The 72,089-nt window shown below is 36.2% G+C and overlaps 7 protein-coding genes across 7 annotated transcripts; 4 read left to right on the top strand and 3 right to left on the bottom strand.

Moving 5' to 3' along the window:
* Window positions 1-15,817: 15,817 nt before the first annotated feature.
* LOC144354056 (alpha-2,8-sialyltransferase 8E-like) lies at window positions 15,818-22,581 on the bottom strand. Its single transcript, XM_078010169.2, has 8 exons — window positions 22,415-22,581; window positions 21,564-21,643; window positions 20,417-20,519; window positions 19,354-19,495; window positions 19,141-19,253; window positions 17,295-17,384; window positions 16,293-16,528; window positions 15,818-16,062 (listed from the first exon to the last, which is right to left on the bottom strand). The coding sequence occupies exons 1-8, from the start codon at window positions 22,579-22,581 to the stop codon at window positions 15,833-15,835; spliced, it is 1,161 nt and encodes a 386-aa protein (XP_077866295.2). The 3' UTR covers window positions 15,818-15,832.
* Window positions 22,582-25,908: 3,327 nt separating this feature from the next.
* On the bottom strand, window positions 25,909-33,801 carry LOC100371214 (protein white-like). The gene is made up of 15 exons (XM_006817827.3): window positions 33,698-33,801; window positions 33,029-33,200; window positions 32,437-32,485; window positions 32,128-32,323; window positions 31,813-31,965; window positions 31,538-31,704; window positions 30,840-31,014; window positions 30,354-30,475; window positions 29,811-30,045; window positions 29,388-29,480; window positions 28,996-29,053; window positions 28,799-28,876; window positions 27,677-27,782; window positions 26,800-26,974; window positions 25,909-26,257 (listed from the first exon to the last, which is right to left on the bottom strand). The coding sequence occupies exons 1-15, from the start codon at window positions 33,740-33,742 to the stop codon at window positions 26,120-26,122; spliced, it is 1,962 nt and encodes a 653-aa protein (XP_006817890.2). The 5' UTR covers window positions 33,743-33,801; the 3' UTR covers window positions 25,909-26,119.
* Window positions 33,802-38,058: 4,257 nt separating this feature from the next.
* On the top strand, window positions 38,059-41,338 carry LOC102801559 (alpha-2,8-sialyltransferase 8E-like). Its single transcript, XM_078010168.1, has 6 exons — window positions 38,059-38,114; window positions 38,214-38,355; window positions 38,775-38,887; window positions 39,547-39,636; window positions 39,838-40,076; window positions 41,100-41,338. The coding sequence occupies exons 1-6, from the start codon at window positions 38,059-38,061 to the stop codon at window positions 41,336-41,338; spliced, it is 879 nt and encodes a 292-aa protein (XP_077866294.1).
* A 4,567-nt stretch (window positions 41,339-45,905) lies between these two features.
* LOC146740937 (uncharacterized) lies at window positions 45,906-46,887 on the top strand. The gene is made up of 2 exons (XM_085501907.1): window positions 45,906-46,270; window positions 46,407-46,887. The coding sequence occupies exons 1-2, from the start codon at window positions 45,906-45,908 to the stop codon at window positions 46,885-46,887; spliced, it is 846 nt and encodes a 281-aa protein (XP_085358033.1).
* Window positions 46,888-47,076: 189 nt separating this feature from the next.
* LOC102804930 (uncharacterized) lies at window positions 47,077-49,176 on the top strand. Its single transcript, XM_006816593.1, has 2 exons — window positions 47,077-47,288; window positions 47,409-49,176. The coding sequence occupies exons 1-2, from the start codon at window positions 47,077-47,079 to the stop codon at window positions 49,174-49,176; spliced, it is 1,980 nt and encodes a 659-aa protein (XP_006816656.1).
* A 28-nt stretch (window positions 49,177-49,204) lies between these two features.
* Window positions 49,205-50,014, top strand: LOC102805048 (uncharacterized). Its single transcript, XM_006816594.1, has one exon. It carries the CDS (start codon window positions 49,205-49,207, stop codon window positions 50,012-50,014), a length of 810 nt encoding a protein of 269 aa, XP_006816657.1.
* Window positions 50,015-51,888: 1,874 nt separating this feature from the next.
* Window positions 51,889-64,087, bottom strand: LOC100371063 (peroxisomal carnitine O-octanoyltransferase-like). Its single transcript, XM_085501744.1, has 16 exons — window positions 64,022-64,087; window positions 63,018-63,159; window positions 59,360-59,484; window positions 58,496-58,677; window positions 58,280-58,407; window positions 57,576-57,687; window positions 57,392-57,485; window positions 57,173-57,286; window positions 56,801-56,902; window positions 55,852-55,935; window positions 55,168-55,275; window positions 54,909-55,036; window positions 53,957-54,080; window positions 53,409-53,581; window positions 52,684-52,803; window positions 51,889-52,456 (listed from the first exon to the last, which is right to left on the bottom strand). Exons 1-16 carry the CDS (start codon window positions 64,064-64,066, stop codon window positions 52,303-52,305), a joined length of 1,935 nt encoding a protein of 644 aa, XP_085357870.1. The 5' UTR covers window positions 64,067-64,087; the 3' UTR covers window positions 51,889-52,302.
* Window positions 64,088-72,089: the final 8,002 nt, after the last annotated feature.

Below are 72,089 nucleotides of genomic sequence, written 5' to 3'. Positions count from 1 at the left end.
TAGCTGTGTTCAGCTACAACTGATGCAAATACACTGCTGTGATGATGTTATTTCTACATTTACAGCATCAAACATTTTACGAACATACAAACAGCATAACAAACTTTGCAGCATTAACATGTGAATCGGGATAAGTTAGTGAATCACCCAATACAATGCATTGTTTTGAAGACAACTTCCTAATACAAGCTATGTAACACATCGAGTAATCGATAATTGTGGAAACGTCCATCTCTGATTGTCTAACTTTGAGTGTAAGTGGCATAACACGTTTTTGAGTGAATATAATCTAGTGATGTTTGTTTCAGTCAACGAAGGCGACTACGAACACCATGATACACATCTGCGCGAGTAATCAGCTTGGCTCCGAAGGCAGTGTACAGTTTTGATTCACGTCTATTCGGACGCCTTCACATAGCCCGGTGACTTCAAATACACGACTTCACAACAACAATGTATTTGTGACAAATAATGACAACTGCGGGTGTAAAACGATGATAGCTACATTGTAGTTCATGCTGAGTTTTGATATATAAAATAATTAATTACAATCCGCTGGTTTTAGCGATACCATCTGCTTGTCTTTCTGACTCGATAATTCACCATAAGTCAGCACATTTTTCACATAACAATTGTAAATTGAAATATAATTTTCACATTGTTGTACTCATATTATTATATTCGCATATTATATTCGTAATAAGTTTATTGAAATATTCAGATGGTCATTCGTTTGTTTGAAATGTATGCAATTGCAAATATACACATACACAGTAAAAAGTTAATTAGAATAGAAAAGTAACAACTGTTAAAGTCATAACAGATGAAGAATGACCGGCCGAAGAAAAATGTTTTCTAAAAAAATATACAAAGTAAACCCCATGTAATCACATAGCCTGCAGTTATGATCCGGACACCAACACGTAAAGACTCACCATGACGTTGTTACAATCGGCATGACGTCATGCGGGGAATATACTCTTTACGGAAGGATTGTGGTGGTGACATGGTGGGCGAAATTGACGAGAGCACCGCTCTGTGTGTGTGTGTTGTATACAACGTGTAATCGTAACATTGTTGATGATATCCGGCTAAAAGTACTATACGTCACCGCACGCAGCTAGTGTTCCTACGCGTATCAACCATGGTAACAAGATCAATGAGTCCTTTACCAGACATTCAAATCGATACACCAGAGGCGGCGGCACGAAAGTTTGCATGAGGGGGCGAGATCTGAAATCTAGACCCTCTGAAATGCTGCTCCTGTACTTTGCTGACACAAAGGGTTTCATTTGAATGGGGGGAGGAGCGCCCCAGCATTTTTTTCGGGTGGGCGACAGCCTCCTCTGTGCAGGATTCTGAATTACCAGTGGAATTAAATCTGAGTACCAGTACTTTAAACGAGCGAAACAGGGGGACAGATTCGAATAGATTTGGACTACAAATGACACTCTCTGTTCCTGGGAAAATGGAAAATTACAAATCCATTTGTGAACTTGACTTCAAACTGAGTTCAGAGTTCGTTTTTACACTTCTGTTATTCAACTTGTCATTTGATTCAATCTTGTTGTTTCATGTCTGTGTCTACTTCAACACATCTCATTCAATGCCGTTGTTTGTTTGTATGTTATTACACAACACATTACATGTTTGTTTCTGGGTTTTTTTTAATTTGCCTTAGAATTTGACTGGGGGAATCGTAACCGTTTGCAGTGAGAGCCAGTGTGACTGGCCTACCTAAGGGTTGATTTCTCAGTTAAATGTTAGAGTTTTTGTTTAATTTCACCCGCGAATCAAAAACACTTTTGTGTTTGATGTCAGTTTTATATATGGAATTGAGAGAGAAATTACAATCTCCCAAAATAGAATAGTTTATCTCAGTAAAGAACTCCTCAAATATGAATGTATTAAGAATTCTTTTTAATTTATCATGCTTTTTGTTGATGTACCACAGAAGCTGACGTAAGTCGTAATAGTGGTTTTCTGGTTGATAGTTTTTTTTGGTGCTAACGAAATTTGTCGGTCAAACAATTTATTAGTTATTTCTCATTTGTTGGGTGGCATATTTCTTTCAAAAACTGTTTATTATAACACATATAAACATAATACTTGTATTCTACAGCAGTGGAAATCATATATTCAGGGCTGGAAACGAGAATCAAATATACCACCGGAGAATGCCCCTTGATTACCCCTTCGCTTCATATGATGCTTGACAAATAAATATCAAAGGACTTTTGCCGTGTGAATGTATAGTCCTTTATTACAATGAAATCCACTCGTTGTTGTTCCATCGGCAGCGCGAAACGGACAATATATCATTTCATTCACTGTTTAAAAGTTGTCCCAGACTGTCAAGCATATAACCGACAGGACAATATGTTTGTGCATTCTGCAAATGAACTATTCACTATAACCAAACCGTGAAATAATGAACATTTTCGGTAATAAATGTGCAGTGGGTTGGAGTGAGTCAATTTATTGTCGTGAAATTTATAATGATGTTATTTTTATGGGTTATCTGGATTAAATATATTGATATTCGAAATCTGGATTGCTGCCGCAATTGGTGTTACTAGATCATCTACAGATCTATTATTTCAGTTTTTCAATTCTGACGCATGCATCCCGTATGGATCCTGCGCAATGATTGTATATAAAAAATAAGAAATCAAGTCTGTTTTCTAGGCATGAAAACAAGTGTCGTTGAAACTATCAGTATCAGTGTTTTTTGGTAAAACGATATACGACCGACGGCAAATGTGTTAATAATTCATAGAGGGATCGGATAATTTTAAGAAAAAACATTTTGGCGATATGCGGCAAAAGGAAGATGTGTGCCAAAGACGTGATCAAATAACCAAAATAACAGGCATATGTACAAACATATCAGCATAAAACACGGGATTCTCTCTCCCCTTACTACCTACTTATCCAGACGCGCCCCGTTACGATATAACTGTTGTCACCTGAAGGTAAATGATAACATACAGATGTATGTCTCGTCTCAATTGCGACATCTGCGTCATCAAAACATCACTTCAATGTCGCATGTTAAATATTTAATATGAATATATAGGGCACACTATACAGGTGAATATGTACATATATCTCAATTTTTTTTTATACATAAGCATCATTTTATTAACATTGTTAGTGTTTAGTATGTTTTCTAACTATGCATTTATCTTCTTTTATATTTTAGTTATATTTGTATGTAAATAAACAATGTATTTCACACGGGTCGCATCTGATCCAGGATAACAATGTCGTGACGGCTGTTGTGCACATATCAATGGATTTTGTTGTGAAATTTATTTCCAATAAATTTGCATATTAACTCATATATTATCTAATCATATTAATTATCTTCACATAAACATCCATATAAGTATAAACTTGCAGTCAATCAACGAATTGGTGACGTCACGGTGGTCATTCAAGGTTATATCACGTGACTATTTATAAATACTAAATACGGGCATTTCCCAGTTAAAGTTGTGAGTAAAATGTAATCATTGAATGTTGCTTGGCAAAACAATCTAATTCATTATTGTTGCATGTATTCATAACTTACTCGATGCGTTGAACGCGTATCGGAAGCGCAAAATGAGTCTGTGGGGTGCACACACATCAACATGTATCACACAACTCCAAAAACATCTTAATTTTATGAAAGAAATGTAATCGTGCTCATATGATTTGCAACACAGACAGCGAACGTATACTACTCACTTTTATTTTATTTAATGTTAACATTATGCTTGGGATGTGCAACACTTACGATATGTACGAGTTTGGCTTTCTACATAATTACTGTGTAGTTAAAGGTGAAATCACATAATTATATAGTATATTTAATCAATACATAGTCGAATATATCACTATGATATTGTTTGTAGTGGAGCACCAAATTAGTAACTTAAATGAATCTGGAAACGGTAAAACGAATGTCAGCAAGTTAAATGGCATTGACCTATATAATATTTGTAAAATCATGGTAGTCCTTGACATGAGAATGACAACCATTTTGTCTAAAATTGTTAAATGACACAAACCATGTTTAGTGAAGGTATTAATTGTATGTGCCGAACATTCACACAGATTTCAATTTACAAACTCAAGGTCTTAAACCTAGCCACCCAAATAAGACTTTTTTCCTATTTATTTATTTTATACAAGCTGACTTTTACTTTATGTCCCCCAAATGTTTGCTGAATTAGTGGATGAAAATGTGAACTTCTAACTCTCTCCATATATCGAATAGACATAGATAGACCAGTGCAATAGACAAATGGGAAAACATTAGAGAAAACAAATTTAAAAAGCACAACGATGAATGACACAGTCACACATTAACAAAAAGGTAAATTAAGTATTGGTCTTTAAATATAGTCATTTTGTCGAGTTATTTGTGCATTTTAGAGTTGGATGCTACAAAACTGCAGGTACTAAAATAGGTGATAGCGGAGGCTTTAACATTTCCCAGGATGCGTTGCAACTATTTTCTTTGTTTTCCGAGATGAAACATCTATATCTACTATGAATATATCCCAGCTGATACATATACAGATATTTGTGTGGTTGCACAAGTCAAATATTTCGAGAGGTGTTCCCTGGCTGCTGGTTTTTGGTGGCTGAGAGTAAAGTAAACAATGTCTACAGTATTTATCAGTATTGTTAATTGTCATTTTGAGACTATACTATCAATGTTTACATTTGTCATTTTGAGACTATACTATCAATGTTTACATTTGTCATTTTGAGACTATACTATCAATGTTTACATTTGTCATTTTGAGACTATACTATCAATGTTTACATTTGTCATTTTCAGACTATACTATCAATGTTTACATTTGTCATTTTCAGACTATACTATCAATGTTTACATTTGTCATTTGCAGACTATACTATCAATGTTTACATTTGTCATTTTCAGACTATACTATCAATGTTTACATTTGTCATTTTCAGACTATTCTATCAATGTTTACATTTGTCATTTTCAGACTATACTATCAATGTTTACATTTGTCATTTTCAGAGATTAACATTTGTATATTAAATTGCACTCTTCATGACCACGCCCCAATCCCGCAAACCAGCGATTATAGCGTTTCTAGATGCCAATGTTATTAAATCTCAGCTCGCACATTCCTTTAAACGTACCAATAGAATACCAATAGAACTAAACTTGTAGGTTTGTAGATGTAGATGGAAGCACATCCGTTGGGTCGATATTGAGGCTTGAAGTCGTTGCAGTAACTTCGTTGACGTTTTGTTACAGTTTATAAATTCTTGGATAAAAAGGTAAGTGTCGCCGACATATTCACCTTCAGACTAGCATCAAATTGTCAAGGTTATAAGTGGCAGAAGCATGAATACGTCACGGCAAACTATCCCATTTATTATATTGTTTGACTGATATTTATTTTAAAATTTGGCTCGCATGTATGTGACTAGACTATTGTTCAAAGGTAGTCGTTATTACCTAAGCATATCGCAATGCATTATACAGTACATATACTGTCTTTGTTTACATACTTTGTGTACATACTGTCTTTGCGTATGTAATTCGCAGTATCATCGTAACCTAATAATTATACAACTATTGATGTACGTGCAACTGCATTCGCAAACATTGCATCCGCTACACCACACAAAGAGTATAGTGTTTACAACTGTAAATACAGTTTTCTATGAATATATAATATACCGTATGTGACCATTGATCCGACCTTTCACCTCACATCTAAGAATCTGGCTGTTGTTGCCATGCCAACTTAAAAGAGGTCAATAACAACATGGTGATAACTGTGTCACGTTGACCTTTATAATGATACTCTTGTTTTATTTTATAATTCAACTCAACATGCCGATCACAATCTACAGTACTGTGTCGACATTTTACCATGCAACAGTGACGGGTCTGCTTGTATTGCAAAAATACGAGCAACTTCTCGAGCGTGCACAGTTTCATTTGAGGCAACCACACGAGTTGAGAATGTCGCATTGTTTATAGCTGTACTTTATCTAAGGCTAAATCTGTTTACGGAAGGTATGGCTTTAATATTAATGCTAATATCTTCTTCAGGTCTACTGGTAAAATACTTCGACATCTTGACCAGATGATTTAAACGATCTTGACGTTATAGCAACTTGCTTCACGGCCATATTCCTATCAGTTGTTAGGGTAATGTTAATCAAATAATTCATTTTGCATCACGAGACATGGCCATGTAGATCATGTAATCGCTATAGATGTAGCTTATGAATATGATGATATTTATATACAGGCAGCTTTTAACATCAGACATCTTTAGTGGGACAACTGGCTTTCGCTGACACCGATCTAAGCCATTGGACGATACCTTTGGGAAGAGCTTCTAACCGATTGTTTCATAGTGGTATGTGTTATTCATTGGCTTGTACAGCAGATGCAACCATCTCGTCTGATCTGAGTTTAGTAATATCAGTACACGACGTTACAATACGTGAAACGACGCGAGTCGTGCGTATCGTCGCTGTAATTTTGGAAAACGTTTCTTGTTATGACGTAAGATTTCCCAATTCTAGTACTAGTCCCCAAACTGTGCGGGTAATTTGTTTTAAATCGTACATATCGATTCCTATGAAATCCTGCGAACTATTCCACGATTTAATTTAGATAAGAGTAGTGTCGGTCTCACTATTGGGAATCACAATAATTGTATTGTCAATAAGGTTATTTAGAGGTGATATTTAATCCACAACAATAATAAATGGTGATTATTATTCTATGCTTTAGGAGAGTATTAAAGAGGTCATCCATTCGTATGATCTAACGGAGTCATTCCCCGATGATGAATGAACTATATATCGCTGTCAATTCATCGTCTCTGTTGCTCAGAGACACAGAGATGTATTTCTGCAATGTCTTTCGTCTGAATTAACACTATTGTGCATTTCACAAGAAACAAAATACATTTGAATACATAAGATTAGATAGAATACTTTTGAAAACAAGGTTAAGAATATGTGAATTTCATGATATGAGATGTTGTAATCAAATTTGAATAAAATTATATTTTATTTATATCACTACACAAGTTAATCCGTATAATCTCAATGACAATCGTGTTGGCACCTGTACACCAATTAGGTGTATTTATACGGATCACATGGAAATCCGTGACCAATCACATTACACCGAGAATAGGAAATATGTCATATTACATCCTTTTTTCTCCTTGAGTGATCTTGGCTGTATCCAATGGTCCATGAACACGCTCCGTTTAGTTAAAATCATTTTGTTTCATGGACGCGTTCAGCCAACTAGTGGAAGGCGTGACATATAGCGCCCACCAAATATTACCCATGCATAAACGACATTGCATCTCACGTGACACCATTCACCCCTCTGAGTGTCTCAATGTTAAACAATCACATTACCATACGTGTGGTGTTAATTATTATATAAATGGTCGGCCGTTAAAAACCCCGGGGATCAAGCAACAATTATCAAGATAAAATTGCAGAAAACCATTGGTAAATTTTATAAAATCCATTAGTCGCCCTATCACAAGTTATTTCCGCAATTCGCAGCTTGCCGACTGGGCAAGAAAGCGAACATCCCCGGGCACAGCCAACATAAATTCCAGAACATGGAATCTGACACGTTTTAGAGTAGGTGAAAAAAGAGATGTCCTAGTACGTCAGGGAGATACAGCCAAATAAAATCACACAAATTAAATGTATTTGTAAAAGTAATCAAAATGTATGGAGTTGTGTTTTCAGGTTGCGGCTAAGTCCGTCGGCGAACGCGCATAAACCGCGCCGGAGAGGGCGAAAGGCTCAAGCGAGTACTTTGTGATATATGTAACATTAATTAAATTGAAAACTTATACATGGCTACGATAGGTTATCCATTGGCCCCTTACGTGAATGACACACTGAATATTGTTGCGAAAATGATATTCGGCAGAATTATTATGCGAAAACTTATCGGTATAAGTTGCTCTGCGCAACATTGTCTTGTATATGCGAATGACATATTATTATTAATCCGTGGCATAGGGTGGTAATTCGTTTATTCTATTGTATAATGCGTTAACGAACTTGAAATTAGGGCAAAATGTCAAATTACAAATGCTGAAATCGATGCACATGTTTTCAAAAACACCAATATTTACAAAACAAACATTTACACTTTCGAAATAAATGTTCATGAGATACATTTGGTGGCCATTCGTTTATTTGATTTTATCACAAAAATAGACTGAAAATTACGGTAAATTATGATATATTGAACGCAAAGTGCTCAATCCAAAAATGAAAATTGGGAATTCGCTTCCAAAGACGCCGATAGATACAGTGTAAGCATGGGAAAAGGAAACTGCGTGTTATGCTAACTAGCGTGTTATGCTAACTAGCGTGTTATGCTAACTAGTCAGAAGTGTAGAAAATACTATCATTGGTTCATATAGATTCTATTAGTTAAAAGTTGAAGCTTTCCAGAGAAACCACGCCCCCAATGAGTGTAAAAACGTGCCCCATGAAGTCGCATTCTGTGACGCGTAACTATGGGAAATAGAAAGCGATGTACCATACATTTGTCAATTAAAGTGGGGAGGGGGGTCATCCCTTGTGCATACGTCAGACGGCTATAGGGAGTAGATGTTGCTTACACGATTTTAGCGTGTGTTAGTTATCGTCGCTTTGGACTCAATTCAAGTGGCGGCTCCTTCATTTTATTTGTCACCGGGGAAATAATTTTGCAAATTACATCGCTGTTTTGCTAACAATGTTGCTATATATGGTTTATTGTTAAAAAAGCTAAAACAAAATATTATAACATTGTATCCATAGTCCAAAACTAAGAGGCGCCCTAATTTCACACACCCTGGTACATTTTATTGTCATTCAGGGACAGCCAATAGATCAAATGCAAATACACCCAAAAAAACTGTACTTTGCGATAGTTGTTTAGATTTTTATGAATAACTGTTACCATACAACAAATATAATTACGGTTTTCAGGGTTGTTCCATAGCAGCTCACACAGAGCCCCTAAGTGGTGCCCGTCTTAATGGCGTAGACCCGCCCCGAGAATAGATAATTTGGTAATTACAGAATGAAAAAAACGATGTTATGTTTTACACTTCTGACTAATCAGAAACTCCTTTTCCGACGATTACATTGTATCCATCGGCGTGTTTGTAATCTGGAGAAACATTCAAATTTTTGCGAAATTTAAAATTTAAAAATTGAAAGCAAATTTCCAAATTTCTTTTTCGGGTTGAACATTTTGCGTTCTATTGGAATATATCTTAATTCACCGTCATTAGATTGTTTTTTCCAGTCAACTCTTATTAGTCTATTGTTGTGATGAAAAAAAAACGAATGGCCACCAGATGAATCGGGGGGGGGGGCATTTCATAAAATTAAATTGTGTTGTCTTGTGAAATTAGAATTCTGTAATTTCTGTAATCTGATGAACTAATATTTCGCAGTGCTCTTAAATCCAGATTCATTACGTAAATAAACTCCCCAAGGTCGCGAGAAATCTGTAATGACTTTTTCGAATGAAGAATTCTTTGTCTGTTGTCTCATTCAGTTTGCACATTTTGGTACGAAGGATGTATAAGTAAGATGCTTACATCCTTTTTAAAGCTGAGAAAACATTGATAACTCTAACATGTACATTTTATTATATTATTACGTCATATTCCACTGAAAAATTATAAAACTCTTATACTGTGGAAAATATCAAGCAAACCATGAAGACAATAACTTCACAAGCGAGGATGTAAATTTCGTATACGTGTCTAATGTTACGTAAATATTCCAATAAAAAGGTAATCCTTTGAAAGCTATTAGGATGTCATTCAACGCCGATTTACAAGTTATGCTATAATACTTCAAGCGCATATAATTGGATTTTTTAAATTACATTCAGTAAATTACGTTTTCTTATTTGTTGCTTGTTTTATGAAGTGAGAATACAGGGGCTTTGCCTTCTCAGGGCTAAAACAGTTTACAAGAAATAGTTTAAATTATTTCTCGGTTTGTGCGAGAAACTTTTAAAATTATCTTCGGAGATTCACGTTTTACTTTCTTTTTAAAGTAAGAACGATTTCGCTGCCTTCATGATGCTCTTATTCTGATCATAGTCTCATAATGTATTATTAACAAAACATATTGGCGTTACAAGATGACTAACAAGCAGAGTCAGTGACCTCGATTACAAAATACGTATTGTCTTGGGAATACCTGTAAGTTACTACACAGATCCCAGATCTAATTTACTACGCAGATTAAGCTCTCATTGGATGTCGATTTCCTGTAATTCTAGACTGATATCTGAATCAATTGCGACAGCCTCGTGGGTAGGGGATTAATAATCAAATACAGCCAGCCAGGCAGGTATATATCAGTAAACATCTTATGACACAGCACAAACCTGACATGAAATATTATCGCAAATATTGCATGAAATCCTTCTATTGCTTTGCTGCAAAAAGTTGGTGTATCAAGGGTAAATATTGGAGAGAGTTGAACTATCAAGGGTCAATATTGTAGAGAGTTGAACTATCAAGGCTCAATATTGTAGAGAGTTGAACTATCAAGGGTCAATATTGTAGAGAGTTGAACTATCAAGGGTAAATATTGTAGAGAGTTGAACTATCAAGGGTCAATATTGTAGAGAGTTGAACTATCAAGGGTCAATACTGTAGAGAGTTGAACTATCAAGGGTCAATATTGTAGAGAGTTGAACTATCAAGGGTCAATACTGTAGAGAGTTGAACTATCAAGGGTCAATATTGTAGAGAGTTGAACTATCAAGGGTCAATATTGTAAAGAGTTGAACTATCAAGGGTCAATATTGTAGAGAGTTGAACTATCAAGGGTCAATATTGTAGAGAGTTGAACTATCAAGGGTCAATACTGTAGAGAGTTGAACTATCAAAGGTCAATATTGTAGAGAGTTGAACTATCAAGGGTCAATATTGTAGAGAGTGGAACTATCAAGGGTCAATACTGTAGAGAGTTGAACTATCAAGGGTCAATATTGTAGAGAGTTGAACTATCAAGGGTCAATATTGTAGAGAGTTGAACTATCAAGGGTCAATATTGTAGAGAATTGAACTACCAAGGGTCAATATTGTAGAGAGTTGAACTATCAAGGGTCAATATTGTAGAAAGTTGAACTATCAAGGGTCAATATTGTAGAGAGTTGAACTATCAAGGTTTAATGTTGTTGGAGAAAGTTAAACTATCAAGGGTCAATATTGATGTGGAAAGTTGAACTATCAAGGGACAATGTTGTTGGAGAGAGTTGAAGTATCAAGGGTCAATATTGTAGAGAGTTGAACTATCAAGGGTCAATATTGTAGAGAGTTGAACTATCAAGGGTCAATATTGTAGAAAGTTGAACTATCAAGGGTCAATATTGTAGAGAGTTGAACTATCAAGGTTTAATGTTGTTGGAGAAAGTTAAACTATCAAGGGTCAATATTGATGTGGAAAGTTGAACTATCAAGGGACAATGTTGTTGGAGAGAGTTGAAGTATCAAGGGTCAATATTGTAGAGAGTTGAACTATCAAGGGTCAATATTGTAGAGAGTTGAACTATCAAGGTTCAATATTGTAGAGAGTTGAACTATCAAGGGTCAATATTGTAGAGAGTTGAACTATCAAGGGTTAATATTGTAGAGAGTTGAACTATCAAGGGTCAATTTTGGAGAGAGTTGAACTATCAAAGTTTAATATTGTTGGAGAGATTTAAACTATCAAGGGTCAATATTGGAGAGAGTTGAACTATCAAGGGTCAATATTGTAGAGAGTTGAACTATCAAGGGTTAATATTGTAGAGAGTTGAACTATCAAGGTTTAATGTTGTTGGAGAGAGTTAAACTATCAAGGGTCAATATTGTAGAGAGTTGAACTATCAAGGTTTAATAATGTTGGAGAGATTTAAACTATCAAGGGTCAATATTGATGTAGAAAGTTGAACTATCAAGGGTCAATATTGTAGAGAGTTGAACTATCAAGGGTCAATATTGTAGAGAGTTGAACTATCAAGGGTCAATATTGTAGAGAGTTGAACTATCAAGGGTCAATATTGTAGAAAGTTGAACTATCAAGGGTCAATATTGTAGAGAGTTGAACTATCAAGGGTCAATATTGTAGAGAGTTGAACTATCAAGGGTCAATATTGTAGAGAGTTGAACTATCAAGGGTGTCGCATACGACTTGTTTACCACTTCCGTGTGACTGAGAATGTTCTAGAACCGTACTGTGTCTGGGTGGAATTTTTAGAAGCTGGTTGAATAGGTAATAGGACACTGTAGAAGGCAATAGAAGGTAATGGAACATGCTAGAAATTTGTAGTAAATTCCAGACTCATTATGTATGCTGATGTAATGGTCTATTTGTAGACAGTGTGGGTATATATAGGGGAGTTGTTCAGCACTGAGATCAGATCGGAGATCTCGTTGAATTGTATTGGAGTTTAAGTATCTAGTTATTGGAGTAGTGGAGTTTTACCGCGTTATTGTACTTGATGTTTGCAGAGTATAATAATACCAGTACCAGTTGAAACCTCATCTGTTGGCTCCGTATTCGTATTTTATCATCGCCGCCAGGGAAGTCTTTCTGTTACTGTTGCCATTTCTGTATTTGAACCATCACACCTGTACTATACCAATTACGGTAATATTACGTTGCGTGTGACAAAGGGTCAATATTGTTGTAGAGAGTTGAACTATCAAGGGTCAATATTGTAGAAAGTTGAACTATCAAGGTTCAATATTGTAGAGAGTTGAACTATCAAGGGTCAATATTGTAGAAAGTTGAACTATCAAGGGTCAATATTGTAGAGAGTTGAACTATCAAGGGTGTCGCATACGACTTGTTTACCACTTCCGTGTGACTGAGAATGTTCTAGAACCGTACTGTGTCTGGGTGGAATTTTTAGAAGCTGGTTGAATAGGTAATAGGACACTGTAGAAGGCAATAGAAGGTAATGGAACATTCTAGAAATTTGTAGTAAATTCCAGACTCATTATGTATGCTGATGTAATGGTCTATTTGTAGACAGTGTGGGTATATATAGGGGAGTTGTTCAGCACTGAGATCAGATCGGAGATCTCGTTGAATTGTATTGGAGTTTAAGTATCTAGTTATTGGAGTAGTGGAGTTTTACCGCGTTATTGTACTTGATGTTTGCAGAGTATAATAATACCAGTACCAGTTGAAACCTCATCTGTTGGCTCCGTATTCGTATTTTATCATCGCCGCCAGGGAAGTCTTTCTGTTACTGTTGCCATTTCTGTATTTGAACCATCACACCTGTACTATACCAATTACGGTAATATTACGTTGCTTGTGACAAAGGGTCAATATTGTTGTAGAGAGTTGAACTATCAAGGGTCAATATTGTAGAGAGTTGAACTATCAAGGGTCAATATTGTTGTAGAGAATTGAACTATCAAGGGTCAATATTGTAGAGAGTTGAACTATCAAGGGTCAATATTGTAGAGAGTTGAACTATCAAGGGTCAATATTGTAGAGAGTTGAACTATCAAGGGTCAATATTGTAGAGAGTTGAACTATCAAGGGTCAATATTGTAGAGTTGAACTATCAAGGGTCAATATTGCAGAGAGTTGAACTATCAAGGGTCAATATTGTAGAGAGTTGAACTATCAAGGGTCAATATTGTAGACAGTTGAACTATCAAGGGTCAATATTGATGTAGAGAGTTAAAGCATGAAGGATAAATATTGTGATCAGAAAATTTCGAAGTCGGTATAGTTGTAGAGCGCTGAAATGCTAAATTTTGCTGAACCAGCTAGACTTGAAATGCACACAAGATAATATCGTAATCGATCTAGGCAAAAAAGGCTATATTATTATTGAGTATATTAAAACACACATGTGGTAATATCGCTACCAAACGTAGCACACACAAGGGTAATGTCATTACTAAGCGTAGCACTCAAAAGTGTAATATAATTACCGAGCGTTGCAACTAGACGTGTAATACAGTTACCTAGTGCAGCACACTCAAATTTAATAAAGTTACCGAGCATAGCTCGTAAACCTGTAAAATAGTTACCGAGCGTAGAAAATAAACGTGTAATATAGTTACCGAGCGTAGCACATAAACGTGTAATATAGCTCCCGAGCGTAGCACATAAACGCGTAATATAATTACCGAGCGTAGCAAATAAACGTGTAATATAGTTACCGAACATAGCACATAAACGTGTAATATAGTTACCGAGCGTAGCACATAAACGTGTAATATAGCTCCCGAGCGTAGCACATAAACGCGTAATATAATTACCGAGCGTAGCAAATAAACGTGTAATATAGTTACCGAACATAGCACATAAACGTGTAATATAGTTACCGAGCGTAGCACATAAACGCGTAATATAGTTACCGAGCGTAGCACATAAACGTGTAATATAGTTACCGAGCGTAGCACATAAACGTGTAATATAATTACCGAGCGTAGCACATAAACGTGTAATATAGTTACCGAGCGTAGCACATAAACGTGTAATATAGTTACCGAGCGTAGCACATAAACGTGTAATATAGTTACCGAGCGTAGCACATAAACGTGTAATATAGTTACCGAGCGTAGCACATAAACGTGTAATATAGCTCCCGAGCGTAGCACATAAACGCGTAATATAATTACCGAGCGTAGCAAATAAACGTGTAATATAGTTACCGAACATAGCACATAAACGTGTAATATAGTTACCGAGCGTAGCACATAAACGTGTAATATAATTACCGAGCGTAGCACATAAACGTGTAATATAATTACCGAGCGTAGCAAATAAACGTGTAATATAGTTACCGAACATAGCACATAAACGCGTAATATAGTTACCGAACGTAGCAAATAAACGTGTAATATAGTTACCGAACATAGCACATAAACGTGTAATATAATTACCGAGCGTAGAAAATAAATGTGTAATATAGTTACCTAGCGTAGCAAATAAACGTGTAATATAGTTACCGAACATAGCACATAAACGTGTAATATAGTTACCGAGCGTAGCACATAAACGTGTAATATAATTACCGAGCGTAGCAAATAAACGTGTAATATAGTTACCGAACATAGCACATAAACGTGTAATATAATTACCGAGCGTAGCAAATAAACGTGTAATATAGTTACCGAACATAGCACATAAACGTGTAATATAGCTACCGAGCGTAGCACATAAACGCGTAATATAGTTACCGAACGTAGCAAATAAACGTGTAATATAGCTACCAAGCGTAGCACATAAACGTGTAAAATAGTTACCAAGCGTAGAAAATAAACATGTAATATAGTTACCGAACGTAGCACATACACATGTAATATAGTTACCGAACGTAGCACATACACATGTAATATAGTTACCGAACGTAGCAAAAAACATGTAAAATAGTTAAAGAGCGCATCACATACACATGTAATATAGTTACTAAGCGTACCGAACTCTCAAACAAGCAATATAGAGAACAACACATATAATATGACCTGTCACATGCAGCCAATGTAAATTTAATGACGTGCCTTCATAGTTTTCGTTAGTTAGTTAGTTAGTTAGTTAGTTAGTTAGTTAGTTAGTTAGTTAGTTAGTTAGTTGCCCCTCAAAATACAGGAAATAGCGTTTCGGAAGGTCTGGATGCCCTAGGCCCCCTCGTAAGTTGGTAAGTAGATCTCACCCCTCCATGCAAAATTCCATGCCGCCGCCTCTGTAGATAAATGCAAATTGTGAAGCACATAAAAAAAGTAAAAGGTAAAAACTAAAATTCATCAACACTGTTTTATTTACATTTCCCAATATGCATTCGTAAAATACCGCGACGGTGATGTTCGTAAAGAAGCTGAAATTCCAACGGTATCTCGTGTATTCTTTTTGTTCGACTTGTAAATCCTACGTCGTCGTAATAGTGGAATTTTATCGTCTCCCCGTCTGGTGTCTCTAGAAACGGCCAGAAACCAAACACGTGAGTTTCTTCACATAAATTTAAGGCAGCACTCACCAAATAAAATCCTGGAAGGAAAAAAGGTCGAGTTACAAATTACTAGTGTCAGAAAAAAAATAGCATCGGAAACCCGCTGCATGATAAAGAGTGGTGGTCGTCTGCCGCGTCCTGTTCGATATAGGTCCCGTAGCGACGTCCACAACGTGTTATTTCTCAACATTCGAACACGCGCTTAACGACAAATTGCGTGCAATGCAACTCTGGTACAAATTAGCACGCCTTCTACAGTTTGTGTTACCTGTTGTCAGAATACCATGGACCCCTTGGGCTGCCCAGTATTTCGACACTTGAGTAAAATGATGGGGATGTCCAAACACTATTTCAGAATTCTCAGATTTGAAAGTTCTTCTAGCGTTGTAACAATCATCAAGGTACGGTCGATTTGCGTATGCAGGAACCCACAGCAAACCATTATATTCTATCATGTCGTTGTGAAATTGAAATTGATGCTCAAGACTTTTCAGAGCCATATATCTGGTGAAAAAATCATACAATAACATTATGATAGGACAATGGTTATACAGCCTGGTTATGGCATGGAATGTGCCAGGACTAAAACGTTTAGCACTTGTAAATACAAAATTAACATAACAGTGATGTACAATGTACGACAGTTGCATGTCACAAACACATCAACATGTCAGTGTGATTGAGTGCACTGAAATGAAAGCTGCAATAACAGAGTTGTATGTCCCAACAATTGGGTTGACATCGGTCATTAAGTGTTGGTTAATGACGCGGTTATCATTGGGTAACCACCACGGAGATTGGTTATATAAGGGATTGGGATTGATAAGTTGTCAGAGAGTTTGGTTAGTCACCACATAGGTTGGTTATTCATAAAAGAAATTGGATAGCCAACATAGAGGTTGGATACTCATTACGAATGTTGATTAGTTATCGTGAAGCTTGGTTACTAGTATTCATAAATACTGTTATTCATTGGAGATTCATTCAGATATAGTTATCACAGATTATCACTGGGTCACTGTATCATGCATACACGACTCGGGTTGATATCCGCAAATTTGTCTGGTGGGGTAATTAAAATATTTGCTACGACCGTTTATGGATAATATACAATTGGTAATGTTTTTGTGAATTCAGACAAATAATAATGTTCACGTGTACCAACAAGGTTGAGGGCGCTCAACTTCTCTACAGTTTTAATTGAATTCTATGAAAGACCCCTTGATGGATCTGTTGCTAACAACAACAAAATTGAATGTAAATTATTTACCTGTCATGTAACACTGATTTATTTATGGTTGTCAAGTTGGTTTTCTCACCAGCATCCCGCGAATATCGTTGTATTGGAGCCGCATTGCACCTAGTCTTGTAAACATGTGGTGGAAATTCATATACAACGCATTATTAACATGCATACACACATAATATAAGGTTATTACGAGGATACCTCAAAGTATGCACGAAGACAGTACAACGGGAGTATCGACCGAAGCGCACCTGAGGTCGATACGCGCCGTACTTTGATGTATCATCGTAATAACCTTATTATTTTACATCTTTTCCTTCGAAGGATACATTATGGGAATGCCGAAATATAAAATGTTTAGAGCAGAATCAGCGAACATCTTTGTGTGGAGCCCGGTCCACCCTGGTGGCAGCCATGTTTGTTTTTATTATTGGAGGACGCTTAAACGCGTAATCATTCCAACAATCACATTCACGATCGGTCGCTGGTAGCATAGTGGTTGTCGCATCAGACTCTTGATCGGTAGACCCAAGTTCAAATCCTACCTCAGGCTGAACATCAAAAACGTCGACCTTACCCTGGGTGAGTGTGCCACAGACTCAATGGGAAGGCCAATACCACTGGCCGAGATTCATTCACTAAATAGCCCCGTCACACCCTAACGTTTTGGTCAGCGTTGTCTGAACGTTTCAATCATCCAATTTCCTAGCGTTCTGGAACGAGGTAGACTCATCCAGCGTTCGATTAACGAGTGCCATAACGTATGACCAGCGTGTTCCTAACGCACAAGGAGCAGTGTAATGAGCGACCAAGTAAGATACCCTTGTAAATCATTTACGTGTGCTAGCGTGTCACTAGCGCGCGATGAACGACTTTTAAACGTTAAGTGAGCGTGTTGAGCGTGTATCTAACGTGTGAATAACAAACGACTATTTGACGTTAGTTGCACGCTTTATGTGCGCTAGGGGTACGTTCAGCGGTCGTTGACAGGTCGCTAGTGAGTTGTTCACTGCAAAGCGAGCGATTGGTAACAACTAAGTAATGCTAGAGCAACGACTGACTAACGATTGTCGAACGTTAGCAAAACGATCGAAGAACGTTATTTAACGTTTAACAGCGTTGAAAAATAAACGTTGAAGAACGCTGGTCTTAAATGAGAACTTTTGTACATGTTCAACAAATTTTTTTGGGATCAGCGTTCTCCGCCGATTCCCGACGATCAGCAACGATTACCGACGTTCACTAGCGTTCTCACGGCGCTCTTCTGGCGCTGTCCCAGCGACTTTGGGCGACTACCAACGTTTCCTCAAACGCCAGAAAACGCTAGCCAGAACGTTATGGTGTGACTGCCCCTTAACGAATGCGACTTTGGGGGAACCTTGGTTAAGGTCCGCAGGTGCTTGTGTTCGACCGAGCCTGGTTGACGCCACGATAGCGCATTAAATTGACATTTGATAGGAAGATGCCGCACATCCCTGTCATGTAGTCCCAAGCATGAATATGACTTCTGTGGCAAAGATGCACTATGTGTCAGCACTAGCACATACAAAAAAAAGTCAGGAGAGACAACAGTGACATTCAATGTCCAGAACTGTCGCCTGACACAAAAAATAACTTGAAAAAAAAATCACATCCACACTAATCATTATTGACTGATCATTATCAAGTATACTTTTACTCTGTAAATTGGGAACGCTCAAATATTGTTATTTCAGGTTATAGTGAAATAAATCCGTCTTATGCTGTTCCATTCACCTGAGAAATATGAATACTCTGGACCCCACCGGCTATATCATCGGGGAGACCGGGAATATACTATGGATAGTGGAGAGTTATTGGATAGGTAAACCGTCCCCGGCTAATATCTCACCTAAAAACGTATTCAGCCTTGTCGATTTCTGCGCCACATCCGCTGTCTTTTAGGATTCCACTATTTCCTATGACACTACATCGTGGTATCCGTTTTTGTGAATATGGAGACTTCTAAAACGAGAAACAAATTTTCCTTTCAAATATTACGCATCGAGTAATGCTCGGCACGAACATAAACAGACAAACAAAAAAACACTGGGACAGACATTACCTTTGGAAGTAAAGCGTGTATTTTCTCCGTGATGGCGGCTCGCCCTGGCCATGCTGTGAAGCGGAGGTCACTGCCTGGAGAGATATTATCTTGAGTTACTATTAAATGTACCCACGTCGTCAATCCCCTATCCAGTTCCATTCTACGGAAGAAGTACATAGTCTATAAGCCAAATCAGCTTTACGGTGACTGCTGCATTCCCGGCAGCAGAGATATCTTGTTGTCAACATGTAGATTACAACTAATTCCCTATCTTGTTACAAAGGTGGACTTGTCACTAAAATGTGTTAGCGTTTCAAGCAACCACACTGAAGCGCCCACAAATATATCAATTACAGTATAATAATATTTTCGTAGATGGTTAGATATTGCATTGATAATTTGTATTATGTTCTAAACCCTGGTAACCGCCGTTACCAGAGTGAAATTCTACTGCACTTCTGCAACACTTCCACGACTCTCCCATTGTTGTCCACCATGATTCCACTGCGAATCACATTCACCATGTTTCCACTGCGAATCACATTCACCATGATTCCACTGCGAATCACATTCACACATTCACCATGTTTTCACAATGATACTTCTACCTCACTGCCACTACATTTTCACTTCCCATTCTCGACGGGTCAACTGTGTTGCCACAACACTACGTAATTTCCCCCACTGCACTTACACCATGCATCACCATGCTTCCACTACACAATCACCACCATTCCATCACCACTTCCCTCATTTCCCTTCCACCACTTCTCTCACTTCGTTCCATCGAAATCACACAATATAAATAAACAATTGTTTTATTAATATATATTCAATTCGAGAAAGTATACAATTTAATTGTACGCTTTCGGGTCGAGTGTTATAACAACGATGTTACATGTGATTGTGATAATGTATACAGCTTGGGATCACATATGATTGATTTTTTAAGTTACAATATCAAAATATCTTATATCTTACAAATACTGTCTATTGGTGCAGCCAACTGGTTATATAATTAGTAATGCAATACTTTGAAGTAGACAAGTAAAGAAAATAATAAAGGCTGGAAACCTCATACCTCATAACATCGAGAACCGTGCTGTTCTGTGTCCACGGTACTGAGACATTGTTGTAATATTCTTGTAACTTCTTAAGTGAAACTGTGTCTTCTGGTACAGTAGCTATTTACACCAAATATGAATAATATACGATCAGTAAATTACATGGTAAGCCACGTTATATTGCGTAATATTCTTGCAACCTCGCCGTGTACGCCGTGTTAAACTGTTACGCACACTCTCTCAACACGTTCGACTTTTACCACTCACTCAATTAGTCCAGTGTAAATAAAAAAAAATACACACTTCATTGAATACGGGTAATTATTACACGAACGCCAAATACGCTAGTTCACAATATAATACAGTTTATTATGAACACACCAATTACAAGATATTACTATAAGCATGTAAATTACGTTACATTGCTACAAACACGTCTCACGCAGATACATACAAACACTTTACATTGTTACAGACGCTTCGTATACGATAGATTGACACCTTGTGAACGTTGCCTTGTTACAGACGCGTCCAATACGATACATTGTTAAATACACACCATGTACGCTACATTATTAGATTCACAGACATTAGTATACATAGTTATACACACCTAATTGTTACAAATACGTTGTATACGTTACATTATTACAGGCGCAATCAACACAATTCATTGCTAGATACTCACCTAATACGTAACATTGTTACAAATACTTCACATACGTTACATTATTACAGGTGCACCCAACACATTGCATTGCTAGATACACACCAAATACGTTACAGTGTTACAAATACTTCGTATACGTTACATTATTACAGGTGTATCCAACACATTGCATCGCTAGTTACACACCAAATACGTTACAGTGTTACAAATACTTCGTATACGTTACATTATTACAGGTGCACCCAACACATTGCATTGCTAGATACACACCAATACGTTACATTGTTACAAATGCTTCGTATACGTTACATTATTACAGGCGCATCCAACATATTGCATCGCTAGATACACACCAAATACGTTACAGTGTTACAAATACTTCGTATACGTTACATTATTACAGGCGCACCCAACGCATTGCATTGCTAGATAGTACACAAAGTGTTACTTTTTTACAAACGCGTTCAAGAAGCTATACTAAAACAGACATTTACCATTAGTTATATTCATCGGAGATGTTGATACAGCCTGTCTGCTCCATTTTATCTTCTCTTTACTGTCACTACTCTCTTTGCTAGTAATATATCATAAATGTTATATGAGTAAGTGTTAAGAAGGATGTGAATGGGATTAAATATGAGCACGTTACTTATACATCATGGATAATGTTTCCCAAATTAGACCCAGAATAGGAATAGCAAATATTGGTACTAAGACGGTACCTTTCGACAATTTGTTTTAATTTTGTGTTATACCGGGAAAAGCACCTACGAAAGTTTCGAAATAACGGAACGTCACTTTTTTCACATCATGGCCGTCAAAATGTCATAACAAGGGAATACTATTTATAAACCTATTTACGAGCACGCCAGCATGGTATAATGTACGCAGTCACTGTGTATCTCAAATGGTAAAAAACACCTTCTTCATGTCGTAGTATATCCTATTTCAGTACAGGTTATCGCCTCAATATTGCATGAATGCATAGTACGCAGCTGTATAGCTCGCTGTTCTAAGTCGCCTACTCTCCTGAAAAATTGGGTGGGTATGTTTGTTCAAGGGATATACATCTTGAATTTGTGTTGCACTGATTCAAAGGGCGGTGGTCGCCGCGCAATGCACTGTTCGATATTGGACTCATAGCGACCTACACAACACGTGTAAATTACATTGTTTGTTAACATGAAATTCGTACACGCGACGACCACCGCCTTTTGATTTTGGACCCTCCGTCAATATATAACAATTTTATCACTTAACCCCTCCCCTGACTACCTGTGTGGATTCAGTGTCTAGTATTACCCTAGCCGCTCTTGACCTCTTAAACGAATAAACAACGACTTACACATTAACGTCCCGAACACCATATTGAAATCCAACGTCCCTGTCTCGCTGGAGTTCATTCGATTTCTCAACATTATGTTTGTGGTATGCGTACAGCATCGACAGACCATAAACTACGATAACGGAAACAGATAGCTGTAGTAGCCGCTTTATTCGCCACTGTGCCATTACGTATTCAAAGCCAGTTCAAGTTCACGTAATTAAACACAGTCACCAAACAGGTCATTCAAACTTAATGGTGCCTAAACACGACAGTCAGTTATTGGTCAGATTCACATCCAAACAGGTGTTTCTTAAATTATTGTTTGATACTATTTTGTTTACTCACGAAGAGAGATTATTGATTCAAATATAATCGTTGCACTTCACTACTCATCGCTTCTGCATATATCCTGAATTCTGATCCCGGTCTTACATTCAGTTAGTCCTTATAGATGTCATTTACGCCATTTTGTTTTCCTGTTCAGTATTACTTGAGTTAATTATTCACCGGCGTTATTCATTAACAGGGTTTATTCATTAACAGGGTGGTCAAGGCTGTAGATTGCGGTAGCGACATGGCCTCGCAACAGCGCCAACAACGTTGATATCTCTTAATCTTGACTTGAATTGATAGTGCACTTCAGTGTAGTAAACAAGTTGAAGGTAAAGTCTTATCGTAACACTAACATTAAAAAAGGCTAAGATTAAGGAGGAGAAATCCAAGAGCCCCTCATCCCTATGATAACCGGCACTTCCAGTACCATTTAAGTATCAGTCCTTTTAAGGATGTAATGTAGACGAAAACCTTAATTTTTGAATATTGTTGTTCCATACTCGACAGTGTAAACCGAATAAATAAATAAATAAATAAATAAATAAATAAATTGACAATAGATATTCCCTTACAACAGTGGCATTACGGAACTATAACAGGGGATACACACTGTATGTAAAAGCCACAAATGCCTGATAATCGTGGCAAGCCTTGAGGGATAAAATTGTACGATTTCGTCGTAATTTGGCAAAGCGTCGTGCAGTTAGAAAATATATCCTTTGTCTGTATTGGGGCATGTAAAACGTTGTCTTTGTTGAACAAAATTGAATATTTGCGAACAAAGGTTCACTATTGGAAATACATTTAATATGGCCTAATGATGACAACCTCTCGAAGATATATAAAGTTTCTATCAAATATGCAATTGAAAGGCTGACTTAAAATGTAATATTTGGTTCTTACCAAATTGTTAACTGATATTCCCATAGCCAATTACTATGTAAGCGGACTTTTCTAATATAATTGGGGCTCAACCCGGTACCAGCACACATCAAATTTATTATGTTATTTTTGTTGTATTTCGTCTCTCATAACTAACACAGTATACACGGCATGACAATCTTCTGTTTTTTTGCTACTGAAATTGAATTACATATTAGTCATAACATTGTCGATTTAAAGAGGAGATGTAATGATGTATGACAATGCGATACTGTATATTTCAGATGCTTCAAATTGATGTCAACGATATGTCTTTGATTTTGAATGTATTTCTTCTTTATTTTGTGATTTACTGTGCTGTAGGCTTCTTAATTTCCATAACAATGATACAAATGATAGTTTGTTATTAGTATGTAGAATGGGGTCGTGTCTGTAACATCGTAATCGTTGAACTTTTAACCCTTGCAGCGCCAAAGTAAACTTTTACAGAATTTATACCTTTTTTTTTTCCTTTTTTTCAAATAACTTCAAGTTGATCACGATCAGCAAGTACCGTAATAGTATGTCTATCTTGTCAAACATAAACAACAGAATTTTAGAAAAATAAAAAAAAAAACATAAATTGGTTCAAAAAGTAGCTCTAAAATGTAAGTGGAAAAAATTCTGGGGTTCAAAAGGTTAATACCATAAAGTAAAAGTGTGATAAAATATACCATGTGATAAAGATTTCAATACAGCATGTATAGATCATAATTTTGTTTGAAGAAGTAAAGACAATCGGCATATTAGCTAATATTTATTCTCTGGATCGCTGTAAGCACGACATATTTTACATAAACGCACTTTGCTCACATCTAACAGATTATTTATCTGTGTTATATCCAGGGTTTCAGGATTTCTTGTTTATTTGGATTATAATAAATCATGAAAGCGAAAAATAATACAATATTAATAGTTGTGCGGACACAAGTTGAATATGAATTCTTCATATGAATCGACGTTATTTAGTTGTACTCTGTTGTATTATACCTTCTCAAAAATATGCAATATGAGAGTATAACCCGATCTGTTCCAAATAGGAGAAATATGATAACCGGCCTGGATATTGGCATAAACCGTTTAGCAACTTACCCTACTTTATTTTGATCTGTAAAACCAAAATTACTGGAGTCTCAGATAGCTTGTCGACCTAATCGTATCTTGTTATAGGGCTAGTACGTTAATTAAATATCAAATACACAAGTATTTAATACATATACACGTAACATTGGGAGAAATAAAATTAGTAACAACGCCTTAAAGATAAAATGCATTTTATATAATACATAGATTTGTTTATGGCTGCAAGTCGATATGGTTACATGAACCGCTTCCATTCCCAGTGGGCATTGCTTGCATATTAATTACATGAAATATGAACACCTCTGTGAGAGATGAAATAACATAAAAAGTAAGATTATTCATTTCACTCTGACGATAAATTCAACCACAACGAGCAAATGTTCACACTAACTCGAAATTCACACGGTAAACGTCCCTCGATAGTCGTAGACATGGAGTGTTATGTTTTATACTCGTGTTAATAAAATGATTAATATTCTCTTTCTGTACTAACTTATCTTCTACTAACAATGTTTTTTTTGTCTGTCGTCGTCGTAGTTGGGTGATGTAATCGCATATTAACCATCCAACAACATTTCATCCCCAAATACTAGAAAAAAGCCATGAGAGGGAATATATATTGTTGAAACCTTCAAGGCCAGTATTTTGTGTGAGTTAGCAATAGTGACACGCACAACAAAAGACAATGTAGAGACACTGGCACCGGTGTGAGATACTAAGCGCTTATTTAATGGTAAATGAAAGCTGAGTTCAATATCCTAGTTATAAGCCTTATATTTGTTATATTTCACTTCATTGTTCAACTTACTGATTAATTGAAACGAAACATAATAATTATCAAAAAAACCGCCCAACAAAATGAAAGTAATACACATTGTCTCTTCAAAATCGCGATAATTTCCATAAGAAAAACGTATGATACATTTATTTGCGTTGTTGTATTTCTTGAAAAGGATTTTGATTCAAATTCCATATACATCCTCTGAATACATTACATTATAATTAAAAAAAATCGATTTACATACTTAAATTTGCTTAAATGCTGCAAATAATTATAGAAGGTTATGTTGTGATCTACATGACGGTTTCCTGTCCTTCGATTAGATTGATTTTTGTAGCTGTGCAACAAGTACTGGAATAATAATAAACGTCCAAGCATTGTCACACGACAGAAATCGACTACAGAATAATACGTGTTTATTCGGCATACAAATTAAACTTGTATTTATACACACAAACTACTACCCGTAATCAAGCTACAACATTGGTATCGTTGCAACAATGTGCAATGGACGAAGTCCCGGCATAAAGTTGGAATCCTTGTTTCGCAAACCTGGCAATGCTTTCGAATATATGATAAACGATTACGTGTCTCGGTCAATGAATTCAACCACGTGACCCACAGCGGCCATACCTACAGCTCGGATGTTTTGACGATAACTTCCACAGTAGAACTAAGTAACCTAATAGCAGGTAACCGAAAAATAAAGCAGACAGCGCAATGACGTCACCGGTCACTTCACTCTGAGGAAAAACGAGAATAGTTGGACAAATTTTATAAATATCTATAATATTCACCCACTTCTGTGTCTTACAGCGTGCCACTGAGTTCCTGATGTTCGTCACGGTAACTTCTTTATTCGTCTGACATATTGCGCCCTCACCGATAGGAATTTAACTCAGTAATCAGTGAGGGCGCAGTGACAATTGCCCTTACACACCGGGAAATTATCTCATGATAAATCGTATAATTAAAGAACAAATGTGATTTTTTTGTGATATTCTGAGGCTTCTCTCTATAAACAACAAAACATAATATCTTTTGCGAGGTTATTGCTCTGAAAATCACTTACATTGAAGATCAATGCAATAACTGAGCACGTAATATTAATTGTTTTGTATCTTGACAAGAAACAATATGAAATATAAATTTATCTTGAAATAAAAACTGTCGTTGTCAAGGCAGCAGCAAGCACTTTAACTTCATTCGTTCAATGACATACTGAAAACCCGCAATGTGAATACCTTCTGTATTTCACGATAAACCATAGCGATAATCGACTCACCTGGCTATATCCTACACTATGAAGCACATTTTTCCCGGAAGTGACGCAGTTCGGTACCGTGTCTGTGCTGCAGTCAACCTCAGCCCGGTCTGTCCACTCATTTATATTCAATAAGCCAAATCCGTAATAAAACCAACTAGTGTATTTCAACCAAAACATGTAGGCAGGTATAGAACTACGGATAAAAACAAACGAGTCTATTGGGTCTGATAATATTATACTGCATGTTTTCCGTGTCACGCAACTTACGATCCATGTGAAAACTCGCCCTTCATTTTCATATTAACTTGTAAATAAACGCAGATCATAGTCAAACACTATAAAATAAATTATAAGTTATAATCCATTACAATACTAAAACAAACGACCTCGAACTTACGAAAGAAAACAACGCACAGAGGTCTTTAAGTTGAAATATAATGTTGCCTTTTTGCAGTGGTCTGGGGATGTTAATATGCTTCAATTTATTTAAAAAAATATGTATTACGGTGAACAGTAACTGTGTTCCCAACATGCGTCGAAGTTTGTGGATATAATCATCCTGGCCTACTTTTAACTCTGTCGTACAAGGAAGGGAATGTACGGCATGGGCCAACAGCTTACAGATTGGGAGCGGATTACAAACCCAATATACCCAATTTAAGTCTAACTATGAGCAGTAGTAAAAAAAAAAAAACATACTTAACTTACAATTTTTTTGTTTTAATCAGCAAATAAAATCTGTCTAATATTCTCAGTCTATAATAGACTTATTGCTAATAGAGCATTCAGTGTAGTAATGTCTTGCGCAATGGTTTCATGATTGTGACCTCACACATTTCCCAGCATGCTAATCGGTCATGCGCAGTTCTTGCATTCATGCTGTCGCCATACTTACTCTGGTTGAATAAAAATCCCTCCAACTATAATCATGGGTAGCAGGATAGACTGTGATATAGACAAAACTATGGTGATGTTTTCACTAGTCATCGATACAAAAATGCCTAATGAGAAAAATAAAAGAAAAAAAAAAAAACATAGAGAAAATGTACTTACTTGTGTACAATGTTATGTAAAATCAGCAATATGTATTAATTTGACTTACATTCAACAATACGATATGTATACACATATTGAGAACAAACAAATGTGTGTACGGTGTTGGAGAATACCATTTTTTCAGATGCATATACTTACGTTGTATTAATAAGTTGTATTATTTGTTATCGAAAATATAACTTCGGTTATGTTACCGGTATCATCGAATTATGATTTTTTTTTGTCGCGAATTTTCAAGATTTGCTTGGAAAAATGCTGAAATTCGTAGAGTGTGTGGTGTCGTTGTTTGAGGTCTTGTTTAATTTTTGTTTAAATAATCGGTCACTTGTTTTACTCATATCATGTTTGTTTATTGCGTATCTGGGCGCCATATATAATTTCTATAAATCCAATCAGGATCGTAGTTGCGTTCGACGAAATCACAGCTGTACACTTTAATGAGCCAATCGTTTCGTTCGTTACATGTACCAAATAAAAATGTTACATCTCTTGAGCACACATGAAGTAGCCGTATTCGCAAATGGTTGCCGCGATCTCGTTGGGAGCGAGAGACCCACGAAACTTGTTTTGCCCGCCAGAATATTGTTCCATTCTCTACCGGCAAGTGACCGCGTCCACTGCTCCTCTGGTGATGGCAATCATATTATTTGGAAGTTTGCACGCGATAGCAATAGCAAAAAGGTTCATTTTCACCAAGTGTTAAATATTACGGTTTTTAAATAACGGTTTATGAGACCAAACAGAAACAACAATAAATGTTAGAACTATAACTACACATTATTTGCTATACAATGCAGCTCAATTAGCTAATATATAATGCCATATACCTTATAACCATATATCGTTTACTCTATAATGCTAGCAGATATTTCATTTTAACAGTAATTTCTTGATTCATCGTTTATGTAATTATGTGAATGCATGTGTAAATACTATTTTATTCTTATTTCACGATGCATACCAAAAGCAAATCCAACTCCAGAAGTGATGATAACTATAGCGCAACATCCCATGAAACGACCAAAATCGGGATTCAAACCTGTAATTTGAAAAAAGAAAATAGGAAATTTAATAAATTTGAAAAAAAAATCAACAACGTCGTACTGGTACTGAAAGAATGTAATACCTACAATGTAAGATGAAACGTTGCTCACTTACCCACCATGTAGTATGAAACAGCAACATACACTGTTTTTATCAACAAAATTGGGGGAATCTGGAGGGAATGAATATTCAAAAAAACTTTAGTTGTTGTGCACTAAATATAACTGTTTTTTACACATAGAGCTGATATGTGATGCAATGCAATGCAATGTGATGTGATGTGATATGTTATGCAATATGATATACTGCGATGTGACGTGATGCAAAGTGATATGTAATCCATTCTATATAATGAGATCGCGGCGAAGAAATGAGATATGATGTGATGCGGTGCTACGTGATGAGCGTGTGCGAGTATGTAATGTAATGCGGTGCGATGCAGTGCTCTACGATGTGACAAGGTGAGATGCTATGCGGTATGATATGATACGATAATGCGAACTTACCTCACTCAGGACTCTTGAAATAAAGTATGTAGCTGCATTATACATTCCGTTGTGGTGTTCACGAAAAAACACCGGTACTTCCATTGGAATGATCTAAATATAAAAAAATTCTTACATCAAACTGGAATTCAGATCCAAGTTGACAATCATAAATATAGTTAAAAGTATAGTAAATGGAATTCTTGCTATTGCCAATACGTCAAAAATACCCGGATGTAGCGTTTTTACTGAAGGATTGTGTTACTTCCGGGATTCACCCACTTCCGGTGCGTGTTTGCGTGTTGGCTTGATACGGCGACGCTGCATATGTGATTTCTGAGAGACACTCTTTTTACACTGATACGCCGAAATATTCATATCACCTGAAACGTGGTAATTGAAATCGCAACATAATTGATACTTCAGCTTAAAATTGCACTCTACCTGTACAACAGAGAACACAGTTTCTGAAGCAAGAAGAATCAACATTAGAGCAAGATATCCTGATATATTCTGAACGGTTCCTTTGTTTTTCTGTACCAAGTAGCACAGACCGAAGAAAAGACCAGCTATGATATGAGATGGTAGCCGGGTTTTCAACGATGCTTGGTTTCGAACCACCGAAACACAACTGCGATACAAGAGTAGCTTGAACTGTGTCCACCAAGTTGCCTTGTACCTGGTCGTTGGAAAAAAGCAGCGTATAGTACTAGTATCAGTTCATACACGCGTGAAAATCGCACGGTGTGTGTATAGATATACTAATATGAGTAGCCCGAGCGCAGGAATAGTCAGAAAGGTAAAGATCGCCAGAGACACGCTAATGTGTTTCAAATCCGCTCTTAGTGTTGTTGTCAAGCCATCTTTGTCTGCCGATCCTTTCCCTCTGCCTGTACTGAGGCTTATATGACGTCATATGTCTTCGTATAGTCGATATAATTGAATGGGTAATACGGTTAACATATTGATGTTCGTTTGATTACTTACATAGTTAAAACAGCTTTGATGTCAGTTTCGTCTTCACACGGTAATTCATTGATGCGTAACTGCAATACTCTAGTATCAAAATCTGTTTTCTGTTTAGAATCCTCATAAGCATCGCAGATGGTCTGAAAATCAGTCCAAACTGTTAGTTGTTTATAATATTAAATTTACATTTTTTATCAAAATGGTTTTGGAATAATTTCTGGAATTAGGAAAAAATTACCAGAACGCGTACGAAACTAAAGTTCAGTTACTTTTAAAAGTTTTACTTGAAACCTGTAACTTTAACTTTGATGAGTGTGATATCAACCCAATACTATCGTGATGTTTAAAAAAGCAGAAGGGTCTACCATGTAGTGCACGAGAGTGTAGCGTATCAATCAAATTGGAATAATAAATTGGTAGTAATATATTTGTAAAATATAATATTGAATTACATTTTCCCCCGATTTTCACCATTTTTGTTTTGTTATTGAAGACATAATTCACCTTAAATCTCTGTTTACTGCTTTCTTCTTGGTCGGGAATAACGGAGAGAAGCAAAATAAAAAAATCCGGTGGTGAAAATGTATAGGGACACAGAAAGCCAATATCTGCAAAGTACTGAGTTGCCCGGACTGTGGGACCGAAATAAGCACATCGTCCCTCCACCAACAGGAATATACTGTAATATAAACGAACATACTGTACCGTCAATGATAATAACGTATGTACCTCGTGTTTTTCTCTTGTCACATGGCATTTAAAAAACACGACTTACAGGAAGATTTATCCAGGTGGCAACTCACATTCATAACGCAACTTACCAAATCACTGTGACGCATGCGCATTCGTGTAACTTATAACGTCACCCACAATGTGTTGCCATTTCAATGATTAATAAAACAAAAGAAAAAAAAAAATGATTTTTTTAATTCGCCGTTAATTCGTTATCATAAATTTTGATGTGATTGTTTAACATCTGTTCTTACTGGAAAATAGTCTAGTATGTGTGTTGTGCTTTTCCGTGCTGATTATTGGTGGACACAGTATTCATAGTAATATCAATATTTGTGTGATCGATCATAATTTTACAAGCAAAAACCGATACAAAATTGTTGTCCCTCAGAAAGTCAGTTTTCAGTTTCAACTACAAATATTTTGTTTATTCAGTCACATTTAATTGCCACTGACACGATATGCTTTACCTGTCACATAAATCGTACACTGCTGATGGCGGTTGGTGAATTGTTGTAATTATAGTCTTTCCCTGTGCAGCAAGGCCTTTCAATGCCTTCATCACCTCCCCAGCCATAAATGAGTCCAGTCCACACGTTGGTTCGTCACACAGCATCAGCGAGGGGTCAGTCAATAACTAAAACAAACAACAACATCACCATAATTATGAAGGTGTACGCCAAGATAATACAATACAGTTGGTTCTCAAAATATGGGTAAAATAACTCGAGGTCGTTGCCTTTACCTCTGCAGCGAATGACAGTCGCTTTTTCTCCCCGCCAGAAAGTTGACTGATTTTCTCCTCCGAACACTCCCCAAGTCCAAGCTGTATAAGTGCAGTATTAATTTTTTCAACGCGTAGTTTCGGCGAAGTATCTCTGTCCATTCGCAAAATAGCCTGTAGGGTAATACGCCAATAAATCAATCATTACATTAATGATCCAAGCAATCAATTAATCGACAGATCCACAGATAGTTAGTTAGATAAATAAATAAGTAAAAAATAAGTAAATAAATAAAAAAAAACAAAAAAAAAGACGGTTAAATAAATAAAACGTACGTGAAAATTAAGGTGTTCTCTAGCAGTTATCGATGGTATAAACAGGTCAGTTTGTTCTACGTATGCCATATTTCTTTTGCTAAACTTTTCCGTAACTGGTGAACCATTGGCCAATACAAGTCCCTCTACGAGTAGGTTGCCTTTGAGATGCGGTCTGCCTGACAATGTGTTCAACAAAGTCGTTTTGCCTGACCCACTGTCGATCAAAAATCAACATACATTTCCTTGTTAAAATGAGACCTTCCAAAAAATCATTGGGATTCTATTAAAAATTATCATTGGAGTCCTAGAAATGGAACATGTGCTTACCTGGCTCCCATTATCGCTATAATCTTCCCTGGCTCAGCCAACCCAGAAACTGAGGATAAATAATTTAAGATAGAGTAAGTGTAGTGACAGGTCAGTCAAAACGTTCATTACAAAAAACACGATTTACTTCCGATTGGGCGTGCCCAAAAGCTATTAGATTGAGTTATGTTTCAGTATATACAATATATGTAATTATATTTCCATATTACAATAATCTAAATGATGCGTTGTTCACCCGGGGCTGTTTGCATAGAAATATCACAGATTGTGTGTGATAAATCGTGATACATTCGACTCTGGAATAGGGTTACATATGTTATTGTAGGTATATGCCTTTACTGGGGTTCAAAGATTGTGGTAGCAATGACCGCGTAGTTTTGATCCCATTTGACTCGCATGCATATACTTTGCCATTGTGATACTCAATCAAAGGGATATCATCAACAGATCTTGTATTAATTTACACGTTATTAAATAGTATTTACATATGTAATTAGCAGCTACATATTCAAATACTCATGATCATTGCATTTACACAGTGCCGTGCATAGGGAAATCTTGTAGATGAAAACAGCTGAAATCCGTACGTTACCTCCATGCAACACCGTCATTGGTTTTGGTTCTGGAATGTCTTTCACTCGGAAACGTTTCAGTTTGTCGAACCAACGCTCTGACGGTGGAAGTGCCGTGGCCTGCACATCTAACCACGTCAACATGTACTGATCATTTTGTTTGTGCCATTTGTGGAATTCTGAAACTGGTGTCTATGAAGTCGTAAATTAATATATTAAATTGCGCACTGCGTCGAAAATGTAAACAAGTTAGTCCAGACATGTACTATTGAAATACTATGCGTGTTTTATTGTGTGTATATGTGTAACCTGGAAAATCAGTTTATTTTCTAGTTTCCTAATAGTGTGGAATCGGTAAATCTATTTCGAGACAATATAACAATTCAAAATGGCGCCCACAGATTCACAAAATTCACGTAAGTGCCCCGTATAAAATGAGTTTTTTTATGGACAGTCATCCGATAACAGCACAGGTGATAAATGATTGTTTTCCTAATGGTCTCACACCTTTCGGAGGGAAAAATTGAAGAATTGTATGCTATAACATTAAATGATATCATTTATTTGTATTTTGAGTAAAATATATTTATCTGTATCCAATAATATCACAGCATTATCTAAAGTCCCGAACATCTATTATTTTGATTATGTAAAAACAATACAAATTATTTTGGTATAAACCTACTTACCAACTCAAGATCCCAAAAATGCTTGATTTCCGTCATCGAAGCCATCGTGTCACTCAGATATCACTCAGAACACACGATATCTGTCGGAATATTTTTACTGCTCTATAAATAGAGTTGTAAAAATAATCGCAACATAAGGGCTGATCTATTATGCGCTCCAGATTGTCCTTTTCATATGCAAATTACTAAACATGAAAAACAGACCTGGAACGGGACTCGCTGCGCACAATGAGTTGAAATTTGTAAAAAAATACCGTATATTATTTATTAAACCCTTGATGATTTTTGATCAGTGTCGAAATTTTGATGAGAGATTTAATAGACTGAGAGTTCAGTGAATCGTAAATTTTATAAATAACATGAAATGCTGATTACGGAAAATATTAATATATTTGACTATATTGCATAATTATTGTTAAATCACAACCTGTCGGCTCAATTCCTAGTTCTCCGATCGCAGTGAACTTGAAATATGTATACTGTAAAGCGAGTTGGCGCCATTCAGCGGTTAGAAAAACAAAACGCACGGAGATTACGTGGATTGACTAGCTAGCGATGGTTTTTACTTTTTACACACAGACTGAACTCTATAAAAAATAACATGAAATATAATGTGCAATTTCGAAGGTTTTATTGTACCCCGTCACGATTTCAACAATCGGGACGAACATATAACTCCAAAAGTAGCTTTCAAACAGTCTACTTGGTATGCAAGTAAACATTGATAAACAGTATTATATATAATTTTCTTAATAACCAAAGTTGCCATGCCTCGTCCTGATCGATATGAGCCCTGAACACAGCGTATGCAACGCGTATAATACATTGTTTGCTAACCTGAAATTCTAACAATCGCTGCACGATGACTTTCCTGCTTCATTTTCTTATATTTCGTATAACAACAACAAAGCAATACGTATATTTCACAACAAGAATGTGTTTTCGTGTGGTTAAACTATAAATTATATGCATTTATGTATTATGATTTGAACGCCGTGATGTTTCTTTCACAGTCTTACATTTTGGCGAATGGAAATAGCCATGTCATTCAAGTTGAACGTGTGCTCTATTCCGTGCATGTATCCTTGATCGATGAGGGCGTAATACCACGTCAATCAATAACTCGCATCGTGCAAAGGTCGCATATGACACGAGACGACGACGCCGAAGAATTTTCAGGTAAGCCAGAGTCGTTCCACTATATCGACACGATCAGTAAGTTAGTCTTTATTTTATAGTCGATCAGTCAGTCCGGACCACATTTTGACAAAGTCATGTCTTGTCGTGTTTAATGCCCATATTGATGCGGCCTCACCAGCAACAATAATAACGGGTCACACATATATGTATATATACATAGACCGATACCACTCACAATGTCGCGTATGACGTCATACGATGTAGGTATTTTAACAGCTGTGAAGCATAAGATAACCTTCGAGGCTGTTGCGCGTTAGAAACTTACACTTGCCGGCACTATATCAAAATTACTTAACAATAAGCCCGCGGAAGTGGTCGCTATTTTCAGAGTTGCTACACAAAGTCATATGATCGCTTTTAATTTGCAGGTAGCAAGACTGTGAAAAAAGTGCTTTTGACGAGTTACACAAAGAGTAACAAATAATCTCACGCAAATTTGGCAATTATGAGTGATCAGTTATTGTTGTTGAGCGTGTGAAACGAGTGAAGTGGTAAATTAATGCATGCGAAAGTACTGAAATCGACACGGTCAAAAATCGTGTTATATTTATTACATGAATCTCGTGGAATATTACATGGCATACATGGCTTTCTAGTGGTGGGTTACCTGGACGAACACACACATCATTCGTTCAACCCTTTACGTTTCGAGTATGGTTTCTGAGTGCGACTCATATCACATGGGATACAACAAATATGTCCTGATGTTTGACGAAAACATGCGTGTATAAGCATACTGTACTCGTATGTTCGTAATCGTTCACAATTGTTTCAAATTCGCTGCTAGAATTGTTGACGTCTAACGAGATGTGTTCATGGTAGCCTGATGACTCGGAGGTCGCGTGAGTTGCGCCCTCCGCGGTGCTACAAACCTAACACAGTGAGGTCTGATGCCGTTCGGCCGGTGAGGGCGTACTCACACCTACATATCAGGCTATGTTTGTGCACGGTTGTTTGTGAAAGTCACACAACAACATGATCGCCGTCGCCACCCACTGTAACAGACATAGAGTAACGACGCGTTCAAAATTACCGGACCTTTTTTGGTGACACACTTAGGAATATAAAATATCAACTTTCGTGAAAAGAGTTAGGACAAATCGATTGTATCAAAAGACGTACTTAGCATACTATGTAATTGTTATCGATATTGATAATAAAATTTTGAAAAATTTGCATATCATGTTTAACATTTCCGACAGAAAAAAAGTGGAGTTCAGCAAGATATGGTAACGTCAGAAGTACGTTTAGAGTTACACAATTGTCCCGGCCCGCCGTAAAGCACAGCTTTCTAACCCCCCCCTGCTCCAAATCGTACAAGTCCAGGAAAGTCTTATTCTTGCTTGAGAAGTCTGATCCTCAGATAACACGGTGACATCGTGTGGAATTGCTCGAAGCAAAAGTAATATCGTCCAGTAATGTTGACGTCCCAGTAAAATGCGTCTCGCAATAGTTTTAGACGTGAAATAAGGCTAAACAAACCAAATATTCTGTCATTTATTATATTGTGATACAGTATATCTAATTTATGTGATTGTTTTATACTTTTGATTAATAGAATGAGTGGAAACATTCGACGAATTATGATCTTATTCGGTATTGTTATTTTCATCGCATTTTTGATATTAATGGCCAATGTCACGGCGACAATACAACGTTGGTACGAATGGAATCTCGAGAGATCTTATCAGACACGGTTAGTACCCCGATATGAGCACTACTAATATTCGAGAAGAAACAAACTTCTTTAAAGCTATTCTTTTGAATTTTTAATTGGCAAATTATTATGCATACATATTTTAAAACAATTATTCACAAAAGACCGTCATTCAGTTGTTAAGCTCTGGATATAAGTTCAATATTTTAAACATCATAAAATTCACACAATTGGTCGGACTCATTTTTTTAACATGGCTTTCTATGTAAATTACACCATAACATTAATTTTTTTGTCTTTTTCGGCAGTTTTTCTGCAAACAAATATTTTGTACAAAAAAAAGATATACCAATCCTTAAATGATACTTTTGAAATGCGTTATTTTTTCAACACATTTTTGTTTAGATCGAACGCTGATAACCTATCGTAAGGCATACAAACAATGCCAGCTTCAGTCTTATCCGAGTCACGCCCATGTCATCTCACTGACTTTTAAATATTTTGGTCGTTAAATCGAAATGTTTCGATTTAATTTCGGTATGAACAATTGTTTGAATGATACAGAAATCATGTTAGAATTGATGGAACCTTGTAAAACACGATATTGATATGATTGACTAATGACTTTAATTTGTACAAACATTTTGTTATATATGTTTTGCGAAAAATAAATTCTCCTTCCAGAATGAGGACAAATAGTCTGTGCGGGTTATATATCGAGACATATACCATATTGATTAATGTCACTTTTCTCGGTTAACACAATTAATACATGCATGCATGCTTAACACAACACAACACAACACAATAGATTATATCTCACTTTTAATATTATTTTGTAGATACCATGTTACAGGGGATCCTGGAGATTCATTAAATCATATCATGACCACCCATTTGCTTGAGACAGTTCCAAGAAGCGACAACAACGAGTCATTGAATGAGTCGGCAGGTAAGAGTAATGAACAATCTTGCTACCCCATGTTCCCTACTTTGTTTCTCGGTAACCCCCAAATCTACGCTATAGAACCGAATCTTCTTGTACGTTAGTGATAGTTTGTTGTTTGTCATCTCCAAGCTTACTGAAGACAACACACAATTCGGCATACAGGCATTATTTACCTAATTCGTACAAACTATTTAAAGTAGAACAGTCCATTATAAAGACGTATTACATAAATCTTATAAACGACTACATTTGGTAATTGTTGGTACTTTATATTTTTTTCTTCTTCAGAAGATTCGCATAGTCTAGAAGAGATGAAACGTTATGCACATAACTTCTCGTTGCCATGGCATTACAATAGAATTGCTCTAGATGATCTCAGGTAGGAATAACAACATCTTTAATAAATCAAACAATACATGTTAGTTAAGAACAAAACTTATAACGACATTGGATCATTCAGAGACAGGTATTTTGATTTTGACATTTCTTAACGCACCGCAGTCTATGCATTTCGTGTTCGGTATGAGTTCCATTTGACTCGTGCAATACGTGTAAATGGTGCTGCGCAACGACCGTAGCATTTTGGTTAAACTGATCGTCACTAATAATGGGTATGATCACTGGATTTTAGTAATTATTGTACCAGATGTATGTTGAACTTCATTAAACTGCTTAAATTATTTACGAAAGTGTAATTTTTTCTGTTGTAGAAAAGAATTAGAGAACGGAATAGCGGCTTGGGAGGACGCAATTGTTACTCAAGAAAACACAAAGGCCAACACTAGTTTACATTATGCTATCGGAAATGGAAGAACGCCCATCACTCAGAAAATATATAAAATATTGCCAAAGGTGAGTCTCATTTATTTACACTGTCACAAAAACATTTGAAACTGTAAACAAAATTACGCAGGGCTTTCTCAGCTAAATTGACTTCTTGTCTGGTCTTCAGTTGGTAATAGAGGTTCAGGCATAATTAGCCCCCACGGTGCTGTCCCATATTATTTTACATAATCATACACAATGTGTTCTGTATGTATGTTTCGCACCAACTTTAGCGCTTGTTTTCGTTGTCAATTTGTTTATGTCCCATTTGTTGCGGAGCCCCGAAAATTGGAACGGTGTGAAACCATGACTATCTGCAAATAAAAAATAGGTAAAACAATAGATGGATTGGCGCGAATTTCCACGAACCTGCAAATGCACTTTATAGCAACGACGTTTTTTTGTTCTTATTGTCTTTTAATATATTCACTATTTGTAATACACAGAAAAGCCCGTTTACTGTGAACAGGTTCGGGACATGTAGCGTGGTTGGCAATGGAGGCATACTGATAAATGGAAGCTGCGGTAACGTTATTGATAAATCAGAATTTGTATTCAGGTATGATGTAAACGCATTGATAGTGATCGTGATGGGCAGGGTGGTAGTGGTGGTGATGACGTGGGAAGCAGATACAGCACTGTGCAGCTTCATGTGATGTAATAACACATTTATATTCATATGTAGTGCATATACCATTATGTGATGTGTATATATCACTGTATATATCACTATATATATCACTATATATCACTTAAAACTTGTGAAATAGATACACCATTCCGTGTAGGTGTCAAATTTATTGATTACGCCGCCATAATTGTAAGCTTTTAGATGATAGAGGCGGCGACGAGGAGTGGATTCCCACGATGCCAGAAATAATGATATATAATGATTTTTTATGACTGTCAATTTAATCAAGAAAGTGAATACGTCAACTTGGGAAACGTTATTTCTTTACGTTTTGTCGAATCTATGTGACACGATTTCACTCTACGCACGCGAACACGAATCTGTATTAACCCATGTGTGGGTGATGTCGTCTTGAAGCGCGCATTGTATACACCGCATGGTACCCATATCGACCGTGACGCGGACCGCATGGTACCCATATCGACCGTGACGCGGACCGCATGGTACCCATATCGACCGTGACGCGGTGCGACCATACCTGTAATTAAGCTGTCATAACGTAACATAACGTACTGTGTATGTTACAGGTGTAATCTAGCAACGATCGGAGAATATGCACGTGATGTCGGAAGAAAGACCAATCTAACGTCTATCAATAAATTAATTTTACGCCAGAGGTAACTGAACATTTGTTTATATATATATTAGTGAGGTTTTTAGAAATATTTTATTTGATGCGTCAGAATTACAGAGAGAGTCAGTTAAGTGTGAAAACTCTATGGTTTCATTTCGTTTTTTGAGTCAATACATTTATTAACACAATTATAAACACCCATGTATGTCAATTTGCATGTATCTCTTACTGATTCTATTTTCAGATACGGTGGCCTGAAAGGTCAAGAGAATGTATTACAATTTCAGCTGGACATGGCTGAGTATCCTGGGTTACTATGGCTACCAGCGTTTGCCAATCACCAGTGTTTGGAGGACTGCTATCGTGCACGCGAAGAGATCAATTCCGGCGTAAATGAAATAGTTTTCGGGAATCCCAATCATTTTCTACAAGTGTCTAGGTATTGGAGAAAGAAATATAACTTACGGCGTCTTTTGACAACAGGTGAGATACCACATGATGACAAATTACTTATTGATTCTATCGTGTAGTTGCACTATTCACTCTCAGCTGGTGGTGTCATCGCAGAAGGTCTGCGGTTGGTTGCTAAAGTCGATATATGGACATTTCCATTAAAAAAAACTATATACAAATACATGGGTCTGGGACTTATACTTGCACAAAATATTGCAAATTATAGAATTGAAACAGTTTGACAATGTACTGAAGCATATACAATGTACCAACTTTGGCTGGGACAGCAAAGAAAGAATTTGCTGTTCTACAGCTTGAGGGCGTGTATCGTCAAAATGCTTCAATATTAAAAAAAAATATATTCGTATTTTCCAATAGCCCAATTTGGTGCGTGGATAAATAAATTTGTTGTAAACTGTTTCATGTTGAACGAGGATAAGACCTGTATCGATTGATTTTCTGTTCATTTTAAACAAAAGAGCGATCTTTCACTGATTGACAAAATAGATAACACATTTTGCGTAATGGTAAGTAAAATATCCACTGGACCTATCCATAGTTATAGAAGGGGTGGATAGAAGAACACACTGTCGTTTAGTAAGTTGTGTAAAACTAGGTATAAATATCAGTATATTGTAAATAAACACTGATAATATATTCAAGATATACATATAAAAATGTCTGCTTACAAATTTCTGCTTGAAAATTGAGAATTGTCTTTCTGCGGACTAAACATAAGGGGAAGTTTATTGGCTTAAAATATGATTTAGAACGTGTTATATCCAAGATCTCGTTGGGAACGTGGCAGCCACGAAAAGTGTTTGTCACCTAACAGTGTGCCCCCCCCCCCGTCATCGCGTGCATTGTTTCAGAGACACAAAACAAGTCTCGTGTCTCTCTCTCGCTCATAACGAGATCTCGGCGGCAAGTTGCGTTTATAGTTAATAGTACGCATCATCCGTACAATATACCGGCTATTCTATTCATGAAGCGAAAAAAAATATTGAATTTACGTTCAAGTGTAATAATTTCCGGTAATGTTTATTCCAACAGGGTTCTACCTAGTCAACGTCGCTCTGGCTTTGTGTGAAGAAACCCATCTGTTTGGTTTCTGGCCGTTTTTACAAAATCCTAATGAAGAAACACTAAAGTTTCATTACTACGACGACATGCATTTCGAAAAGGCGAAGTTGATTCATTCTTTTCCGATCGAATTTAAAATATTACACGATCTTCACCAGAACGGGGTTCTACAACTGCATGTTGACACATGCTATGATGGCAGGAGGTGACACACATTTAGTTTTGTTTGATTTGATCTAATTTATCACGAAATGATATATAACTTGTAGTGGCGTGGCAAGAGCGCGCCCTCGCGCTTTGGTTTGAAAAGAACACAATATTGACTCGAGCGCTATATTAGGATTTTACGAAGAAACATACTATGGAAAGAAATTGAGTCACGTGACATAGTATATACATATATTTTCGTTGAACTCAGTTTGTTTACAAATTATGTTTACGGAGGTAGAAAATAGAACTACCCGACTACCAAACACCATCACAGAAATACCAACCATACGAATGTTTGGGAAATGTCATAACCAATGATACTCGTCGAGGTCAAGTAGATGCAAAACTGCGTACCACCGACAGTTTAATAAATACTCAGATGCAATTACATAATACATCAAATGGCCTCAGCTGTCACATTGCGCTGATACAAATCCATCACCTTAATCCTCCGTTAAACATTGTGTTACGAGTGAAGCACGCTTTGTTGGGTATCCTGGATGACGATCCTCACTGGATAGCGTAATATTGGTGAAATGAATCATGTTTCTCACATTCTTAATTATCGGAATGATGTACGGCATTTTGTTCCCGAAATCCATTTAAGCGTGTCATATGACATTTCTGTACTTTTTATATAACTTTTTGTGTGTGCATGTAATTGCATTTCATTGCACTATGTATTTTGAGATATTTATTGGATAAAATAAAATTGTAAATGTTACTTCATGTATTTTTTTTCCTAATAGTATGTTCTATTTATGTTGATCATTGATTGAAACTGTAATAATTTGTGACGTTTTACGAGCAACAACGGCCTATGCATATCATTAGTGAGGGGACAATGCATGTATCTAGTTGTTATCATAATATGTCTCGATTGGGTAATTATGCTCATAGGAAGGTACATATACAAACTACTATTGCTTTTGTAATATGCATTGAGAATTAACATTGGAGATAATTGGGCAATGCACTTCTTTATGAATGATAAATGGTGGGTGGCACTGATTACTTCTATGTCCATGCTAATACACATTTTTGAAAATAACAAACAATAATATTGCTGCATGAAATACGGCAATTAACTTCAACTAAATGAAAACTAATACACAGAGCTGCCGAAAACTTCTGAACAAAAATAACTAAAATAGATCAATAATAACCAACCGATATCTGCAGAATAAATCAAGAAAACTACACAAATTTACTCCATTTAGGAATTCCTAACGGTTTGCCTGAACGCACGGCACAGTTGGAGGCGTGGCCTGTTCAGCATTTGTCAACAACCAATCACAAGACTGGTTACGAACCACATCGAGGTCACGACTCGGTTAGCCTTGCTCAACTGGTAAAATGTAGGTAAGGCTTTGGCGAAATTCGAAGGAGCAACTAATATTCTTCAACCTGGTATTTTATTTAGATTTTATTTTTCATTCTTTTCGTCTGTTTTTTCGAGTTTAAAAAATGTTATCTGGCTGGAGCCTTCATCCCTTGTCTATTTCTTACACTAGATACCAGCCGATACCCCCCCCCGCTCATAGAGACTGCGTATTGCAGTTGATTATAGTTTCTGGGTTCCCTGTGAACGTACACGTGTTTGGCCATCATTTAAAATTTTAACCAACTTAACAATAGGTTGTTTGAAATTATTGGTCCAACCGATTAATAGATCTATGTGTAACAATCAAAATAATCTAGATTTAATTAGTAATGTGATTTGGTTGTTTTTTTTCCAAAAGAGACTAAACTTAAAGCAATTGTTCTTTCCAAAATTAGGAAATGACGAAATGTCCAAATATCTATTCCCACAAGCTGATCAACCAAATGATCTTACATTTACCGGCAAAGCACAGACAGTAATCAAATGTGCTCTAACCAGCCAATCTATACAGAAGCGAAATGTGTTTAAAAAACATATCTCGTTTGGCAACCGTTATCATTTTCATCTGAACCTATCAACTGTTAATTAACTAGCTCATACATTGTTCACCGTGAGACTTCCCGCAGCCCTAATGTATATCTGGCAATGTTTTCACTATCTAGTTATTAAGACCTTCATTATAGACAACACCGCCATCACGCGAGTTATATCAAATATAGAACCTTGCTGTTTTTATTTATAATTAATCTATGCGACGTTATGCATATTATTGTAGATAACCCTTGCGTGACACTAAAGCATTTAATTACAAGTGATTGATATAATTTTATAAAAATCATTGTATCTTTGTAATTTACGTACAAAAAAAATATGAAATTTAAGAAAGAATTATTATTAAAAGTGTTATTTGAAATAATATACCCGACTTAAATTTGTACCATCTACAATTAAGCTTGTACTGTTAGCACTTATAGTTTTTACATACAAAATGCTATAATTTCATTTTTGAGCAATTTATGAAAAATACACTTGTGACCTTTTGCAAGATAAAAAATCCCTCCAACGGGGTTAAGATACACAAATACGATTGACCATTTAGTAATGTAAGATTATACAATACTTTTTATAAGGCGTCCAAGAAATAAACAATAGCTATCTCATAAAATAGACTTTTTTTCCTATATGATAATACTTAATTTGTATAATATTTAAACAATAATGAATGACCCGCTGTGAAAAACCTGCTATGTAGTGCTGCTAATTTAAGTGGCTATTTTAGTAACACTGATGACCTGAGGTCACGTTCACCAGGAGCCGAGAACAAACTTCTTATTTATCGATTTTTATGTTGACATTTGTTCCAAAAGTCTAGTTATTATATTAGAGTCTCAATTATTGTTATGAACATTAGCGAAGTTCAAATATGAGAAATAATTCTTAGTTAGAACTTTCGGGTATTCAGAGCGCATTATGAGAGTTGTTATGAACATCGTGACTGAATTATTATCGAACAACAAACATTCAGGATATATCTCATTGTACAAGATTCGTGATTTATTTGTGTATACACTCTGATATCGGGAAATCGTTTATTACAAAATTTATGCACCAGCTATTCTACAGTTATTGTCATTCGCGATGATTTCACTCTGATTTGTAAGATAAATTCTCCATACTCTTCCATTACCCATGATACTGTTCGAGCCTCGTTGGTAGGTTTTTCTAGAATTTTCAAGATGTCGCTGATGTAACAAGTGTTTGTAAACCGTTCCGTTGAAATAAAACAGAGTTTGTGTTTATCGAGAGCCGTGAGTTTCTTCAGTGTCACTGGGAATGGGCGAAAACCTGTATCAGAACATTAAACGTTCCCCACACCGAAAGGTGGCGACCACGACGGGACTTACTGCACAATAACGTTTGTGTTATACAGAACCGTGTAATACAACAGTGAGTATTATTTCCAGCTTATATAAAAAGAACTGAAACATTTGATGCGAAGTTAAAGAATACGTGAACTGTTCATAATACGCCACACAGAAATACACCAAACATGGCATTTACGGAAGAGAAATTTGCAAGGCAACTAACAATAGCCAAACTCAAGCTTGAGGAAATTACTGAATTATCACAGAGTGAATGTACTGCTGATATAACAATGGCGTATGAACAAGTAGGCGAGTTACTGAAACGGCTGGAGCATTCGAGAGATCAAACAACTGAATATCTGTTAGACAAAGAATCAGAATTAGAGTATGTGAAGCAGTGGACAACAACGCAGAAAGCGTCCATGCAACCAATCAGGGAGGCTCGTCAGCATATCAGAAAATTGGTTGATGATGCAACAGAGCGAGAGACACAAGGGAAACTAGAAAAGGAACTACATATCCAGCAAAGGGTGAGTGAAGAGCAATCCAAACACCGACTACGACAACAACAAGAAATTGAAGAGATAATTATTCGTCAACAAAAACGAGAGGAGGAGTGGTATTTGAGAAAACTTGATTATGAAAAACAAATACAAGCTAGACATGCTGAACAGGTGAGCAGTGGGGAGTCTTTAACAGCGCCCTCTACACAAGCAGTGAAACTACAAAAGTACACTATTACCCCCTTCTCTGGTGATTACAAAGACTGGTTACGCTTTTGGAATCAGTTTACTGTGAAGGTGGATGGGTCCAATATTGCTGAAGTCAGTAAATTTAATTATCTAATTGAATTGGTGAAAGACAAACCAAGAGAGGACATCCTGGGACTGCCTCACACTGCTGCAGGATATCAGGAAGCTAAGAAAATACTTCTACAAACATACAGCAAAGATATTAAAGTACACAAATCACTGATAAAAGACCTTGAGGAAATTCCAACTGTTACTAACATCCACAAATTGAATGAAGTACATGACTTTTATAACAGGCTATCAAGAATTGTGCGTACACTCAAAACAATGAATAAACTGACTACAGCACAACGTTCAGTATATACATTAATGGACAAACTAGGTCCTGTACGTGAAGTGCTTGTACAAAAGGATTACAACTGGGAAGAATGGGGTCTAGAAGAGCTTGTTGAGAGTCTGCGGAAATATGTGGAATGAAATCCACTGAGAGTTACTGAGGAGAATAATACTACAAAATGGGGAGATGATAAGAAGAGAAAAGATGAAAAATTGCTGCTTAGGAGTAATGGAGATAACACACCGAATCGTAAAATTAAGTGTGTGTATTGCCACCAGGAGAGCCATACTCCGTAGAAATCGAATGTGTTTCAACTGCACAGGAGTTGGACATCTTGCGAGTGACTGCAGATCAAGGGGATGCAGGAATTGCAAAGGAAAGCACCACACATCAATTTGTGACAGGGCAAAATCTACACTTAACGTTTCAGAGAGTGCAAAAGTGGAAAAGGGACTGAGTATCACTACACAGCATACAGGTGCGATTCATGCTACAGTCCTGAGCAAAGTTGGAACAGAGACAGTTCGAATCATGTTTGACACAGGTGCTGGTAGTTCATATGTGTGTTCTGACTTGATCACACAATTGCACTTGTAACCTATAAAGAGAGAACAACGCTGTATAGAACAGATGTATGGCACTGTCAGGAAAACTGTCGAACTGTACAATATTACAATAGAATCACTAGCAGAGGTGGGTTTTCATTTGATGTCACCTGTGTAAATGCAGAAAAAGGTGTTACCAAACTCACTTACCAAACCCAAACATCAAATCACTGAAGAAACGACATGTTCGGTTTCGCAGACTGCAGTTCAGTGAGGAAGAAACGACTGAGAATCTACTTGCTATTCACATCATCTTGGGAGCAGCCGACTACCAGAGGATTCGAACAACAGAACCGCTGGTGTTGGGCATAAATCCAGACAAGGATCCAGGTGCTGAGTTCACCATGTTGGGTTGGACAATTTCAGGAAAGCAGTCATCAACAGAAAGTCAAACAGAGAAGCAGTTCTTCATGAAAACCGGATATGAAGAATTTGAGAAGCTGTGCTCACTGGATGTTTTGGGAATTAGGGATGTGGATAGCAAAGAAACTTCAATGATTCATGAAGAATTTAGACAACAGTTGAGTATGACAGAACAGGAATACTACGAAACCAAACTGCCATGGAAGCAAGATCACATTCCTCTTCCTACAAACAAAGGCTAATGCACAGCTCGACTATACAGCACATCAAAGAAACTAGAGAGAATGGGGAAATTAGAGGAGTACAATGACATTATGAGAGAACAAATAAATCAGAGAATTATTGAGCCTGCACCATTTCATTAAACAGTTGAGGTCATTCATTATGTGCCACATCAGGCTGTTATCAGAGAGAAAGCAGAAACAACAAAGATGAGGATAGTGTATGACTGCTCAGAAAAAGCCAACACAAAAAGCCCCTCACTCAATGACTGCTTAGAGACAGGCCCCTCACTACAGCCACTACTGTTTGACATTATGATAAGGAACCGCATGCGAAAATATTGCATCACAGGAGACATCCAGAAGGATTTTCTTCAAATTCGAGTACACGAACAAGACAGAGATGCAATGAGAATTTTGTGGTACAACAATCTACAAGATCGTCAACTGATGGAGTACCGTTTTACACAGGTGATCTTTGGAGCAACTTGAAGTCCATATATCCTAGGAGTAACACTGCAAAAACACATTGAGAACTATAGGGAGAACTATCCAATAACAGTCCTATTGGATGATACATATGTTGACGATATTCAAGGAGGAGGAGAGACAGAACGTGATGTTGCAGTATTCAAAGAAGAATCTACCAAAATACTATCAGAAGGTGGGTTTTCACTTCACAAATGGCACAGCAACATCACCCATCTTAGCTCCAAAAACAACACAAAACATGAAGGGACTGATAACACATCAACCAGTGACACAAAGATTCTCGGTATCCCATGGAACAAGATGGAAGACACACTGATTCTTGACTTTGAGCCAGGCTTAAAAGGCAGTGAACCAACTACTAAACGGAAAATGATATCTGATATTAACAGCATTTATGACATACTTGGGTGGAGTTCGCCAGTAACTATCACTGCAAAATTGATCTTCAGTGAAGTTTGTCTTCTTCAGTTACATTGGGATGAAAGGGTGCCAGAGGGAATTCACAAAAAATGGTGGATGTGGATAAAAAGCTTGCAACTAGCACCAACCATAACCATACCACGCTGTGTCTTTACCGACACACCCACAAGTTTTGAGATTCATGGATTTGCAGATGCCAGCAAAGTAGCTCTCTGTGCTGCAGTCTATGTTGTGGCATGTCAGGACTCAAAACCAGTCAGTCAGCAGTTGCTAGTTGCTAAGTCCAGAATCGAACCAAAAGACAGAAGCATCCCAAGATTGGAATTGGCAACTGCTCATACTTTAGCTATATTGCAGAATAATGTTTCAAAGGCATTAGCTGCATTTCCCATCACAGCCTGGAATAGTTGGGTAGACAGCACAACAGTTTTGTATTGGCTTCAAAACCACGGTGAATGGTCAACATTCGTTCGCAATCGAGTAAGAAAGATCAGAGAGCTTACAGATGCTCAGTGGAGATATGTACCGACAACAGAAAACCCAAGTGACTTGGGGACCAGAGGCACAACGCCAGACCGTCTAGGTACACTTTGGTTCAATGGGCCAAAGTGGCTTTCAAGTGAGATAGACAGACCAGTTCAACCAGAGATTTCGGAATCAGCAGGCACGAAAACAGAAAAGAGGTCAACGAAGTACAATAAAGCTATGCTCCTGACAGAAGATGAGAACGACTTGAATAAATGGGTACAAGACCTCCTGAGCCGATTTCCCTTCTGGAAGCTTTTGCGCATAACGGCACACATAAAGCGTTTTGCAGACAGCTGTAGAGGGATGAGACGGATTCGGCCTCTCACTAAATCTGAGATGTCAGCAGCGGAGACAGTATGGATTAAAATGACACAACAAACAAACAGAATGACAGTCGACATTGCAATATCAGTAGGTCATGACGGGATACAGAGATGCAGCAGTAGAATCCAAGGTTACAATCCAATCTACATTCCACGAAAGTCAGCCTTAGCGAGACGGATAATTGAGCATTGCCATATTCTAACATTACACGGGGGAGTAGCCACAACAATGAGTAAGGTGAGAGAGAAATACTGGATTCTAAAACTGAGATCGCTAGTCAAATCAATACTACACAATTTTAACCATTGCAAAAAGTACCGTGCCTTCCGAACTGAATTTACTGAGCCCTTTGATGTGACAGGTGTGGACTTTGCAGGACCACTTCACTACAAATTAGGCAAGAGTGAAATGAATAAGTCTTACATCGCTCTCAACTACCAGAGCTGTACACTTAAAGCTGTGCAGAGATATGTCAATGATAGAATTCAAACGTGGACTGAAGGAGTTTGTTGCATGGAGAGGATCACCAAGTTGTATGGTGAGTGACAATGCCAAGACATTTGTCGCGACCAAGATGTGGCTAACTAAGCTTCAGAATGATGAAGTTATATTCAACTACCTCACAACAAAGGGCATTGAGTGGAGATTTAACCTGTCACGCTCTCCATGGTGGGGTGGTTTCTTTGAGAGACTCATTGGCATCACAAAAAGAGCCCTATCCAAAACTATAGGACCAGCGCTGCTGATGTTCGAAGAACTCGAGGAAGTACTGCTGGATGTAGAAGTTTTCATGAACAACAGACCATTGTGCTACATGGAGGAAGACTTAGAACAAGTAGCTATCACTCCAAATATGTTGTTACGCGGACAGCCAGCACGTTACCTAGAGGACAATGTTCATGACTTAGATGCTGACATAGGCAAACGTCTAAAATACATTAAGACCTGTAGAGAACATGTACGTAAACGTTGGTTAAATGAATATTTACATGCATTACAGGAGCGTAATACCAAGGGGTTAGAAACCAAAAAGCATAAATTGCCAGGAAAGAACTCTGTTATTCTACTGAAGGACTCAACAAAGAACCGAGCAAATTGGAAGATAGGACGCATTGTAGATACCATTGTTGGTAAGGACGGAGTGATCAGAGGATACAAAATCAAGACAGGCAGTGGCTACATCGTTGAAAGGCCACTCCAATTGGTTTGTGATCTAGAAGTCAGCAATACAAATGATGAAACTCCAGTGGGTGATGATATTAAATCAGAAGAACCAGATGGGACCCTCAAGACCCAGAATGTGAGTCGTCGAAGTCGAAAGGCAAAGACTGCTGCAGTGAATCGCTTAGTTGGTGTCATTGCAAACAAGATTGAAGACGATTAGAAAACCATGATATTAAAGTTAAGGTAACTTAAGTTAAGGGGAGGGTGTGAAAAACCTGCTATGTAGTGCTGCTAATTTAAGTGGCTATTTTAGTAACACTGATGACCTGGGGTCACGTTCACCAGGAGCCGAGAACAAACTTCTTATTTATCGATTTTTATGTTGACATTTGTTCCAAAAGTCTAGTTATTATATTAGAGTCTCAATTATTGTTATGAACATTAGCGAAGTTCAAATATGAGAAATAATTCTTAGTTAGAACTTTCGGGTATTCAGAGCGCATTATGAGAGTTGTTATGAACATCGTGACTGAATTATTATCGAACAACAAACATTCAGGATATATCTCATTGTACAAGATTCGTGATTTATTTGTGTATACACTCTGATATCGGGAAATCGTTTATTACAAAATTTATGCACCAGCTATTCTACAGTTATTGTCATTCGCGATGATTTCACTCTGATTTGTAAGATAAATTCTCCATACTCTTCCATTACCCATGATACTGTTCGAGCCTCGTTGGTAGGTTTTTCTAGAATTTTCAAGATGTCGCTGATGTAACAAGTGTTTGTAAACCGTTCCGTTGAAATAAAACAGAGTTTGTGTTTATCGAGAGCCGTGCGTTTCTTCAGTGTCACTGGGAATGGGCGAAAACCTGTATCAGAACATTAAACGTTCCCCACACCGCCAACCCATAATGGGTGAACGCTCACTTTGTGCTTGAGTCCATTATGTGTTGGCGGGGAGTTCATTATTGTTATTATTTTGTAGCGTTGTCAATACCAGTGGATTTGCTGCCACTAAAAAGCGGAAAATTTTGAGAAAAATCCACAGTGAACAGAACAGTTTCAACGTCACTGGCCCGTGAATATGAATAATTTAAAATGTCTTCCTGGAAATAGTTTTCACAATCTCATATGACAAACTAATAAAGAAACTAGTTTTAATCCATCAAATATAATTGTATTTATTTATTTATTTACATTGCGGGTGAACGGGTGACTGACGTGTGGTGTGGAATAACCTTGTAGTGATCGTCCGAGGGAACGGCACACCGTGACTGGTACGCCGTACCGTGTCCGCCGCGGCCTTTCACTACGCTACGCTAGATAGCTGGGTCAACTGTGTGTAGGGGTGTGTATCCGGGGTACATGTTACATGTACGTAGTCCTACCGTTATCCCATCTCACGAGTGTTTTCAAACAATCAAGGTAGATGTTATTGGCAATTATCTGTCTGTAATCAGAGGTCATTTTTGAGGCCGGTGATTTGACGAATAACTCGAAGCCTTACAGGCGTACAGCGAGCGACCGAACATGACTGGAAAGCTAATGGATGATAGCCATCCTAGAAGGAGAACAACAGTGATTTTAATCTCACTGTATAAATAAACAGATACACACCTGGGAACACGGATACTTTCATTTATTTATACAAACTGTGCCCGGACTGTTACATTTACCGGGAGTCGACGCCGAGGAAATAAGAGTCACGTCGGTCTTTCGTCGATCTCGTTTTGCAAATTTTGTAGTACAAAAACAGAACAAATTCATCTCTCTGTACTCGTAGACATACATTGTACCCCCATTTCGTTTGCATTTGCTTGGATAAATTATCCTCGTTTTGCCTCACTTCTTCAACACGATAAGTCGAACTAATCAGGAGGCCACCAGGACAGCAGCATCAGTCACGGAATCTAGAAGCGCGCGTACTAGATGGAACGCTTCAACCGAACGCGCGTTAGCTTACAGAGCAGACGACGATGCTTTCAAAATATTGTCTGATTTCGATATTGAAATCTGCTGTTATTAGTTATGGACCGTTTTATTTGATGTTGATTGTGGTATTAAATACTTGTTATCGTACAATATTTCTTCCATTTCAATAGTTTCTTCTTTATTCGTTTTCGAAATCAACATTGTATTCATATCCATGGGACAGGGCCTAGATGCTCAATAATGTAATACATTACCGCGAATAATCTGCTGCAATGACGTCATAAAATCCACTGGTATTGATAATGCTATAATATAATACTCAATAATGGGATACATTATCGTGAACAATCTGCTGCAATGACGTCATAAAATCCACTGGTATTGATAATGCTATAATATAATGTTTATAAATTTTTATTTATTTGTTGGCGTGTTACTTTTTCGTTCATCCCTAATTATATGTGTTCATGGTAGCTAAACTAGGGCAAACAATCAAGTATGTTCTTGTGAAATCTAAGTTGATATAAGTTGTGCATCAATCACAATTGATTTTTTCTCGGTTGGTGTCACTTGTGACTTTTATACATCAGACAGTATCCATCAAAGGTGGAATTGGTGAGTATCGTCAGCATTTCATTAATAGTTTTTTCTAAATTTTCCCTGTAAAGTACACAGTCGGTCGCCTTGTCTTTCTTCCAGGACGACACAAACAGTGTTAGCCTGTAAAAAAATACAAACAGTTTTAAAAACACTTTTCTTTGATATCTGAAATGATAACAACTATGACTTTTGATTGTATTTTATAGGGATTGGATTTACAAAATAATTTTCTCTTTCTTCGAGTAACTGGTAATTTTCTTTGCCAATTTCGTGAAAAACGCAAATACGTAATACATATAAATATCGAGATAGACTACAATGCTTCACATTTTTTTTAGTAAACTTACTCGTTCTGGGGGAAGGAGTAGAAAACACCATATCCGTTTTCGCACATCGGTGGCATGAAAGCTAACACTGATGAATATCCAGACATAGAAGTCGATAGAATGTAATTTCCATCTCCACCGCTGTCATAAAGATATAATGTCACATTATAGCACATCTGGACTAGATTAAAGGTTGCTTAATTATGTGAACAGATTCTGGACTTTCCCCAATGACACACAGTCGACTGTCAACTAATTTGCAGGTTTATCCAAAGTGTGGTTATCACTGAAAACAGGGCGACCCTATTCTATAGCAATTACACTCTAATGTAATTCATAAAGCTTAACTGGAATTTTCGGAATTTGGGATTGTATATATAAAATATTTTTATGATAAACAGTCCAGACCATCAAATTTCACATGATAGTCAAATGAGTCAAATAAAGTATATGAACAATATTTCTTTATACTAAGTTTAGATTACAATGTTACCATATCAAGCTTGGGCTTACTATAGGATACACGGACTGGCGCCATCAATTTCATATATAGCTTCACTCAACAGACAGATAGTTACGTCACCCATCCTTCCGTTACATTTCGTTAAAGGTCTGGAGAATTATTGATTTCCTATAAGGAGATGCCACTGCACAATGCTTGCTGTTCTTTCAGGTTTATGATCACTTTGCGTCAATATTATATAATCCTGAAAAATTCACCTCATAACAATCAATACAAGTGTTACCTTTTCATATACGAAGGGTCTTTATATAATTCTGGAAGCGGTATTCCATTCTCTGCTGCAATTATTTCTAATCCATAAAAATGTCGATCACAGCCCTCGTTGCGTTTACATTCACCCATCAACTGCACATGCTTATTAATCGCCGTGAGAAACAAGTTTAAAGTTTTAGATGGCTGGAAAACGGAACGAAACAAAACAATACAGTATAAGAATACAAATACACATACATTTTCAAAATTAGAAGAAATAAACACTATTTAAATTCGAAGTTGTGGAAATAAACCATGTATTTTACACACATTGGGTACGTCACTTGTGACACACGACGTACAGGACGCTGTGCGAAAGATTACAACTACACACACTCGTTCATACAACATAGAAAGCTCTATATTTTACCAGAATATTATATGCCCATGCATGCATGCAACTTTAATTTGAATGTTTGATTGTCTTAATTTAAAAATCGCTATTATTATTAAGTCGCAAAATCTATTGCTCCATTTGTTTCTCAGATCGCCAAGATTAATATACATTGCTCAACTTACTTCAATGTTTTCACCCGTCATATACTGACACCATTGTATTGCCTCCACAGAACATGTCCTCACTGTTTCCGTTCTGCTATGATAAAACTGGCGAGTTGTAGCTGTCTCATATGTTGGGGCAGGTCTGTACAGTAAATAAATAAATAAATAAATAAATAAATAAATAAATAAATAAATAAATAAATAAATAAATAAATAAATAAATAAATAAATAAATAAATAAATAAATAAATAAATAAATAAATAAATAAATAAATAAATAAATAAATAAATAAATAAATAAATAAATAAATAAATAAATAAATAAATAAATAAATAAATAAATAAATAAATAAATAAATAAATAAATAAATAAATAAATAAATAAATAAATAAATAAATAAATAAATAAATAAATAAATAAATAAATAAATAAATAAATAAATAAATAAATAAATAAATAAATAAATAAATAAATAAATAAATAAATAAACAGTTAAGAAATAAATAAACAGTTAACAAATAAATACACTTCCAAATAAATATACTTTCAAATAAATAAATATTCATTTAGTTGGTCTTTATTTCCCATTTATGTTGTGTGAATATTTGTCTTTTCAATTGTCTTGACATAAGGTTATTTTTATATCTGACTGTCACGGCATTTGGTTGTCTTGGTATTTCCTCTCATGGTCCTAATTTAAATACGTAAATAATATTATCCATTCATTTGCTTATGACAACCACTGATTAATGTTATGAAATACAAGTACAGTGTAACAACAAATCGTTTCTCACAACGCCACTCAATAAAGAGGAATATTGTTACATAATCGAAATGGGCGATCATTCGTGAACACATGAAATATGTTTGTTATTACCACACAAGTAATCAGATTATCATATTCAGCAGAAATGCGTCACAAAATGCAAAAAAAAAATATTTGGGTTGAGTTTGAAATACTTTCATTACCTTCTGTACATCTTGTAGTAAGTATATTGCAATGCTAATTGCAAAAAGGCATCTGGGTGAACTTTCTTGGATCTCAGAAATTCGCGATCAAAGCTTATTTTGTTTATAGACAGCTCAATATTTCCAGACTTGAAAAAAAATAGTGTATCATTTAAACGCATCTACTATACAATTATATGTTTATTCACAAGAACACAAATAAAGCCGGACAATAAATAATCGAATAATCAATATTAAACACTCAATATTAAACACTCACCTCCTCCCGGAACTGTTCAACAGCTTTATGTATAGTTTCTGTTATATGATCATCCACAATAAAATTTAGCTCTTGCGGATTTGGAAATTTGCTCACATCTGTTGAACCCTACTTATGATAATGGCAAATAATAATACATTATGCACACAGTATTTATTAACACATGAACTATTAATTGACGGTTGAGACACGTCCTACCATATTGTAGATTACTTAATGTGTGTCCACCTGCAAATTAGTGTAAAGACGTTATATAATTTGGATTATAATATGATAAAGCTGTGTTCAGCTATGCTTGGCACATATATATGATCACGTATTCCTAATTTTGCCACAATCTGTGACAACCTCTACTGGTTCATGTTCCTTATTTGTTTTAGTAATTCAGTGTGGACTGAGTCAAAAATTAATATAAAATGCAAAGCGAAATAGAAAGGGTTTTGGCGACAAATAGAAATTGAAATTCTGTTTATAGACACTCAACTTGAATCATAAACACATTTGAAATGATTAAATGATTAATACAATAATTAATAATGTATCGCCAATAATTTATCACAAACTTATGCATTTTTTAATACTCGATTTGCTGGATATTGTATATCGATGAATTATGATTTGAATCTTCCAATAATCGGCTTTGTGACAGTTTTATGAATGTAAATATCAAATGTTACACCATACCTTCCATACGCCATCTTGGGAGATAATTGTGGAATTCACGTGATTCAAATGATTTACAAGACACATTGCGTCCGCTCCAGTGTGCTAATAATTATATATAAACATAAAACAACAACAAATAACTTAACGATTAACTAGATATGATTGCAATGTCTAAATTACATGAAAATAATAAATAATTCAGTCATGGCATATCTGATCTCGTGAGTTGTGAGTTATATTAGACTATCTTTACTATGTACTTATAGTAAGATATGATACGAGGAATGCAGACAATGATATACACTAATATACACATAAATATATATATCCGAATATGATTACAATTTTATTTGATTTAAAACACAGCATAAAATGTGTACAGATTATTCAGTGCAATGTCAATTAAATAGAGTGTTAATTTAATTAAAGATATCAACTGGTCTGAGTATTTGTTTGTCTTTATTTTTCAGGCATGCAACACATTTACTGTTCCAAAAAAATTGAAGTGAAAAATAATCACGTCTGATAAGATTATTTGTAAAAATGCAGCCATTACGCATTACGCAGCCAATTACCAATTATTCAGATGTACATATCAGTGAATGGTGACTGTGGTTTATTTCTTGATCTCAACGAATCTCTGTTCATTCACCAAAATTCAATCCGACTGCGTGGTGGGAATCAAGACTTCACTTGCAGTTGCAAAACTACTAGTCATATATTGGAAATATATTAGAGTTGTCGTCTGATAACTTTGCCGTAAAAATAAGAAACGCCTGAAAGTATGTACGTCGTAGAAGCCGCACTAAAAGATTGACAGCTGTGCATTGTAACGGTTTCGTGAGAATGTTAAAATAAACACTATTCAATTCAGTGTTCTATTATTTGTATATTACCTCCACACAATGGTGTGTGAAAAACTATATTTAGTGAGAATGCTATATGATACGAATGTACTTGCACTTACATCTATGTTCAGACCAAAGGTTCCATTTTTAAAACTAATAAGTGTATAGCCTTTATCAAACCATCGACCGTGACCAATACCACATAAGGATTCTCTGGCAATCTGGAACAAGGCAAAAATAATAATGGTTTAAAGGAAACCTAGTACTTTTCTCGAATAAATGGGATTCAACATAATTTAGTTATGTCGAATGTTAGATCAATCAAATGCCCAAGTGTTCGAAACTCGTTTGTAGTTAGAGATATAATCGTATACAATTATGTCGACCATGAATATAGTGACGTTGGCCGTGCCATATCATCGTGTAGAAAACATCACAAATATTAGTGAATGACATAAACTTTAGTCAGCTGATAAGAATATCTACCATACCGATTGCAGAGTTTCCGAAGCTTTGTCTTCAAGGCTTAGTATTAGCAAACTCGACTCGATTTCATCTAAAAACGTTTTATTCCGTGGATCCAGGGATAGTAAATGTGACCTCGCCTTAAAAATAAAATACCAATATATTTGATATAATGTTAATTTGTTTCCAACACAACATACTGTGAAATATATTACAAACAGTGTAATAGTATAATGTCGATTTACCTGTGCCCATGGTGTTCTGTCTAGTGCTGTCAACATTCCCACGCTTAGTATAGTAGGTTTGTTGTCACTTTCTGTCTTGACATACTCTAATTGCCTGCAAGATTCAGTTGTTAAATCAGTTGTTTGGTCAAGCTATAATTCAAATTAGAAAATAAATTTCTACTATGCGATTAAATAATAATACCTCTGGAGTGCTGGTGCAGACAGTAGTTTTCCATCATCATCAGTAGCATTAAACTTATAAAAGCGGCCTTTTCTCGTGACGATAAGATGACTTGGACAGTTACCTTCTTTCGCTGGAAAATATGGAATATGAAACTGTTTAAAAGTTATTCCAAAATATGCACCAGAATAAATATTTTGTGGCTACAAATGTGTGAAAGGATCTGATTTGAGAAAGTGAAAGAATTATTTTGATAAATATGTCAAGAATGGGATTTGTTTTTATGTGAACACTGAAAATATTGGAAACCCTGCAATTTTCTGTTGTATACTGATGTCGAAATATTAGAACTTTCTGGGACTCATCGACCCAAAAATCCTTGTTTTACATTGTAGTTACCTCAAAACGTTTTGACTGCTTTAATACAGTTGATGTTTTGACTGTAATTTGTTCTGATCGTGACACACCTCAGACCATCGTCTACTCTTGACAAAGTTCAAAATAGTCAATTGGACTGTAATTTTGATTACCAAAATACACATAATAGTAACATTTTATAACATAATATAAATTCTTGACTGAACCATTCAAACTCTCGCTTCTAAAGAACATAATATATTAATATTAGCAGAATGGTTTTAGCCAGTCACAACCATGCAACCCATCCATATTTTCGAACTGGACACTATTGAAATACTACGTGATTATGGTAATTAACCACTTACCCGTTTTAAACCACCGTACAAAAGTGTCTTTCTGTACACCAGGGACTCGGCTACTATTAAACAAACTTCTATATTGATTCATAGATAATTTTGTTCCACTGCGATCAGTCTCTACTGGCAGAGTCTCTCTAATCAAATAATTATGAAAATAATGTTTAAAATTAATATGAAAAATATAAGTAACACAATAATGTTTAGAGATAATGAGTAACTTACTCTCTGAGCATTTGCCAGAATTTTAACACGTTCCACAAGACCAATGCACATCTTTCTACTTGGGTGACTTCGTTAGATTGCCAAACTTCGCCCATAAGCGGGTTTATTATTCCGTAATTGACACCACTATAATTCGCAGAACCTCTTGCTTTTAAATATAAATCCAACCACCAGTACTCAAGCTTAAATAATAATAACATTTATTCAATATCAACGATTCTAAATAAATTTGACAAATTCAATCGCATTTATTTCTTTGAACCCATTTTATCTACTATTTTATCTATCTATTGGCGGCTTTATCATCTGATATACTAGCTCGTTCACAACAAGTTCATCGCAAACCTAATTGAAAGGGCCAATTTATTCTACATACTTGGTTTGCACAAACTGTACAGTCTCTGTATATAATAATAGTATTGAAGGGGGGGGTACCCGAGGGCGATGGAAGACGCGACTCGCCGTGTTGTAGCAAGGTAATTGATTGCCGTGTGCGAGCATCGGTTAGAGTCACGAAATTAGTACATGTTTATTAAGATTGAACACAGTATTTACCTTGTTTATTCGGTCTAGATTAGTTTCTATATATACGTATTGATGGCGATACGTATACACATATATTACTTGTAGATGACTGTGACGAGGTTACAAAAACAACATTTGGAATTTGGAGTCGAGATCGAGTAGTATAGATCGTGTGATAGGCATTAAGCTCACAAACTCATCTGTTCGATACAATCAGTTGCGCTATTCGTACCCAATATGCATTGTGCATACTGTCAGCATTAATACCCCCCATGCGTGAAACATATATGAATATAAGTAAGAGTTACTGGTTGCATCAGGGAGGATATTAAATATTACCCAATTCCTTTCCATGCTTGCTTTCTTCAGTAACTTCTCGTGAAGCTCTTTCCCGATACCGTCATGAAATGATTTCACGATGCTTCGTGTGTTATCCAGTTCTTCCGATGAAACGTGAGGTTTAACTAATGTTGTAGGAACGACAAAATGAAACTAAATTTACAAATAGCATTACTGGTTTCAGGCAATTGGTTAACATTGGTTGATGTAATCCACCGTGTCTCAGGTAGCATTGAACACAAATATGAAATAGCTATGCATAAATTTAATACAATACTGAGCCAAGTGGAAACTAAAATTTCAGCTCATCTGCGATCAAGATAAAATCATTGACCGCAAAAGGGCGCTTTACTGCTTATTTTTCTCGTGAAATAGCTAGTCTATATTATCAATAATGCGACAGCAAAAATAACAGAATTCGTAAGAAAAGGGCTCAAATAGCAACGATTTAAATTCAATCCGATATGCCGAACCAGCGAGAAACGTGTTTTACGCAATAAATACTACATGTTCTAATTCAAGTCGATTAATTGAAGCACTGATGAAAAACAAATGCAGGACATTTTTATTTTTACAATTACCTAGTAATTTAAATTGCTTAATTTTACATGATTGTAGAAAAGCAAAACGACTAACCATGCGTTATAAAATGTTTCATAGAAAAGTAGCCATCACAAATGAACATTTCTGGTCATCAAATATATATAATAAAACATCCATATATGACAGATGTACTGAAATATGCTTTTGTAACGCGAGAACAGCATGAGAGTAGAATGACCTTTCAATGTCCCTGGTGGCGGCTTCTGGTGGTGTGCATTTTTACAAGTCTTTTACTAATACAATTCTAGCAGGTGCACACGATAGTACTTGCAACAAGTGCTTATTTTAATTTGACATTTTATATAACACAACGTATTTATTTGTATCTAAATTTAATTTATGTCCTCATTTGTTCTGTTTTTGTAACTTATTTGTGGTATGTGGCTACTATATGCAAGTCAGCACGTGCTACCACCATGACTTTTGTGGATTTTTTAAAATATAAAAAACAAAACAAGTATAACAGTAAAGTAAACAAGTGTGTTCAGTGATTGTGAAGAGGATTTTCAAGGTTTTTTTGCCTTTTGTTCACACTTTTTTGGAATACGCAATGTGAGGGGGGAAGTTACACGACCTATTCAATATCACCACTTCCGGTTTAACTTGTCATAACGAATATGTCATATAATCAATGACTGTGGCAGAAGGATAGGATCGTTTCAATGTACAATCATATGCTGCCCACCAGTTCATATCGTACAGTCAACTTGTAGGTGATATAATGCAATTTAGAAAATATAAATTGTGACGTTATGATTATTAGTGAATGTTTAATGAACCGTTACTAGGGTAATAAGTGATTAAAATACAAAATAGCTGTAAGTAATTGGTTCAACGTTTCTAATATTTTTTTTCATTTTTTTGAGAAAAGCGCACGATTAAGATACATCTGTATTAAAGTAAACGTTACATATACATATTCAGCTTGGTTCTATCTCCACGTGTGATTACATTTTTGGAATCGTTATATCACACGTGTATACCAGTATATAACCACTAAACAGAAGATTCAACTATCTTTCACTGGTGACGTCACATTCATTTAAAATATGGGCGCGAATGTATATACCGTAAAAATCCGCAAATAAGCGCCACCCTCAATTAAGAGCCACTCAGGGAAAATTTGTTACATTTGACCCTCCATTAAGAGCCATCAAGAGTTGAGTGGTTTTGTCAATAAGAAACCAGAAATAAGCGCCAGCCGCCCGGTTGTTTACAATCAGGCAGACACAAGCTTGTCGTGCCTCACTTCCACCCTGCATTGTTTATTGCCCCACAGAAGGTGTGAGACAAATAAAGATTATCCCCATAGCTTGCCTGATGTCCAGTATAATTGAGAACGGAAGAATGACAGACGAAAGAAATACACTGAGAGCGTGAATGTGACTGTCAACTTGTCTATTTTAAATTTCTGACACACAATCGACCAATTCACAAACTATTTAGTAGTAACTATATTTTTTGCCGAAACACCGAAGGACACGTTGAGATATCCATTGCCAATGTTGTCTCTATAACCAAGTAAAAAACGTCACGATTTTAGAACGCCTTTATCGGAAAATCGGAGGTATCGAAAATACTTTCTCACAGACGGACCGGAACAGGAAGTCAATAGAAAACAAAAGATTTTTTCCTTAGCGTGGGAGAAATTTGGTTAGCGTGGGGGGAAACAGAGGTGTTAATCCGGTCCTGGCAACGTTTGAGGGATCGTGACGTAGCTCCGACTGTGAGAATGTAATGATTACGCAGCCCACTCTCGCTGATCGTGAATTTGGGTTATTTTTGGCATTTCATTTGAGACGTTCGTTTTGGGGTGATTCGAGACAAAATGTTCAGGGAAGTGACAAAATAACTGGCATTAGTTTGGAGAGGACTCTCTTGCCGAAAATAATCAAAATTGAAGTCGAATGGATTAGTTCCACAAACTTTGCGCGATCAACTTGTCTTACAGCAAAGTGAAGTCGACGTGACCCGCCTGACCCAAATATTTAAATTAGCTATTTGTGAGAATTGAAAATAATCTGGACTTGTACCAATTAGAAAATGCCTTGTAACAGGCCTGGGCTTTCGTAAATGATTTAGTCTCACCGATTGGTCACAGGAAATTATTTTTAATACATGTAATTGTTACTTTCTCGGTATCGTTTTGTATTTGGTTATATAGGGGTGGGGCTATAGTTTGACCCCGTTTGCCTGGACAGTGAAGTACGTGAATATCATTAACATATCATTATAAGCTGGCTTGATTATGAAACAGGAAATGTATAAACCAAAGCTGTACTTTCAGACGTCTAGCGCAATTAAAACAATGCCCAAGTACCCAAGCTGTAAAAATCTGTAGAAAAACGTGTTTTTCTTTATTGTTTTTGCCATAAATACAAATGATTGGGCATAATTTTTTTCATTCGTTCCATGCTCCTGTCGCTGCTGGTCAAATAAATTCTATCGAAACTATTTTATATCGTCACCAAATCAACCACCACGCCAGCCACAGCTACGCAAGTTATTCCCAGTTTTCAAGAAAAAAAAATTGGAGTTTGCCGTACCAGACTTGGTAAACAATTGTACAACGGAATTACAAGTGTGGGTCAGACTCTGAGAATGCTACCAAATCCGACTTCAGGCATCGCTACGCATTGTCAGTGAAACATGACTTCAGGCATCGCTACACATTGTCGGTGAAACGTCGAATCGTCGTGTACGCTAAGCAGCACGGTCGGCGAGCAGCCGTTCTTATGTATTTGACATTTGTTATTCCCATAACAGTATTTTTACAGAATAAATTAATTGCAATGATACATCATTAATAATTACTTGTCTGTTTTGGTTGTGTGTGTGTTTGCCTATCCCTTCCCCTTTTCACAATGACAAAGTTTGATCACCCTGGTTTAAGAGCCACTGGCTACAAAGTTGTCAAAATGTTACCTCAAATAAGCACCACCCAGAAATGAAAGTGTTACAAAGTGGCTCTTATTTGAGGGTTTTTACGGTAACTAAATGTCATATGGATATATATTATGATAATAATATCATATCATGTTTTCCGAATACATACCAGACTCTATGTATTTGTTGAGCGTCTGTTGCAATGGAGGTACTGGTAAAGGAGGTAGGTTATCTTCATATTGAAATGTCTGGATTATGTTTGAGGATGACACGGTTCTTCGCATTGTTAGTCCATTCAGTCTTAGCCCAGACTGCAAGTAAAACATTATTAATATACGAGAGTTTAAACAAAACTCAACAATAACAAAGAAACGGTAATGGCATGTTGATGTCACCGCACTGCGTTGTTCATAATATATAACTTTTCTAATTATCACATTAAAACTTAGGGAATCTGATCTTAGACAAACCACTAAAAATAAACCAATCAGCGCAATTAAACAACTATGATGGCGCACTGAAATGAATCTTTAAACTCATTCCAACCAAGAAAACTTTCTGCATGATTTGATCTTAAAAATGAGATGAGCTTAAATATTTTGACGAAACATTTGTTAAGCTTGTGGGCGATGTTCCTTTCTTCTTCACACTTTTTATATAACTACTTCCGTGAAATTTCTAACCATAACCTCGCGGGCCGAGGTGTGCCTGACTTCGTATTTGCTCGTGGTGTTACTTTGAAAGTTGACTCTTATACGAGTACACTATGTACCAGGAACGAATATCGAATATCCGGATAACATAGTGACGATGTGAAGCAATGAATTTATTGTTTAGTACTTCTGACAAATGCATCGGATTAATTGTGAATTTACATAAACATATGTATTTATCAAATATCTGTTAAATCGATTACGTTTGTTAAAATAAAAAAAAAAAGTTCATATTAGAACATTTTTTTCTACTAGATGGACATATATTGTGGGAAATTCAATTGTTCTATTTATGTAACTATAGGATTACTAATCGTCGGTAGCTTAAGCAGTGTTCAACAATCCAGTGGTCAACACAAAACTACTCCATGTTGTCCTTCCCCGTCATGAACATATCCGTTATATGTTTTACTTGTAACGGTGACATGCACATATGATAACTTCACCAACATACACCTACCGTAAATACTCTACGACAATATCCCGGTGAAATCCGTGCCATCATTTTGACTATAATATAAGCCCCAATACTGTGCAGTAAATATGATAGATATGTATAGACCAAATCACTTCGACTTTTTACATACACTGTATTAATGCGCCAGCTCAAAATAAACTACTCTACAAATAATCCTTGCTAAACAGAATATATGCTTTTAATAAACTGTTGTAATATATCTGTCATGACATTCGTTGTCATTGATCAAATATTGGGAAATGAATATTACACAATTATAGTTTTGTTTTGAAATCTGGCAATGAAGACATCTACAAACGTGCGGAACGATATGAGAATGAAGCTGGAAAGCATATGTACCCGCATATAAATAATCCTTCGGCGCATTGTTTTTCTATAACATTATATCCACGCAAAACAATTTTATTAAAAAGCAACACACTTGTAGATAGTATTTACAGTTGAATAACGAGAAAACAAGACACAAAGCTCATACCATTACTATAGTCAATTACTTGAAATTGTCTCATTGTTGAAATTACTTGATTTGACACAGCGTCCTCACATGTCACAAAGGAAGTGGATATAATGAATGCACGTGTGCAAATGGGGTATTGATAAGATTAATGTTGGTCTGACCAACATTCTATTTTAGTATAAAATGTCATACAATGGTGGAGTGATAAATTGAAACTAACACCACAAAAGACCTCCCACCCAAAAAAAAAAACGGAAAAGTGCACATGTTTGTGATTTAGTGTGTCTATTTGAAAATGTTTGCCAAACTGTTGATATTTATTTATTTTGCAGCGTTGACTAATATATTACCATGACTACGTGATTTGCTTACAAGTCGTGAAACACGCATCGTATGATGTATGTGACATAGGATATATGGTTATATATATGTAAATATGTAATTTATCATTACCGAGCTTATTAAACAATGTTACAGAATTGTTGATTTTGACACAAGTCATTTTTGGAAAAAAGAATGTCTGAACAACTGAACAAAAATGAAACTTTTTGGAACTATTCAAATTATTTGATAATAATTTGTTACAAATTTAAGTACCCACTTTATAACTATATATGATTTGTTCAACCAACCGCAATTTGTAGATATGACAACACATCACAAACGTTGCGCCTGGGAATCGGGAAAACAGGATGGATCGGTGTGAAACAACGCAAAAAACATTTACAGGGTACTTCCCTTGGCTAGCAATTGGCAAAGCACCTAATGCGTGTTGTCCTATGCCGCTATGGAACTTATGTGTTGAATCGAGGTCAGTGAAGAAAAGCGCACATGATTCGACGATACACGAATGGAGGTTTACTAACACAAATATCGCCCTCTACGCTCACATATTTTACAAATACAAATATATGATTTATGAATACAAAAGACGATTTTACGTATACAAATGCAAATTTCACAAAAACAAATGCAAATTTGTATTATAAATACGAAGATAAAGTTTAGGTGAGAATATAGCTAAAGATTTTAGAAATACAAATGGAGATTTTACGAATACAAATAAAACAAATTGTGAATACAAGATTTAGCGACAAACAAAGTCGTTCATACATATAAATTTAAATTATTGCATCTGAATACATTCAATGAATATTCCAAGACTGCCCCAACCACCTAAACTATGGTTATTGTTTATATAATTATACTAATGTTGCGATGACATTCTGTGTTGTCTTCAGTCTATCTATACCAAAGTGGCTGTGAACAAGGGGAATATTCAAGTTTCATATCTTTATTTTTCGCAATGGTAAAAATGAAAAATGCGAGTGGAAGAAAACAAATCAAACAGCAGTAATTTAAAGCGTATCCACCCATGCTCTGGGACCACACAGAACTGATAAAAGGCTGCTACGCATCCTGCTGCAAAAACACTTTAATTGTGGTCCAAAGGCCAGGTTAATTGCCAGAATGTCTACATATAAACATTTCTGCCTACAACTCTTCCAAGTGGGAATTGGATTATAAAACAATCTAAATACTACTTTAAGCCTCTACACGTTCCTTTGTGTTTAGTGTCAAGTTCCTTTGTTAAATACAAGAGCAAATATTTCGTTGGTGTTTTGTTGTGTTGTGTTGTGTTGTGTTGTAATGCACTGTTGTTGAGGTGTACGCGGCAAGCGAGGAACAAGTGTTATGTTTTTGAAAGCACTTTACCCCCTATCGATTCACCCATAGACGTGATAATTTCATCTCAATAGTAAAAATCCGTAGTCAAAAACTAATCACAATGTCATCGGCATCCATTTCCCTATTTATTCAAAAGCCACACTGGACTACCTCGACCATTTGTCTCGATCAATGTCAGCGGAAATACTATGAGACGCAAATTTCGGGCCGCCACCTCTGCAAATAAATAAAGACACCGTTTGGTGCAGTACGCCTTATTTCATTTTCAGAATTGACAACACGAGCCTCAGCGAATCACAACAGAAGGTTTTGACGTCGTTTACGAATTATGACAAAGCAATTTGTTCATATATTATTTTAAACAGAAAATGCCTGGGGCACGATATTCTTTTTTTCGCTGTATGTCAGTTGCACAAATTAATATTTTTTGTCGATTTCAGTTGACGACTGAAATGTAATGTTTCAAAACACGAAACCAGAGTTGCATCATTCATTAAAACGCGACTTAATTAACAGCACGCTTTCAGAAGCAAATCAGAAGTACGCATTATTTATATATATAGGTTAAGCTAGAAAAATTATTTGTCATTTCATATGAACCTTCAGCATTATAATATCACATTGAAATCAGTTTTGGGCATCAACTAATTGTAACAACATCCAACATAATCTCGGCGGCTGGTTGCATTTGTAGTCAATTCCTATGCAACTTGAAAAACAACACTGTTTGCAGCAACCGCACAATTTCCCGCAATTATTTTCAGATGAATTGACAGCTGAATTAAAATCTAGCGTATATTGAAGTGTAAAAATAGAATGTATTGTTTCTTCCACAAACCAGTCATCTTAAAACCTAGTGAATATCTCTGCAACCTAAAATCCGCAAAATGAAACCCAGTGTTTATTTCATCGAACAACCAAATTTATATTTAAGAGAGTCTCAACATCTCGCTCGAAGTACAGTGTTTTTAGTCTTGACCTTTGTTTTCTCCGATTGCGATTGCACGGCGATGACAATGCCCGGAAGATTACCGCCGTGGAGACTAGAATTATAAGAAGGCAGTATCTGAATCTAACTATAGAACAATCTAAAAAAATAAAATGTGACAATGTCGATAACCCACATAAAATTGCCCCATTTAAAGACCTGCTGGCGGTCTTCACTGGCAAGCGGAAATGATCTGAATGCAATAATGTTTTCCACATCACCTGAAGCCTCAGCAACTATGACATTCTAATTTGCATATTGCATATTTCAATATTTTTTTAAAACGGCCATAATGCTTTATAATGTGCAGTATAGCACAAATTATGGGTTTTTGAAGTCGAATAATTCATTAAAACAACTATACAGTGTATATAATCATTGAAAGGCCATATTCACAAATGACCGTTTCGTAATTTGATAAAAAGTAAAAATATATAAAGTATTTCCAATAATATCCTTGTTTGTTCATTACATCATTTAAATAATTCACGACAAGTACAGATTATTGTGTATGTTAGTTTTACTTTGACAAATCCTCGAGATCTGCATAGGTTTTTTCACTTGCACACATGCACCATATTGACTTTAATATGTTAGCATGTGAAAGTTATACATTTCTTTTATGCTGTTTACCCATATAAATTAATGTAACATCTAATGTTGATTGATGTAAATCTAGTGTATTCTTCCAAGTACATTCCTGCTAATGGATATGCTTCACAATTCATTAAATTTCTTGTCGGGGGCATACGAAACGGTGAACTAACAGTCATGGGAATCATGGCATAGAGTACTCCAGGTAATATATTTTTAAACTCGCCCATTAGCTTAGTGCAAGTATCAGCTGTTTTATCCATCTTCACTGATACAAGATAAATGCGTCAGTTAACAACAGTGACAATGTTCTCAGGGTGATTATCTTAAATCATCAGATTAAAGCTCTTTTATAATTCCTTTGTAATCCTTCTCTGTCAAAGTTGTTTATAGAAAATCTTGCTTTAGATTTTTTTAAAGTTGTTTAGAGTTGCTGTGTCATTATCTTCAGGAATTATTAAATTGGGTACATGTGTACAAATTGAGCGCCCATGTCTTTAGAGGTTCAGGCTTGATCCCCGCGATTACTATTATGCAATATTGTTTCTATAAACATATAACTCCTTATTGTGTTCCAATATTTATGTATGTGCCTTACTACACGAGAACTTTTTATAAAGTACTGAAGTACAATTGCCAGTAGAGCTTCCACTCCTCTAATGAGGTAGTACCATATCATGAATAATTCACATATTAAGGTAACATTATCCCTACTGTCTGTATGTGAAGCGAACAGTGCAATACAGTCATGGTTTATCAGTTAGTTCGACTTACAATGTCAAACACATTGTAGTAGCTCATCGACCACCATGTGCAAAGCTTTCATATTCATGGGAAATTGTTTCCCATTATAGCAACTTGCCAACAACTTCCCTTCAAATGTTGATGACAAAATCTCTTCCATGCCCGGTCATAAATGTTCTCATAGCATCTATGAATCCCATCAGCATATGTATGCCTCTTAATTTGGTATATCTCGGATAAACTCATACATGAAATTTGTGAGCAACCTTATAAAATTGTTAATCAGATGCAAAATCATGGTAATTGTGTTGCCTCTATGCCTGTGCTTTGCTAATGGATGCCCTTATAGTGTCTTGATATGCTATTGACATGTAAATCTATTGTGGGTACATTGATTTAGTTTTGGTTGCAGATCACGACACATAATGGTCTTTTGAATATTGTCAGAAAACAGAGGTTCCATCTCACAGCAAAACTAATCTGTAACCATGCTGAACAATTTGTTATGTGTTATCTAAATTTATGGTTGTTTGTGTAAGAATGTTTAGAAGAGTACTTCTTTACTCTCACTGATGCTCTTTTGATTCAGCTGAGTATTGTACCTATATTTGTCAAAGCTAAAATCTTGATACTTACACCTTGCTACTGCCATACCGGTCTAAGAGATCCCTGGAGATGTTCTGACAGTTTGGTGACAAAATGTTCGCGAGACATAGCTTTGCAAACCTTTTCTACATATTGCATAAATTCTACCAAATTCTAGATTTTTGACAGATGTTCCTCTAAAATCTTCAAGCTTGTGAGCTTGGGACGACATACTGCCTTGAACATGGTAATGATCATCAGAGACAGGAAATCACAATACAACTTTACTTTCGATGCCTGGGGTACAGATACCTTCATCACCACACCTCATGTTACTTGAGCTATATGACAACGTGATTTATGACTCCGATCATAGAGTGACCATCACCATAATACTGTAGCGAAAACTTATCATAAATGAAATTAATTCTGTGAGTGTAACTTAAGATTAGATTAGATTAGATTAGTTTAGATTATTGCCGCAGTCAAACTCTCATGTCTACATTGCACTAGATTAGCGTGTGTGAAATCAGGCAATCAGTATCATTACATTTTTTCGAATATTAATTTATGCGTGTTCTGTTTTTGTCGGCAACAATAACAATAACAGTATTACGACTTCACAACTGCGGCCAGCTGACAATGCTGAGAGTTGAAACAAGCGGCTTTCACGTGATCAAATATGCATGTGAATATTTAAAGAGGTAATAGCCGTAACTATCATTTTTCTCCATTTGTTTTTTATTTTTAATAAAATATTTCCTGTGCTATTTCCTGTGTCTCCAGATGGCGCCATCTATTGATTTGTTTTGTAATCGTACTTGGTGAGGGCCCTGGATGAAATGTCAAATGACATGTCACTGTTTATTTTATGTATTATTACCACGTGACCGATTTCAACGAATTACGTAGCATTATCCCCTGTGAGGCAAAAATAAATGTTACGTCAATGTTTTGGCGAGAAAAATATGTAACAGCGACAAAACATAAATCAATGACAAAGTTGAAATTAGAGGGCTTATTATTGTTGTAGTTTGTTACAGAGTACTATCAAGAGAACGGAAAATAATGTTATTGCATGCGATTTATAACCACAAATAAAATTAAAATGGAATTTATTTCAGTCACACTGTGTTCGTAGTTATGTTGTTTATATTGATTCTTCTTCAATTACTATTTAGAGCTTCACATTTCCGTTCAGGATATTAAATCAGGAAATTGATATCTCAATTGTAATAACTGTGTAGAGTCCATGAAATTGATTTTTTTAAACAGTGCTTTGTGTATTTTATACCTTCTTGGAACTTTCAACTCATATTTCATGACGTTACATTCAAATTCATTCAGTTCCAAGAAGAAAGTCAGAGCTGTTAAATAGCGCGAACATGTTTCAGTTGAAATTATTTTGTGATTGCTGTTAAATTTAACGTGTGTCACCGACTTCTTCGATGACAATGTTATTTATGTTTTAATAAAAACTAGTCATTTGCAAATATGGATATTTATAGGAACTACTGGCTTAAGCAGTACAAAGCTTTTATCCGTAAAGTACCCATATCTATTAGGAATGTGACAATGTACTGAGTACATAGCAAAAATAAATTCAGAAAAAAAAAATCGCCACAGAGAGCGAAATTATGGCAAGATAAGAAGGTCAGAAGTTTAAACATCGTAGAATGGCAAATCAGTATTCCAAATCACTTGCAGCTGGTAAATTATAATAACTTCGTTACATGTCCATTCATGTTTGTTTACAAATGTTAAAATGGCAGGGTAAAACGCAGCCTTTTGTATTAAAACGTTCAGCTAAGTTTTGAAGGTGCCAATTCGACTGCTACACTAATAGAGTTGGCTGCTATTTAAGCAACTTTGATATACAGAAATAAAATAATTAAAATACACAGGTTAATTACCAGAGAAAATAATCATGTTTTCAAAGATCGCGGAACAAAAATGCACCGAGAGTCGCGAGACCGAGAGGTCATTCCAATGTTATTTTACGATGTGCACATAAGCCAATCTTTCGCAGACATGATATTATATCGCACGATTCGCATCTACAGTTAAAAACATGTTTTCTAATTCACCAATCCATCCATCCGAAACGATCAAACAGTCTTCGTTGCAATAATAAATATACACTGTGGCTTTAATATAATTGTACACAAAAATAGCCGACATGCTACATTTATGAATATAATCGCTAAAATTCAACGTAAACAGACCCATTTTCGTAAACGTTCTGTGTTATTTCAGTCGTCCATTCGTTTTCGAACGAAAGCACTTTCTGTTATGTCGAACCACGTGTTTTCCCGGATGCGTTCGTCTCTCTGTTTTCCGAAAATATTATCAATGCAGTACCAATCATTATTTGCTTTATACATATACGTCACATGCACATGACCTGACGACCTATTCGTGTTGTTGGTTGCTGAGGTCAATACATATCCCGGTACATGACCTTATTCTTGCTCAAAATAATATTATAGAATTGAAACAGCTCGGTAATATACTTGAGTGCTCGCACATATCATTAAATTTAATCATCCACGCTCCGACCACCTAATCTCTAATATTTGTTCCTGGTCGAAACGCCTACACTATACTAAGCCTTAGGGGAGGACAAAACATGCACATATTTATCAGTTTATCTGCGCAGGCGTGGAATGCCCTAAAGCGTACAAAATTCGCAGTCCCACCCCCCCGATTAATGGCACATCACGCATGCGCAGGTTGACATGACTTGAAGGCTGATATCACGATGATTAGAAAAGGTAACATTTCGTCATAAATTCGTGTAAATTGGGGAAGATATGTGTTTTATATATAATCGATTGAAATTTTCTGCTGCTAGTACCAGTTTCACGGATCAGTTTTAGATTGCGAAAATATGACCTGAATCTAACGTATACGGTATAATTGTTGTCGAGACTTACAGCGGTCATGCGTGACGGTTACGTTGCTTATATGCAAAATTGTAACGTGACATTTAC

The sequence above is a fragment of the Saccoglossus kowalevskii genome, chromosome 7 (genome assembly GCF_978046115.1).
Source record: "Saccoglossus kowalevskii chromosome 7, keSacKowa6.1, whole genome shotgun sequence".
Lineage (NCBI taxonomy): Eukaryota > Metazoa > Hemichordata > Enteropneusta > Harrimaniidae > Saccoglossus > Saccoglossus kowalevskii.
Note: the sequence above shows the minus strand (reverse complement) of the source record. Positions and strands in the feature narration are given on the sequence as shown.

Bases quoted from the DNA above. Each gene is read 5' to 3' on its own strand.
- LOC102805048 (XM_006816594.1), top strand. From the start codon at position 49,205: ATGTGGCTAACTAAGCTTCAGAATGATGAAGTTATATTCAACTACCTC.
- LOC102804930 (XM_006816593.1), top strand. From the start codon at position 47,077: ATGAGGATAGTGTATGACTGCTCAGAAAAAGCCAACACAAAAAGCCCC. The intron at 47,289-47,408 runs GTACAACAATCT...TGAGAACTATAG, and splicing joins GATGCAATGAGAATTTTGTG to GGAGAACTATCCAATAACAG.
- LOC144354056 (XM_078010169.2), bottom strand. From the start codon at position 22,581: ATGGCACAGTGGCGAATAAAGCGGCTACTACAGCTATCTGTTTCCGTT. The intron at 20,520-21,563 runs GTAAATGTCTGT...TGGTGTAAATAG, and splicing joins TCCGATGAATATAACTAATG to CTACTGTACCAGAAGACACA. The intron at 19,496-20,416 runs GTATGAGGTTTC...CTTCTTCCGTAG, and splicing joins ACGGTTCTCGATGTTATGAG to AATGGAACTGGATAGGGGAT.
- LOC102801559 (XM_078010168.1), top strand. From the start codon at position 38,059: ATGGTGCTGCGCAACGACCGTAGCATTTTGGTTAAACTGATCGTCACT. The intron at 38,115-38,213 runs GTATGATCACTG...TTTCTGTTGTAG, and splicing joins CTGATCGTCACTAATAATGG to AAAAGAATTAGAGAACGGAA. The intron at 39,637-39,837 runs GTAACTGAACAT...TTCTATTTTCAG, and splicing joins AAATTAATTTTACGCCAGAG to ATACGGTGGCCTGAAAGGTC.
- LOC146740937 (XM_085501907.1), top strand. From the start codon at position 45,906: ATGGAGATAACACACCGAATCGTAAAATTAAGTGTGTGTATTGCCACC. The intron at 46,271-46,406 runs GTAACCTATAAA...GTGTAAATGCAG, and splicing joins TTGATCACACAATTGCACTT to AAAAAGGTGTTACCAAACTC.
- LOC100371063 (XM_085501744.1), bottom strand. From the start codon at position 64,066: ATGATGGCACGGATTTCACCGGGATATTGTCGTAGAGTATTTACG. The intron at 58,408-58,495 runs GTAAGTTACTCA...TTATTTGATTAG, and splicing joins TTCTGGCAAATGCTCAGAGA to AGAGACTCTGCCAGTAGAGA. The intron at 57,486-57,575 runs GTATTATTATTT...TGAATCTTGCAG, and splicing joins TCTGCACCAGCACTCCAGAG to GCAATTAGAGTATGTCAAGA.
- LOC100371214 (XM_006817827.3), bottom strand. From the start codon at position 33,742: ATGGCTTCGATGACGGAAATCAAGCATTTTTGGGATCTTGAGTTG. The intron at 32,324-32,436 runs GTAAGCACATGT...TTTGATCGACAG, and splicing joins ATAGCGATAATGGGAGCCAG to TGGGTCAGGCAAAACGACTT. The intron at 29,054-29,387 runs GTAAGTTCGCAT...CATTCCCTCCAG, and splicing joins TTTCAAGAGTCCTGAGTGAG to ATTCCCCCAATTTTGTTGAT.